General features: G+C 51.3%; 1 protein-coding gene across 4 annotated transcripts; it reads right to left on the bottom strand.

The window, feature by feature from the left end:
• Positions 1-8,667: 8,667 nt before the first annotated feature.
• Positions 8,668-53,669, bottom strand: LOC116954166 (matrix metalloproteinase-16-like). Of its 4 annotated transcripts, none has more exons than XM_032974645.2 (11): positions 52,818-53,669; positions 33,824-33,972; positions 31,882-31,899; positions 26,114-26,230; positions 23,762-24,066; positions 23,050-23,211; positions 20,927-21,135; positions 20,309-20,447; positions 19,436-19,586; positions 18,590-18,705; positions 8,668-15,530 (listed from the first exon to the last, which is right to left on the bottom strand). In XM_032974645.2, exons 1-11 carry the CDS (start codon positions 52,911-52,913, stop codon positions 15,190-15,192), a joined length of 1,803 nt encoding a protein of 600 aa, XP_032830536.2. In that variant the 5' UTR covers positions 52,914-53,669; the 3' UTR covers positions 8,668-15,189. The 4 variants fall into 4 exon arrangements, with proteins under 4 accessions (XP_032830536.2, XP_032830535.2, XP_032830538.2 ...); XM_032974644.2 differs by having other exon boundaries at positions 20,927-21,144; XM_032974647.2 differs by lacking the exon at positions 31,882-31,899.
• Positions 53,670-62,664: the final 8,995 nt, after the last annotated feature.

Raw genomic sequence — 62,664 nt, forward strand, 5'->3', positions numbered from 1 at the left:
GTGTGTGTGGGATGTGTGTGTGTGCTGATGGGACTCTTAGGCAGTTGCTAAATAGAGCAGCTCTCGGCTCGATGTGCACGCGGCTTCTTCATCACAGCAGCAGCATGGACCCCATGCTGAAAGTCTCTGGGGGCATTGGGCAGGACACGGGCCAATTGGCAAACACGGACGGTGCCTTCACGAGCCCCGTTAGAGTGCCAAGCCTGTGTTGATGTATTGAGATTTCTTCCTCTGACGTTATTATCCTTTCAACTCGAGACCGGACACAGCAAAAGTTCGCACAGTCGCAGCGGAGAGGTGGCATCAAAGCGCCACCTCTGCTCTTCGGTCGAGGAATAAGAATGCATGAACACGTGTATTGAGCACACACATACATAGACGTTGTGTATATCAAATCGTGGTGAGTATTAAGTTCCTTGGGTATGCAACGCTCAGCAGTCATCGTAAAAAGGCGCATCATAGCAGCGCTGCATTTACAGTATTTTTTTTAAATTATAATGTAAAACTATTATTATTGTTAAGGCCTCTGATTGCTTTCACGTAAGTAAATAAAGTAAATTAAATTCGAAGAGCGCTGTGTTTGAACCCGCGTCCTCATGGCTCGCAGCCCCGCGCGCTCCCCACTCGGCTACAGAGGGGCGGTGACGTCACGCGGGTTTCCCGCACGTGGAGCTGGGCCCCGTTGCCATGGAGACTGCGGGGATAACGAGGCCAGACATCAGCGTGAACCCAGTGACCCGAGCTTAGCGACAGAACGAAAACTCTGCACAGAAACACTCTCCTCAGAAACACTCTCCTCACTCTGCACAGAAACACTCTCCTCAGAAACACTCTCCTCAGAAACACTCTCCTCACTCTGCACAGAAACACTCTCCTCAGAAACACTCTCCTCACTCTGCACAGAAACATTATCCTCACTCTGCACAGAAACACTCTTCTCAGAAACACTCTCCTCACTCTGCACAGAAACACTCTCCTCAGAAACACTCTCCTCACTCTGCACAGAAACACTCTCCTCAGAAACACTCTCCTCACTCTGCACAGAAACATTCTCCTCACTCTGCACAGAAACACTCTCCTCAGAAACACTCTCCTCACTCTGCACAGAAACACTCTCCTCAGAAACACTCTCCTCAGAAACACTCTCCTCAGAAACACTCTCCTCACTCTGCACAGAAACACTCTCCTCAGAAACACTCTCCTCACACTGCACAGAAACATTATCCTCACTCTGCACAGAAACACTCTTCTCAGAAACACTCTCCTCACTCTGCACAGAAACACTCTCCTCAGAAACACTCTCCTCACTCTGCACAGAAATACTCTCCTCAGAAACACTCTCCTCACTCTGCACAGAAACATTCTCCTCACTCTGCACAGAAACACTCTCCTCAGAAACACTCTCCTCACTCTGCACAGAAATGCTCTTCTCAGAAGCACTCTCCACAGAAACACTCTCCTCATAAACACTCTCCTCATAAACACTCTCCTCACTCTGCACAGAAGCACTCTCCTCAGAACCACTCTCCTCACTCTGCACAGAAACACTCTCCTCAGAAACACTCTCCTTACTCTGCACGGAAATGCTCTTCTCAGAAGCACTCTCCACAGAAACACTCTCCTCATAAACACTCTCCTCATAAACACTCTCCTCACTCTGCACAGAAACACTCTCCTCAGAACCACTCTCCTCACTCTGCACAGAAACACTCTCCTCAGAAACACTCTCCTCACTCTGCACAGAAACACTTTCCTCAGAACCACTCTCCTCACTCTGCACAGAAACACTCTCCTCAGAAACACTCTCCTCACTCTGCACAGAAACACTCTCCTCAGAAGCACTCTCCTCACTCTGCACAGAAACACTCTCCTCAGAAGCACTCTCCTCACTCTGCACAGAAACACTCTCCTCAGAAGCACTCTCCTCACTGCACAGAAACACTCTCCTCAGAACCACTCTCCTCACTGTGCACAGAAACATTCTCCTCAGAAACACTCTCCTCACTCTGCACAGAAACACTCTCCTCAAAAACATTATCCTCACTCTGCACAGAAACACTCTCCCCACTCTGCACAGAAACACTCTCCTCAGAAACACTCTCCTCAAAAACACTATCCTCACTCTGCACAGAAACACTCTCCTCACTCTGCACAGAAACACTCTCATCAGAAACACTCTCCTCACTCTGCACAGAAACACTCTCCTCAGAAACACTCTCCTCACTCTGCACAGAAACACTCTCCTCAGAACCACTCTCCTCACTTTGCACAGAAACACTCTCCTCAGAAACACTCTCCTCACTCTGCACAGAAACACTCTCCTCAGAAGCACTCTCCTCACTCTGCACAGAAACACTCTCCTCAGAAGCACTCTCCTCACTCTGCACAGAAACACTCTTCACAGAAACACTCTCCTCACTCTGCACAGAAACACTCTCCTCAGAAGCACTCTCCTCACTCTGCACAGAAACACTCTCCTCAGAACCACTCTCCTCACTCTGCACAGAAACACTCTCCTCAGAAACACTCTCCACAGAAACACTCTCCTCAGAAACACTCTCCTCACTCTGCACAGAAACACTCTCCTCAGAGGGTTGTGGTGCAGTCGCTGTTCAGACGGCACTCACCACTGATGTGAGACATCGCTCACCACTGATGTGAGACATCGCTTACCACTGATGTGAGACATCGCTCACCACTGATGTGAGACATCGCTCACCACTGATGTGAGACATCGCTCACCACTGATGTAAGACATCGCTCACCACTGATGTGAGACATCGCTCACCACTGATGTGAGACATCGCTCACCACTGATGTAAGACATCGCTCACCACTGATGTGAGACATCGCTCACCACTGATGTGAGACATCGCTCACCACTGATGTGAGACATCGCTCACCACTGATGTGAGACATCGCTCACCACTGATGTGAGACATCGCTCACCACTGATGCTGTTAGCTGTGGCCCGGAATCGAACTGGGGTGCTCCTTAGTTGGTTAAACGTGTCCCTTGGGAGCCCTGGAGCCACGAAGCGCCTCTCGGGGCTGGGCCATGGCCACGTTCCATCGCTCACGCCATGACCGCAGCCCGTCTTGCTTTGCTTCCCACAGCTCCTAAGCAATGCCTCGTGTGTCGATCTGCCCTGGGGTTACAACTCGGTGGGAAGGAAATAAATCCGTATTAGTTCATTATTTACCTCGTATTGCTTGCACATCAAACGTTTATCCTAAACGTAAATTGAACGTCCAAACGGGTAATGGATGTGGAAAGCTGCCAACTTTTTAATACGGTATACCATTTAAAATGTACCAGCGCACCTGCCTAGATCGCGTGTGGAACTATCGTGCTCTTCTCGTTCGCAGTTCACCTCAGGAGTTTGGCTTTGGAACACAAGTGACAATTGTGTTATTTTTTTCGATTTAAAGCTTTCGTGACTGCAGGGATTCATCTTCTTGGTTCTTTCGGTAAAGTCACGTAGAATGGAAATAACATAATAAAAATAAAACATAAGACTACTTGTGTTGTGGCCGAAACGTCGTGAGAATTTCATTTTATTATGTTTTATTTTTATTATTTTATTTCCATTCTACGTGACTTTACCGAAAGAACCAAGAAGAGTTGTGTTATTGCCATCCATGTTCTTGCGCTGCTGTGTGTGATCCCAATTGGAATAATTTAAGATATATTTTTCAGCACTGGGATAGTCTTTGGCCAGTACCAGTTACATTGTGTTGTGGGGTTTTTTGTTTTAGCTATGAGGTAGGAATCCAGAAAACCCGGAGCAAAGCCATGCTGTACAAGGGGTGAAGATGCAAAACTCCACGCAGAAAGGTGTCCGGTTCGGGAATCAAACCCAGGCCCTTGTTTGCTGCGAGACACGAATGTTACCACTGCATCGCAACTCTTTAAACGAATGCATGCATTATTGCGGCTGGCAGGGGATCGCAGAAACCGCTGTGATCTGCACGCTCACGTGGATCTGGGAACTTTTGCGAAGTTCCCACAATCTGCGCAGCACGGCAACTAATGGGTGCCTGCTGGAGGCTCTCCTAAGAGCCCCCTTCAGTCCGGTGGCCGTGTGTCTGTGGTCCCTGGCACGCAGTGTCACACACGACGCGCACGGTTTTAAATCATTACAGAGCATCGAACTCAACACAGGCATCATGTACAGAAGCTGCACGAGAAAGATGGACGGAAACTCGAGTCGGTTTCAGGAGAGACAGGTGAAACGTGTTCCTACGACCGAACCTTATCTGATCTCGTCAATATCTCGCAACGCTAAGCAAATTCGAGCCTGGTTAGCCATTGTATGGGAGACTGCCTGGTGTTGTTGATTTGGGCTACGAGGTGGCTGGGAAACGGAAGCACAGCGATGGAATCTTGTAAGCAGTGAGACTTGGTTTGGAAACAATGGAGCCCCCCACATGAGGGGATAGAGCCCTCCACATGAGGGGATGGAGCCCCCCACATGAGGGGATGGAGCCCCCCACATGAGGGGATGGAGCCCTCACAGGGCGCGTTTGTGGCTTCACGGTCAAACACTGCAAGCCTGTATTCATTTTTCTTGAAGCAAGACGTTTGAGGACAAAAGACCCCATGAATGTGGAATCCCTGAAAAGTTTACAACGCCGTTTTTATTGCGGTTCGTGTCCGCGATGCTGTGAGAACACGGGCGAGTCGACCCAGGGTGGACTCGTGCAGAACACAGCCGAGCGGAGATCGCGTGGATCGGGGGTGCGGGGCCCGGAGGAGGGGGCACCCCTCCCCAAGATAACTCTCGCAAGCATCGTCATCATCGTCATCATCATCGTCATCATCATCGTCATCATCGTCGTCATCATCGTCATCATCATCGTCATCATCGTCATCATCGTCATCATCATCATCATCGTCATCATCGTCGTCATCATCGTCATCATCATCATCGTCATCATCATCGTCATCATCGTCATCATCTTCGTCATCATCGTCATCATCATCGTCATCAGTTTAACACGTAGGCTTTCGCGACCAATATTATTCATAAAGGTTTTTGGGTTAGATCGCGTTATTTATAAATGTGTCGCAACCCTCCACCACCCGACACGGCCAATCAGTAATAAAAGTGTCACGTTGACAAAAGACAAATTATTTCACTACTTTAACCCACCGGTGCATTAAAGAGTGAATCCACAACATTTACAACTTTTTTTGTACGGCGTTTCGCTGGTAATTACATCCAGCATCATCAGGCAATTTGCCAGAATACTATTCTGGTGGGCTAAAGTAGTGAACTATTTTGTCTTTTGTCAACGTGACACATTTTATTACTGATTAGCCGTGTCGGGTGGTGATCTAACCCAAAAACCTTTATTATGAATCATCGTCATCATCATCGTCATTATCGTCATCATTACTGGCTCGCTGACCACAACACTGTGGAAGCAGGGAGGGTTGTTGGATCGCACACATTTCATGAAACTCCCTTCCCGTGGGTTATCTTGGTGTCATAATACCCTCGCTTGCCAGGAGAAGGCAGGACAGTGAATGTGCTCCTCACCTGTTCCATCTGGGATTGGATAGAGCGTTTCCTCCTCGATCGTACGGGGTTTCGCCGGGTTCTCCGGTTTCCTCTCACGCATAAACACTCATTCATTGGCCGACAATGCTTTAATACATAGCGGAGCGCAGAGCGTGGGGCAATTGTTGGCTCGCCGCGTGGTTGCCTTCTTCCTCGTCTGTGGTTCCTGCTCGCGCCTCTGAGCTATCCTCTCTCTACGAGAACGAGCGAAGACTGTGCGGCGCATTACGAGTTGAAATCATTAAGATTGCTTAACTCAAAACCTTCCGATTGCAGGCGCTCTAAGTGAGCACGGCACGCCTCTTCTGGGTACGCGTCACGGACACTCTACACAGCAGCAGCCTGGGCGGCTCATTGAGTTCTGTGACTGATGCTAATTTTAACTGCGTTCCCCGTGGGCTACGATACACAAATGATTCCTTCCATCTGGGATTGGAGTCGCTGATTCTCAAACGGAGGGTGGGGTGCCAGGAGACGGAATTCCACTTTCTCATGACGAGGCCGAGTACAACCCTAATTAACTACAACAGTCACGGCCACCTCTACCCCAGACAAACTCACCAGGCGGTGCTTACCTCCCCACCCTAGGGGCTGACTGTGATTATGCTGCTGATGATAATGGTTACAATTAGAATGCAGCGTACTGCATACACATGCAGAGATTGTTACCACTGCATGTGATGGATTGCAGCAATTGGCTGTGATTACACACAGGTACACGCGCGCGTGTGTGCGCGCGCACACCTCGCTGGAGACGCGCACACGCGCGCGCATTGGGAGCGGTGGCGCAATGGTTAGCGCACTGAGCTGCGTACTCGGGGCAACCTGCGTTCGAATCCCGCACACGACCAATAACAATGGCGAATATTTGGGCCTCCTTAAGGTCGACTCAGCTTCAAATGAATGCCTGGTGCGGTGTGTAAACATCAGCACTGGGGAGAGAAAAGCGGCCACATCGCCCCGCCGTGTCCCGTGCCTGCCTGCAGAGGTGCCCCGCTAACAGCACTTGGCCCAATAGTCTGTTAGAGGATATACGGGGGCTATTTGTATATGTGCGTGTGTGGACCTTGCTGCACACATATTGGCACACGTGTGAACGTGTACGAGAATGTGTCGTGGATCCGGCCTCTGGTTTGCTGGCCCCATGTGACTTCGCGGTCCGAAAACGACGAATACCACTCTGGAAAATGTGGCTCGGCTCGCGTGCTCCCCATGGACCCCGCGTCACTCGAAGCTGGGTTCAAAGGGGAAATTCTCTCGAGCTGCTACTGCGTTGGCGGTCGTGGTGCTCAAGCAAAATTTTAAATACAAAAAACATTCGTCACTACCACTGTGGCCTCATGAAAAATATACAATAGGCGACGTTTCGGGAAATGACCCATCTTCATCGCACCCATATGATGTATATGCAACGAACACGTGGATGTGCTTGTACTGCAGACCCACGCAGACTAAGATCCCCTGTATAGCCTTAACAGGCTGTCGGGGCAAAGTGATGTTAGCGAGCACTTATGAAGGCCGGCAAGGTTGAGTCGACCTAGCGGAGGCCCACGACCAATTCCAATAATCGTCACTGTTGATGGCCGTGAGCGGGAATCGAACTAAGGTCGCTGGATTCGTAACACAATGCGCAAACCACTACACTGCCGCTCCCCACCGATCTTTTCGCGCGCACACACACAGAGGAATACGTGTACGCGTGTTTGTGTGTGTCCATCATATACTGTATGTCAGTATAACACGTAGGAGGCTTTCGCGACCAATATCATCCGTAAGAGTTTTTTTTGGGTTAGATCGCGAAAATATAAATGTGTCGTTATACCCGCCACCACCCGACAGCCAATTAGTAAGGTCTGTCACGAAAACAGAACATGCCAGTTCGTTACTAGTACGTCAGTAATTACAACCGGCAACATCAGGCGAGATTTGTCACAAATTATGCTAGTTGTAATTACTGGGGAAACGTAGTACTCAGATTGTAAATGTTGCGGATTTGCACTCCAACACACCGGTGTGCTGTACTAATTTCACGACACATTTATATTTACGCGATCTAACCGCCAAAAAACCTGTATTATGGATATACTGTATGTGCTATGAAGGAACATTTCCCAAAACGTCGCCCATTGTGCATGTTTTCTTTAAGACGACCGTGTTGAGTCGTTGCTTTAATTCAGAGGCGGCGCGCTTGGTGAGATTTGGGTTTTATTTAAACTTGGCCTGGGATCACAGGGACACGTTCCCCCTGTGTGCCGGCTTTAAACACACGCTGCTGGTTAACGCAAGTGTCAAGGTCAATGGGCCGATATGTGATGCATGTTTCGTGTTATTACTTGGCCAGACGGAAGAGACGAGTGACTAATGTATCATTCAGAATGCCGTGCCACGACTCTCGGTGACGTTTTAGAAATTAAACAATTATGGTATATATTTCCACCAAAAAGTATAATTGGGCAGCTAAAAACGACAGATCCTGCTTCTTGTCTCCTTCCAATTGAAGCCACAAATAGCGCGACTTCCCATGTTTCTCTTGCGCACGATGGTAGCAGCAGCGATGTGTCGAGGTGCTGACGCCAATGTAGCGGTCAGCCAGCCACAACGAGAAGGAGGATCTCGTCCTATCGATCGGGTTCTGGCCACGGACAGGGTCCTTCTTTCGGACTTTAGCGCTTTTGATCGCATCTGTAATTCGAGTTAACGATGTCCATTTCGCCAGGATGACGGTGTCAGTTGTGTTGAAGGTGACACGTAAAGAGAAGGGCCTCCCGTCTCTCTTTACATCTCTCGTGCATGCATTGTGCGACTCCTCGTCTCAACGGTAGCACAGTATTGCAATGACTCACGGGATCTCCTGTTTATTATTATTATTCATAAGGCCCCTGCTGCTGCTACTGCTATGTGGGAGATTCTCAAATGGCTTTTGTTGTCGAGGCTGAGCGGTAGCTCTGCTTTCCCCGAGACGGCGAGTGTGTGTCTCACTGCAACGCGTCGCTCTAAAGCAATCAATCACCCAACCAACCCAACGCAGTCGTTGGCTGTGCACGTTGAATGTTGTACCGGGTCATGGCGTGTTAAACATTGAGCGGGGGTCTACATCGGTATAGCAACGTACGTGGCAGAGTTTAATTTCATAAAATAGAAAAAAAACAACAAGACATATGTACATACGTAAGATTCAAATCACACGATGCCGTTCCACGTGTGCATTTGTAAACAAGACTGCACATGCTCGTCTCGAGTTACGCACACTCCGACTGCGACGCTAAGAGGAGAGGGAGCACGACTCGAGACGCTGCGGCCGCCGTCAGCCACTGAGACGCAGCGGTGGCAGCCGCCGCAGACACCACGAGGACGACGTTCCGAGGCAGGGACGGGGAGCAGGGCAAGGGAGAGAGAGAGGTGATGATGATAAGAATAATATGCTTATAACTACCGTCATCATTCCGCATTCATCCGAGCAAAAGGTTATTTCCTTACCGAACAGGGTTACGCCGTATTAGTTAACAAATGAATACAGATATATCTGTCAATGCTTCCACTAAATATATCACTAAATATGAATAACTGTCAGCGACGCTTTCCTTGTTATGTTGCTGGGGGAACGCGTTCCAAGTGTGTGTGTGCGCGTTTTGCCCTGGCACCACACCTCCTCCTCTCTGCTTCGCCTCAACCACAGAAACTAGAGCTCGTGTTGGCTGCCGCGTCGGGAAATCGTAAACACTTTCGTGATATTCTCGGCGTTGATCTCACGTTTACGTACTGTATAGGTACAGTATACGCATCATTATCCGTTAGCGAATATTAACATAATCGTATTCATCCGCGGTGAACATAACTCGTATTCAGAATCATTAGTCAGACCACGTGTATGATCAATTCGGTTGTGTTGCAATGAGTGCCAAGTTACAACAACAACAACAACAAAGATCCCCCGTATAGCCTTAACAGGCTGTATGTAAGAGCGAGTGCTGTTAGCGAGCACCTATGAAGGCGGGCACGGTACACGAGGGGGTGGGTGACCAGCACCACGCCCAGCCGCCTTTGTCTCCCGAGTGGCGATGTTTACTACACACCGCACCAAGTTACAACAAACCCACCACGTGTCGCGCGGATGCTCCACCAGCCCCGACGTCCGCTGCTGTTGCTGCTGCTGCGAGCGCTCGTGTGACCGTCTGCTCGTTACTCGTGCCGGAGAGATGCGAACTGAAATATTCCATTCGTGCCAGCTGGAGACCACGAGGAGAATACATCGTAGGTGTTGGCGTGGTGTTATCAATGCCTTAGATCAATGCACGCGGCTGTGGCGCCTAGCGGGAACGTGTGCCTATAAACACACGCGAGATCAAATCATCGCGGATTGAGCTCTCATCCCGAGCAAATTGCCGGCTCACAGATGCAATGCACGGGAATACATTAGGGCAGTTCAGAGTGTAAGGTCATCAGCTGTTAGCAGAGTTAATTAAGGAAATACATTCATAATAAAGGTTATGAATGTACTGACCGCCTCTCGCACATTGTAGGCTTCGCAACGTCATTGCGTAAAACAGGTGCTAATGAAAACCAAATACCGTACCGATGTTTAATCATCATTTAATCGTCGTTAGTTTTTGTTTAAGCCAGCATTGCACGGTTTGCGCTGTGCTTTGTAAATGCGAGTTCAGTGATGGTCCATTACAGCCGAGACGAGCGAGGTAATCGAGGTCACTCTGTGACCCAGGGCTGGCAGCCCCGTGCTGGGCCACAGCCCCGGGCCCGGCGTCTCCCCTGCGGGCACGAGGCGCAGCTCGACAGCCACCATCGGCGTCGTCGGCGTGGAGACTATAACCACCTTGATTAGCAGACAACACTGCCTCCTTCACATATCTGTCCTTCCAGATAAGCAAACACGAGTACATTTTACACATCCCATCAGCCCATGCGGCCTTTTGGGAGTGCATAATTTCAGCAGCATTGGCTTGACGCAAGTAAAAACCGTGGACCGGTTTCGGCATTCGCTGTCTGACCAGCAGATGTGGTGATAGACAAGGGCCCCTCTCGCTAAGATTTGTAAATAACACGCGGCACAATCATTCTCCACATCATTCAACTCGTCGTGGAGAAGGAAGTGGAGAGTGAAGTGGAGAATCAAGTGAAGAATGAAGTATGGAATTAAGTGGAGAATGAAGCGATCGGCCACAACACTGAGAGACCATTTCCACAATTGCGTCTCGTTGCTTTACCCCACGGGATTAGTTTGAGCGTGAACTGTAACGTCATCGTGGACAGACGCTGTGGTGTCTCAGACGTGGCTCGAAAAGAGCAACTGAGTCGCAAAACAAGGAACGTCACAACAATCACGAAATGCACACGATATAAAAGTGCCTTGTCCATAATTGATACAGCATTGATACACGATTGATTTATTGCATGCTCTTGTTTTTGTCCGTATTTCCCACGTGTGATTTACATTTTTGGCTTCAAATGAGACACGAGGAGGAAGACTGACATGTTGGGTCGAGATCACAGGCGGTGTCGCCCGAGCCTTTGGCCAATATTCACGTCTCTGGCTTCGTCAAAACGAAGGAAAATTGGTTCTGTCGAGGATTCGATTATCACTGACAACAGCGTGACCCTGCGTTTTGGGGCGAACGAGGAACCTGACCCCGCTTGAGGACGTGACTCGGGATGAGTGCGCATCGCGAAAACCGAGCACGTCGGAAAAGGATAACCATGGAAGTGCCATGGCTCACATCCGACTCCCCACGCCGACCGTTGCAAATCCGTACACGGTCAACGCTGACGAATGCCTCTCGTTAAGGGACACCGTGTCGTGAAGGATCCCCATAGCGAGTGACGCCAAGTGCGCGTGGCATCAGAGGACTGAGGGTCTTCAATCAGCCGACGTCACTCGGCGGGCGGATGAGCAGATGGAAACTTAAATCGGCCCAATCAGGCGCACTGTGGACGCCTCACGGTGCTCACCACAGGGACGCTCTAAACGACAACAGCAGCAGCAGCAACAACAATAACAGCCGCTTGAAGATGGCGTGAGGAAATCCCAATTCTCGTGACATTTCCATCGAACTGGAACCGGAATCGCTCTCGTGATGGAAGTGTGGCCGCAAGTTCACGTAACCGGCGTCTGGAAGGCGCAGTTTGGCAGCTACAGCGCTGCCCCGAGTCAGCGCTCGCCCCCTCTGTGGCTTCGTTCAAAGCGAGGGACCGACACCTGCGAAGGACGCAGCACTAGGGGTTACGGTTGGTAACTTGGAAACAAATTGAGGTACAAACTGTATTTAATACGCTCCAAAGAAACGCAAGTTGATATAGCAAAAGAGAAAATAAATGTTACACACTTTAACCATCCCAAATGTAAAAAATAATTTTAAAAATGTAAAAATTGTTTTAAAAGTCCATTCAATGCAAACTAAAGGAAATTCACAAACTAAAAGCTGTGACAATTAAAAAAATAGTTTGTAAACTTCGTATGTATTAAGGATTAACACGAATAAACTACAAATCATAATACTGTACTTTTGAAACAAATTAATAGTGCAAATTTAAAACAACTCAATTAACTGGAATCAATTCCAGACGAATAGCTGGAAGACATCTGCTAAAACACATAAACCGCTGTCTCTCTGTTTACAATACAGTCTGTGCACGTGGTCTATTAGAGTGCTAGACCTACGTCATGCTCTGGGGTTAGCCAATTGTAAGTTAACATGAACGACTGCCCCTCGTTCCCCTGTGACTGGTTCACTCATTGGGAAGTGTGCTCTCTGTACAGCTTCAATCCTTTACTTCACCGCGCAAGAGGCCACCGACAAGTCAGTCACTGCCCCCATCGCCAGTTTGTCTATGGGATGAGCCCTGTTGAGATTCAGCAGATGAATAACCTCATTGTGACGTCAATATCGCGGCCTTAGTGAACGTGCCAAGTCCCTCGTGTGACGTCCCAGCCCTTGCCTCGTGCGGTAGGCGCGACAGAGTGACTTGGTGAGGCGTCTCTGCACGAGCCAGGGAAACCACCCGGGAGCCGGGGTGTTCTCTCTCCTCATCTCACGGCGCCACGCGAGAGGCGACGTGAACGATACAAAACGTGTCCCTCGGATCCCGGGTGTCACGGAACACAGGGAATTCCACCAACAATTCCGTTCTATTCTAATCCATGTTACGTTGAAATTAAGGTCAAAACATAACGTGCGCCCGAGCTTTTCCATCGCTCTCGCAGATGTATTCCATGTTTGGTCTAGAGATTTGCACCACTATTGAGTCCATCACATTAACACCGTCCCAGATTAAAGAGAGGCGCGTGTGTCACGGGTAATGCACTCCTGGGCGCAGACGGTGACCATTGGCCAAGCTGCGGACAGTCGAGTTTGGTGAAGCCGTCCGCACGGACGTGCACGGCGTGGAAACCTTCGCTCTCCATCTCACGTCGTGAATCTCACGTCTTGAGTCTGACGCCAATAAGACGCCGTCAAGTAAAGCTGAGAATTCAACCTGCTGCGTGCTTTAGAAAAACGAAAAAGCGGTCAACTCTGGTGAAAGCGCCGATCACCCCAAAGCCCGACTCTGCCTTCGAGCGGGAGACACGAGTCCCGGTTGTCAACCTGCGTGAGACTCGTGTTACACAGACCACAGTGCGTCTCGCTGACTCTGCACGCATGCCATCCTTGGCGACGAGCTTACCTGCAACGTTCTAAACCCCCTCGCTATTTCATTGTTTGCATAAAAAGCATTAAAATGTTAAAACCGATTCCTGAATTATTTTGATCGCAATTCAGCCGTCACTACTTAATACTTTTTTTCCTTATTTTCGTAAATAAGTTGGTACGCGTGGTTTCAGGGCTGCCATCACCATCACCGCTCGGTTGGCTCCAGGTCACCGTAATGCGGCACGGGGCACGCGTAGTTTAAAACGACGGAAACCGTCACCGCACTCATTTCTACGAAATTTGTTCTCACATCGTAAAGTGGAAACCCACCGTCGTTTGGTTTTTCCCAAATAATTTCTGAAACTCGTGTTTGTCACAAAATGATTCGCTCCTTCGCTAAATAGCCTGTAATTTGATACTGTCCTCAAACTTCCACTGGCAGATAAAATAAATACAATTCTTCGATCAAAAATACTTCATGCACAAAAGAGCGTTACTCTGTACCGTTATATCCCATGGACAGCCTGGACCCCGCCATGAAAACATTAATTTCCAAAACTGAATCAAGGTGCTCTCGTACCCATTCGAGGAGAGAGTAGACACGTTGACCTACTGTGGCTCGGACTCCCATCCCATCGCGCATCGCCCCTCTCCTAGCACAGGGCCTGCGTGGGCCGCTTATGGCCACACGCATCACTCGTCGTCCGGTTGCGTGCATGCGGAGAGAGGAACTCACCAACGCACACTGCAGAACCAGCGTGGTGAGTTATGGCAGACCTTCATCCAGCAGCGGATTGGCAAGGGGCTGTACAGCACTATTGTGTCATTATTTGAACGAGCTGCTGTTACAGAGCAATGCCATTGGGCCCTTGTTGTCGTTGCTGTTGTTGTTGTTCACTATGGCATGGCCCTGTCACGTATCACTGCCTACATTTTTTTGGTTGTAGTGAAGACATTGGTCACTTAATGTTATCAACAGAGCACCGATACAACCTTTGCTTTGTTCAAAATGGCAATCTCGGGGTCGTGTTTGTTTCGCATCGCTCTGGGGCTCCTTTGCGTTCTGCGCTCGTTTCCGTGTCAACAACCTCTCACCCGGTGAGTTCACTGCCGTTCACCTTTCTGTCAGGTTCATCGGTAGTCAAGTGTCCGTTAGCCTGAAGGTGGATGACGATTAACCATTTACTGCAGTGGATGTTCGAGATTGTGTCTGGTTTTCGCTGTGTCAGCGTGATTCTGTGTATCTTGCATTACTGACATCGCGTGTGATCGCCGATGGTTTACGCAGGTCTCAATATTATCACGTTTATACAAATTTGTTAAACATCTACACAAAACGTGTAATCATAAGAGGGTACAATGTAAAAATTTGTAATAAAAAGTGAAATACAGAACTTATTAAAGTAAATAAACAGAAAATGTTTGAAAAAGTTGGTCAACTAAACTTCCTACATCGCAAAATGTTAATTATATATATAAAATAACAATGAATAAGAGGCTGTGCCTGGACATGTAACTGTAGTAAATTTAAGAAAATATAACTTTGTCGATTTATGACGTGATACACATTGCGAGCCAAGTGCAAAAGATGAACACTGGGACCGCTAGGCCGCTTACGGATTGGGACTCAACTACTCCCCATGCAAGTCACTCCGGGTCCCCCAAACGTTGACAAACCGCACGGACGCACAGCCCAATGTGACTGCTCAATGGAACTTAATAAAGTCTTCCGAAAACGTGTCTCTTACACATTTCGTTTCACGAGGAAAATAAACAAATGAGTCAGATTGTTTTCCAAAGTCTAAACAGTATGATAACTAACGGTGGAGAGGGCACAGGAGCTGTCCTACAAAGTTGTGCAAAATATGGGGAACCCCTTGGAGCTCTGCAAAGCGACATTCTCCATGGCCCCGCACGGACTTCCTCGTGACACTGGACGGCGAGCCGGCCACACGAGGCAGCGGTGGCGGCGGCGCTGGCGCGTCACACCCACTCGGTCATGGAGTGCTTGTAATGGGCCACGTGGTTCTGCACGCCTTTCTGCTTGAGCTGCAGCAGCGTGCAGGCCAGGGCGAGCACGCAGATGACGAAGATGCAGGGGATGACGATCGCGATCACGTTGATCGTGCTCGTAGACTCGTCCATCGTGCCCACAATGTCTACGTCGGCGTTGGAGTGGGGCATGCCCCCCGGACGCAGGCGGTGGGTCGTGCCGTCGCAGCCCAGCCAGTCCCTCAGGATGGACTTGGGGTAGCCGGGCTCCACCGCCAGACGGTGGTTGTTGAATTTCCAGTAGTCCTTGCCCTTGTAGAAGTACGTGTAGGCTACGGGTATACAAGACACACACGGCGTGTCAAAACATTACCATGGAAGTTGTTCAGCATCATTTAGCATGAATATTATGATTCTGCTTTTTTACTCAGGAAAGCCTCACCAGGTCTCAACACCATGTCTCAGGAGGGTCCTTCCACCTTTCCAGGATATCTAATTTGGCCTTTCTCTAATTATTCTTATTGATGTTCTTGTTGTGTACCCTGCTACTATCCATAATACATTTATGTCACTCATCTTGTGCCTATCCTTAATTGCCCAGCTTTCACAGCCATACAGGAGAACAAACCTGTATCAGTAACACCGCAGTATTCTAATCTTATTTTCAATACACAAAACACACATATAAGCAAAACAAAGACACAAGTAGAAACATAATACACACAGCGCATGCGTACAGTTCCTTACGCTCCACACCTAATTACCCTGAGAGCCAAGGCCGCCATCCATCAGCTCAACACAAGAAGTACACATTGGTCTAAGTGCAGCGGAGATGGAATATAGATTCTGAGACATTTATAGATTGCACGTTTAATGGCGAAGTCACGTGAAAAATCCAATCCGAGATAATGCCACCTCCACGATGGATGGATTCCCTGGCATATAAGGAAGTCTGGCCCCTTGTTTGGTTTGACTTGTGTTTTAAAAAGGGTGCATGACAAGAGATTGCACTGAAAAAAAGTACAAATTCGGTTATTCATTCATTCGTGATTACATTTGTAACACATATAAATTGAACGTAAAAGGAAAATCAGAGGAGCGGGAAATTTTATTTGAGAGGAAGTCTAAATATTCTAACAAAAGATCGACTCTGACGCTGATGTTGGGCACAGCGATAGATGAGGAGGAGGAGAGGAGAGTGAATTCCAGACAAGCGGAGCTGCGATAGAGTAAGCGACGTTCACTGCATCTGGTTCGGGGGACGGGGCTGGGCAAGGAGGAGGAGGGTGGGCGAGGAGTCACTCGGGGCAGATCGGAGGTTGCGAGGTGGAACATTCTGATGAGGCTCAATCGGCTGGTGGACCCAGAGCATTGACCCAGAGCGTTGACCTAGAGCATGGCCCGTAGCGTTGACTCAGAACGTGACCTAGAGCATGGCCCGTAGCATTGACTCAGAACGTGACCTAGAGCATGGCCCGTAGCGTTGACTCAGAGCGAGCATGCGCTTTGTAACAGAGGACGGCGCGTCTGTGCAGGATGCGTTGTTGAATGGGAAGCCGGAGAGGGAAATTGAGAAGGTCTCTGGTCGTGCCGAGTGTCGAGTACTGTGCGGGAGGACGCGATTTTGGAGACACTTGAGATTTTGAGATAAATATGATTAGGCTTCTTTGGGAACATCATCAGCTTGCTCTTCTGAACATATACAACGACTGGCACCTGCATGAAGTTTAATCTGTGAGCGAGTTAAACCAGAACCCGCGTCATTATAATGCACGTTAATAGGAGTGGAGTTACACTCCCCACGTGTGTTTGGGACAGCATGGACAGAGTCGGAGTGCAGCCTACTGGAAGGCTCCATTCTGTTGTTGTACGGTTCATACGGTAACCAGTAATAAATTAGACAACACAGTGGCCTACTGTTGCGAATTATGTTAGGGGGTCTTTAATGTACACTGTGAGTGAAGTAGGCGCTCAGTTTCATGGTTAATGCACACAGTAATAATTGGGGCGGCCGCTGAATTAGAACCGCAATCCTCTGCAACAAGCGGCGAACGCGCCGCTAGCGCTGGTCCACAGGGCCGCTCGTCCCTGATTATCGGTAGCGTTCGTGATGGTGGCGGTGAGGAGTCTGAGTCGACGCAACAGTCTAATCAGAGTCACAGCATCTCACTATTCAAGCATGTGACAGGGCAGCACTCATCGCCAACAGCGGTCCCGAGCTAGTGGTGGAAGTTCCACATTCCGATGGCAGTGGCCACAGAGGTTAACCTTTGTGGATTTCTCACGAAGTGTTTTTTTTATTAAAGACACGAGCCAGAGGAGTGCCACTGTGGCCATGCAACAACAGACGAGGAGGAGGAGCAGCAAAACGACACGAACTCTCTCTGCTGAAGCCCTCTCGTCGTGGCCAGCAGACCTCAACATTGGCATTTAGCTCACGAACAAATTGCTACCTAGAGCAAGAATAACATTTTACCTCCGCAGCCAAATCCAAAAGTAGAATGCCACATAAAAATAAAATCCATGTATATCCGAAATGCACATTGCAAACAAAGTCATCAAACGCTCCTGTCATGTCATCATGGGCAGAGCTGAAAGCAAGAAACAGTTTTCAGGTGAAAACTAAAGAGTCAGTGGCCTGGATTCCTTGCACGATGCCTAGTGGCAATCTATCTGTTATATATACATCACGGTTCCTGAAACGTGCATTTGACAATAACAACTCTTGGCATTTTACAATACACATACATTTCTACACTTCAACTAAGTGTAATGCAGCTAGTCAGAAGCTGTTAATGGTTTTGCACAAGGCGTTGTGTACACATTGCTGCGTGTTGTTTGAAACCCGTGGCTTTGCAGCCTGCATTGCTTTTTCTGTTGTGATGAAGAGTTTTCTCGTCATTTATAGATTTAATTCGAGTCTCAAGTTCACTTTGCATAACCAGGTGAGACCTCTCAAGAGGTCAAAATTACAAGCGTGACCTGGGCCACAACATTACAAAAGCAAACCAGATAAAGTACAGCAATTAAGCAAATAGAAATCAAGACAAAAAAACAACTCTGTCACATCAACAATTTTAAATATTGCACAAACATAGATTAATGTAGATGGGTTTCTTGTGGCCTGAGTCAGCATGGACAATATATTTAGACTAATCACTCCACAACTCCAAAATTAAGTTACAGAAACATTAAACACATATAGGGTAGTGACTATTGTACTAATATGTAAACAGACAATGATATATGATGTAAAATGATCGCTTCACGATGAATGAACACCATCACAGTGTCCGTGTAACACTTGTCTCGGCGTTATGTCTTCACACATGACACCAATAATGCAATGGTGTGAAACTAAAATTCACGGTGCATTCGTGTTGCTACTCACCTCCTTCATTCCCAACAAAGGCACCCTTAGGGGCCTCTGGGATTCCCTTCCAAATGTTAATGGACTTGGGGTAGTCTATGTCGACAGTCCGCTTGTCTTCATTAAACCTCCAGTATCTGTTCACAAGCAGGCACATCCACCGGTCCCGTGTAACGCATCACGGCCAGACCACGAACAGTGACAGATTCGATTGCTCCTTCTAAGAGGGGTTGTGGTGGTTGTGAAGTCGCGCCACCCCAAGACAGACCGAGGCAGGGCCTAAAGAAGAAGGCGCCGGTCTTAGCGGGAAAGGTGCTGAGATGGGGCCCAGTTAGCAAGGGGTGGGGCCTCATGCGTAAAGGGGCAGGGCGTAGACGGGAAGAAGCGGGGCCTAAAGAGGAAGGAGGCACAGCCTAAGAAAAGTAAGGGCCTGTAGCGGTTGAACTTGCCTGTTGATTTAAGGCAATGGAAGTGAAGAATTAAACACATACAGCAGCAGGCAGCAGCAGCACAGATTTAGTGCTGCAGATGCAGTCATGAGCTGACTGGTAATAAATATGTCCATTTGGTATTTAGAAGGCTCGATCGTTCACAGACGATTATAGACTGCCAGTAGGGAGCGATGTTGTTACGTGAAACACAAATTTGTCAAAAAAAATTACCTTCAAGTCACTCAATTAGGTATTAAAGATAGCAGCAATCATCACATGGCAGTCGCCGATGTACATAAGCCTCGAAATCCAAATAAGGAATGGCCATCACCACCTCTGCCAGCAGCCACTTGCTGGGCGATAGACGTGGGCGACTCCACGAGCCGCCGCACACACCGGGGCCACGCACAACAGAGAAAGGGAATGCTCCTCCTACCGGTCTCCCTTGAAGAAGAACGTCTTGCTGGTGGGGTCCCACCAGAGGACAGCGTCGATGCGGTCCTGCGGCAGCCCCTTGCCCAGCTCCGAGAGCGTACGCGGGTAGCCGGGCTCCGGCCCAGCCTCGTTAAACACCCAGAACTTGTTGCCTGCAGCGGGACGGGGCGCACAGTTGGAGATCGGCGCCGAGCCAAGATTATTGTTGTTTTTATTTTTATCACCGTTGCTCTCATTACACATCTGGTTTTAATAATAGGGCACGTGCGATCACAGCCCGGGGGTATGCGAACGAGTACCAAGTCTGGAATATTTAAACTAAGCCAAACTACTTGTATTTTACCAAGTAAGGGCCACTGAGCTATATAGCTCTTTTTCAGAAGCAACCTGGCCACAAACGATAGTTGAACAATATGGCTTATCATGTGGAAATTTCTTGGAGTCAAATAATCTAAATTATTCTAAATGTGGAGGGAAAAACCGGAGGACCCGGAAAAAAATCCGATCGAGGATTTGGAGAACACACAAACTCCAAATATACAGCAGCAGGCATCAGAGTCGGGATCGAACCAACGACCTCATGTATACCAGGTGAGGTAGTTAACATCTCCTAGCCACCGTGGCGCCCCCTGCGATAATACCAGGTGCTAGAGAAGTCATCCAGACTCCAGACTCAAACTGGATTATTCCCACTGGTGAGGCCACACTGAGCTGAGCAGTTCTGTTACGAGGATGACCTCAGCTCAAGGCCATTGGCAGTGGCGGCAGTGATCGGAGATCGCAGGGAGGGAACGTGCAACCTAGCGGGAGCAATAACGAACATTCCTTACGTGAAACACGTGCCCGTGAGTGCCGCAGACGGGAGCACCGTTACCTTTGAAGAAGGCGAGTTTCCCGTCGGGGCGCTCGTACGCGGCGTCGATCTTGGAGGGCAGTCCGCGCCAGTATTGCCCAATGAGCATCGGGTAGCCCTCCACCACACGGTTGTTGCGCACCTGCCAGAACCACTGGTCCTGCACCGCGTCGCAGCAGAGGCAGCAACAACAACAATTCACTCGCAGATAAATCAACCGTGCAACGCACACAGCTGAATGTAGATTCACAAGTTTATCTTTGTGCAGAAGCCTGACCATGTCCAACAAAAAAAGAATGCAACCCAGTCACTGATAGTAATAATCACTTCAACCTGTAACGTGTTTATATCACCGAGCGAGAGAGTGCACGAGGGAAGGTGGTGACCTCCAGATTTCTGTTTAATCATGAACAGCACGCACGATCCATCATCGTCGTCACCATCAACCATGGTCAATCTACTGCTGGATGAAAGCCTCCCCGTGCCGGCTGCATCCCTCACAATCCTGGGACGACGCGGTCCCAGGTGGCCACTCGCACCTCCGATACGCGGTGCACTGCGCGTCAAGTGCGATCATTGTGCGGGCGGGAGGGCCGGTGGGCCGGCAGGGCCAGCAGGGTGGGCGGGCGAGACGCTCACCTTGAACACGAACATTTCTCCACGCAGCACGGTGACCGTGTCGAAGCCGCCCTCGCAGATGCTGGGCAGGGCCCCGGGGAGGCCCGGCCGCTCGTCCAGAGGGTGCTTGGGGGGCCGCGGCCGCTTGTCGGGCCTGCGGGTGCGCGACGGCGGCTCGGGCCGGTGCGGAGGGGGCAGCGATGTCTGCTTCGTCGGGTCGGGCTCCTTGGCTGGAGGCCCTACCACGCACGGGCGCGGGCACAGAGGCGAGTGGGGCAATGAGGTCACCCGGCCGCTGCTACCCGAGCGTCGGGATCGCGATGGTTCGTAACGGCACCGGCAGCGGCCGTCTGCAACTCTCTCCCATCGCACACGCAACAGCATCCAAGCACCATCATCATCATCATCCACCTTAAAGCAGCAACTCTAGGTTCTCACTCGTTCAGGCTCTCACCCGTTCAGGATCTCACCTGTTCAGGATCTCACCCATTCAGGATCTCACCTATTCAAGATCTCACCATTCAGGCTCTCACCCGTTCAGGGTCTCACCCGTTCAGGATCTCATACAAGGGACTTTGAGGTCTGGCTCTGTGCCTCCGAGTTCTCGATCGAAGATTTTGTCCGATTTGTGACATAAGTGGTTAAGCACTAGTAGGATAGAGTGGCTAACTATGTGGAAGACAGAGTGGCTTGTTGGGCAGAATAGCTTCGCAGGTGTTGAGTAGAGTGGCTAAGGAGGTGTTGGGCAGAGTGGCTAAGGAGGTGTTGGGCAGAGTGGCTAAGGAGGTGTTGAGCAGAGTGGCTATGGAGGTGTTGGGCAGAGTGGCTAAGGAGTTGTTGGGCAGAGTGGCTAAGGAGGTGTTGGGCAGAGTGGCTAAGGAGGTGTTGGGCAGAGTGGCTAAGGAGGTGTTGGGCAGAGTGGCTAAGGAGGTGTTGGGCAGAGTGGCTAAGGAGGTGTTGGGCAGAGTGGCTAAGGAGGTGTTGGCAGAGTGGCTATGGAGGTGTTGGGCAGAGTGGCTAAGGAGTTGTTGGGCAGCGTAGCTAAGGAGGTGTTGGGCAGAGTGGCTAAGGAGGTGTTGGGCAGAGTGGCTAAGGAGGTGTTGGACAGAGTAGCTAAGGAGGTGTTGGGCAGAGTGGCTAAGGAGGTGTTGGGCAGAGTGGCTAAGGAGGTGTTAGGCAGAGTGGCTAAGGAGGTGTTGGGCAGAGTGGCTAAGTGTACTCTACGTAGTAGCCAACAGAGCGGTCATCTGCCATGTGATCTGCAAGACCGTTGCCATGTGCAGGATGCGGGAGGGCCGATTGCCGAGACAGGCATTGGAGTGGTCTCCAAGAGTCCGGAAACAAAGGAGAAGAGAAGACCTAAGAGCATGTGATGAGAGGCTGTCAGGGCAGATCTAAGGGTCTATCTGCAAGTGAGACCAAATGCCAGTCTCTAGGTCTCTATGTCAGACTATGTATGGGTCTCAGTCTGGGTCTCTGGATCTCTCTGTGTGAGTTTATGGGTCTCTGTGTGAGTCTGTGAGTTTCTGTGTGACCTATGGGCCTCTGTGTGTGAGTCTATGGGTCTCCCTGTGTGAGTCTATGGGTTTCCGTGTGATCTATGGGTCTCTGTGCGAGTCTATGGGTCTCTGTGTGCGAGTCTGTGGGTCTCTGTGTGAGTCCATGCGTCTCTCTGTGTTAGTCTATGGGTTTCTGTGTGACCTATGGGTCTCTGTGTGTGAGTCTATGGGTCTCCCTGTTTGAGTCTATGGGTTTCCATGTGACCTATGGGTCTCTGTGTGAGTCTATGGGTCTCTGTGTGCGAGTCGGTGGGTCTCTGTGTGAGTCCATGCGTCTCTATGTGTTAGTCTATGGGTTTCTGTGTGACCTATGGGTCTCTGTGTGAGTCTATGGGTCTCCCTGTGTGAGTCTATGGGTTTCTGTGTGACCTATGGGTCTCTGTGTGTGAGTCTATAGGTTTCTGTGGGAGTTGAAGGATGGATCTTGCAGGTCTCTGTGAGTCGACTGTGCAGCAGCTGTGGGATGTGACGGAGAGCGGAGCACGTTGGCAGCCACGATGAGGCGCAACGGCCGTGGCATCAACGGCGTTGGCCGTGGCGGCTCCGTGGCCACGCCGCAGTAGCGGCGGTGGTGCAGACGCTCACCGTAGATCTGCTGGATGCCCAGGACGTCGTCGTGCGGCAGCTGGAAGTGCACCGTGTCCATGTACTGGTAGAAGGGCGCCATAATGGCATTGGGGTCATTGGAGTGCTCCAAACCGAGCGCGTGGCCCAGCTCGTGCACGGCCACCAGGAAGAGGTCGTTCCCTAGCAACCACCACCACCACGACGACGAGCCATGAGGCAGTCACGTGCGGTGGAGAGGGATGGGGCACGGAACAAGGGCACCAGCAGGACATTTACGTCACAAATCATGATCTTCAAAGAGAAATACATTACATTCCACAAGCCTGACATAATCTTTGGGTCTTTCAGTAAAGTCACGTAGACAGGTTCAAAGAAAATAACAAAAACAACGACGTTTCAATCGCAACACAAGCGGTCATCATCAGGAAAAGGGGGTTAGCCTCTAAAGGCAAACTGTTTATAAAGGTTTGAAATGGGCGTAGCCAAAGTGTCAGCAGCATGGATTCCTGCAGTCGCGAAAGCTTCAAATCAAGATTAGGCACGTTTTCTGGAAAATAAGTAACTGTCTCCGTATTTCGTGGTTTTAGGATACAATATCAAGTGCCAATGTGACGATCTTAGTGACATCAGTTTGCCATAACCCTGTAATTATATTCACAGAATGGTTCGGATTCGAAAGGGGATTAAATATTTAAGTAAACATGAAACGGGCGACGGCGGTGCCACCCACCATCGTTGTTTTTGTTGCCGAGCGTCCACGGCTCGTCCGAGTCGAAGTGCGTGTCACCGCCGATGCCTGGCCCGGGGAAGTAGGCGTGGGCGAGGAAGCCGCCCTCCCTGTCGAAGGGGGAGCTGTCCCCGTGGAACCCCGACGCGAAGAAGATCATGATGTCGGCGTCGCGCCGCCCACTGCGGATCTCGTGGTAGGGGATCTCCTCGAAGGCGAGCGGCGTGACGCGCTGCCAAACGTCGAACGCCCGGCGGATCGCCCGCCTCGTGTCTGCCTCGCCCACCTTTGGGGTGGAGTTCTGCAAGCTTCACGACCCCACGCGCACACGCACGTGCACATGTGCGCACACACACATGCACAACACAACCGCCATTAGCCACTAAGTGGCGGTGACGTCACCACGGCGCTTGTGCCAGGCTATGTGCACGTTAAGGCCACGTGAAGTGTCGAATGCCCGCTGGCAGGTCACGGGGCAAACCCAGGTGCCATGGATTGCCTGACTGAGATGACTGGCCGATGCACCACCTGTGCCCCCTACTGTTTTAGCCACTCGGCGCTCCGCTCATTGTTGTGAGCGTCGCTCCTCTGTCCTCCGTTGTTGTTGGAGGGCGATTGCCTCCAACTGCCCAGCAGCGTCCTTCACGAGGACGCTCCATCTCTTCTCCAGTCCGTGCCGCACCCGTTTAGCCCCCTCTATTTGGCCGAACATGCGGTGGCTGGGCATGCAGGCTACATGACCCAGCCAACGCAGCCTTCCCTACACAATACATGCAAATTTCTCACTTTAACATCACTAGCCCCCCCCCCCCCCACTTCGTTTATGACTCTGGGGCTACGCCCATATCTAACCTTTAAAAGCAGCCTGCATCAGCAGCTTCCCTCCTCTTTCTTCCGCCTGATGACGATGGCTTGAGTTGCAATCGAAACGTTGTGATCTATATTTTTTTTTACCTACGTGACTTTACCGAAATAACCAAATATTAAGGTCCTTAATGATTGTGAGCAGAGTTAGGAACTCCGAAAGCATGAAGAACAACCCAGAGCCCAGGCCTACTGATGGTATTATAGGGCTTGACCAGATCAATAAAGCAAAGATGTAGGTGCTGTTGGAATTCCCTATACCTCTGCTGTAGCAGACGGACAGAAAATATGGCATCTATTTAGGACCGCCCTTTCCTGAAACCACACTAGGGCTCCGCAAGCCTCTTCTCAGCGTTCCTGGTAAGGCGATGTTGAATGATCCTTGCCAGGATCTTTCTTGGCACACTGAGGGAGATTCTCCTGTAGTTGTTACAGTCTGTGCGGTCCCCCTTCTTAAAGAGGGGTACCACCTGGGCATCCTTCCAATCCTGCGAAACCCATCCAGTGGTCCAGATTGTTATTATGATGTCATGTAGGACAGTCTGAGCACAAACGCCACCCTCCCTCAGCATTTTGCTTGGAAGATCATCTCTGCCCGGTGTTTTTCCTAGTCTTAGACTCTGGATCGCCTTCTGTACTTCCTCAATGGATGGCACCTTAGCCAACCACTCACAGAGGGCGACTACTTCCTCCAATATTTGAGGCACCGCAACCTCAGCAGGGTCATCCCCACTTTGCCCCATGATGTTTTCCAGGCTGAGGGATTTCCCCTCCCCCAAGACCTCACAGAAATGCTCAGCAAATCTGCAAACCTGTTCCTGGCTGTTGGAGATCGGATCACCGTTCTTTCTCCTAATGAAGGTGATAGGTGTGGCGTTGCAAGTTACTTTTTGATTAAGTTAAAGAGTGATTTGTGATCGCTAGCTACTGAGGCAGACTCCATCTCCTCAGCAACCCACGACCACCACCCATCCTTGTAGTGCCTCATGGCTCTCCGAACCTCCGAGTGAAGGCTGCGGTAAGCCTCCTCATTCTCTGACATGGGATGCTGTAGACGGTGATAGTGGACCTATCGCTTTTTCTCAACCAGCCTGAACACCTCCTCTGTCAGCCTGGGTCTCTGGGAAGGTCTGAACCGTGGCTCATGCAGCTGCATGAGGCACAGTCCTAAACCTCACCCATTTCCCCTCGGCACACACACGCGCACACGCACGCACGCACACACACACGCACACACCCGCTCGTGGGGTTGGTGCCTATGTATTATTGTTGATGTTTTTTGCCCAGGCACGTCGCAGGCGTGAGCCATGTTCCGACGTGCAATCCCAATTGAGTGATTTGTTTTGTAGCGGAGTGTGACGTGTTTTACACACAGGGTGCGCCGCACCTGTACACGCCGTGGTTGATGCACCTGTAGGTGATGCACCAGCAGGTGCCGTACCTGTAGGTCACGCGCCGTACCTGTAGGTGATGCACCGGCACGCCGCGTACCTGTATGTGATGCGCTTGTGGTGCCACTTCTGGCCAGTGAGTGCGTAGCGGCGGCGCCGCACACCGGGGCCGTGGTCGAAGCGGTCGGGGACTCCGCAGCGCGGCCTCTTCATCCACCTCCAAAGACAAAGATCCGCCATGTAGCCTTAACAGATTGTTGGGGCAAGTGTTGTTAGCGAGTAGCACCTGTGAAGGCCGGCAGAGCACACGAGAGGGTGGGTGGCCAGTGCTATGCACAGCCACCTTTGTCTCCCTAGTGACGATGTTTACACGCAACACCAGGTACTCATTTGAGGTTGAGTCAACGACCTCCAAACACGCACAGATATATCACACACGGGTACAGAGATAGCACACACGGGTGTAGAGCTATGACACACGTGTAGAGCTATGACACACACGTGTAGAGCTATGACACACACGTGTAGAGCTATGACACACACGTGTAGAGCTATGACACGTGTTGAGATATCAGGCGCGTAGAGCTATGACCATCAAACTTGGTCAACACAAGCGTGCAGAGACAAATGTTTCCCGTATAGTCTTAACAGATTGTAGGGGCAAGAGCTGTTAGCGAGCACCTATAAAGGCCGGCACGGCACACGAGTGGGTGGCCAACACCACGCCCGGCCGCCTTTGTCTCCCTAGTGACGATGTTTACACCGATGGTTTGTTTTTTTAGCGACGGGAGGAGTGGAATGCCACGCAGAGCAGGGGGAGAGAATACAAACTCTGCACGGTCGGGAATCGAACCCAGGACCTTGTTGCTGTGAGGCGCGCGTGTTACCACTGCGTTGCTGCCACCCTGACGCCCAAGGAGGAGTCCTTTAGCGCTCAGGTGATCTCCTCCCTCATTTGGATTCAGCCAATTCCAGGGGAAAGAACCCCCACTTTTAATGCCATAAATCACGTTTAATATTCACACGAGCTTCATTAGTCGAACGTTTCACTGCGTTTAATCCAGGCACGCAACGGAAGCCAAACGTTCTGCCGAACTAACTTTTCTCTCTCCTATAAATGCAAGTCTCGAATCAACTTTTGTTTTAAATTGTCCTTGTCACGAGGAAATGAGGTTTGGAAATTAATTACTCAAAGGGCGCCATCGCCAGCACCGCTGGGCCGAGACGCGCGAGGTGCAACCGCCTCCACCGCCACCACCACGCCGGGAGGGGTGGGGGGGGCACGGCCCTGCTGCCGCTCCCGCCGCCGCCGCTGCCTCGGCACGGCACGGGCCAGGCTGGGCCCTCCCCTCACACGGCCCGCAGCTCTGGAGCCGAGTGTTGTGTTTGTCCTCCGAGTCCAGAACCCGGAAAATAGGAGACAGCCGTCGTGTTTATTCTCTTCTCACAATCCAATGCCTGTTGTGTCTCGGCATTGTATAATTGTGTCGTGACACCGCGGGATGTCACTGTGTGGTGCCGGCCCTAGAGGGCCACGGCGTGCGGTGTAGCGACATCGCGGGCACCACGAAGGTGTGGGTGCGGTGCCGGCCCTGGAGGGGCTCGGTGAGCACTGACAGCGCTGGGTGGCACCACGCTCGGCGTGCAGTGCTGGCCCCTACAGGACAGGGTGTGGGAGTGCCGGCCATGGAGATGGGGTTAATAAGGGCCGTGGCACTCTGGTTGACCCCAGAGGACACGCGACCGGTTAAGTCTCCACAGGGGCCCCAAGTGGGGGCTCGGGGTGGTCACGTGTCAGGGTCGAGATCCTGCTTGAGGATTCTGGAAGGTGGTCGTGGCCAAGAGCGGAGCCACAGAGGATCTAAGCCGGGTCCCCCAGAGGGACCGGCGCTGTTGTTCATCCTGAAGAAATCTTCGTCTACGTTCTACCGAGCCTCCAACACGTGGACCGGGACCCAAGCTGGGGTCCGGTCCGTTGTAGCTAGTTACGTTGTAATTAGTGGTTAGCCTGGTGGTCACCACCATAGGTTGTTATTCTGTTAAGGGGCAGTTACCCCGTGTGTTGGTGTTAATAAATGTGTTGCCTCCTAAGAGTACATCTACGACTCAGTTGAACTCACTACAATTGCATAAAAGAGCAGTTTACTGTTCGTGCTCTGAGTACCTTCCACTCGACTTTTAAATCTCTCCATGGCCTTTCCCCACCTGTTGTCGCCTCTCCCGTCACTCTTCACTCACAGTCTTCACTCTCTCTCCTCCTGTTGTTGCCTCTCCCGTCACTCTTCACTCACAGTCTTCACTCTCTCTCCTCCTGTTGTCGCCTCTCCCGTCACTCATCACTCACAGTCTTCACTCTCTCTCCTTCTCCCTCTGCCCAATGTTGTTGTCGATCTCTCTCCCTCCTTGAACCCCTCCACTGGAATCAACTCCCTGTGTACATGAATTCCCCATGCTTAACCTCCTTCCGCTCCTCTCTTCAGGCTCCACCTCTTCTCTACTGCCCATTCCCTTCCTCTTCCCTCGCCCCGCGACTCCGTCACGTCCCTCCGCTATCGTCCTTTCGTGACCCCACGTGTGCCCTCTTGTTACGGTCACTCATTCCTCGGCCCTTGCACGGCCCTTGGCATCTAAACTCGGTTTTAATTCGGCTTTAAAACGATGTAAAGCACCTTCGACTAAGGCGCTCTGTACATAATATAAAATAAGATAATATTGTGAGTGTTTTCTACATTCTCTAGGATTTAAAGAACATTCTAGTGGAAAATGTACATTAATAGGCGCACACATTGAAGGGTTAGAGTGATCTTGAACGAGCCGTGTCGGTCTGTCATATTAGTTTCCCCCACCGCGTTGGTGTTGCAACCTCGTCTGTCTCCTTCACGTCTGCTTCCGACGTTTCCACTCAATGCGGTGTTTGTTGCGCGGGGAATCCCGTTCAGCCAGTTACCCACGTGGTGTTGGTGGCAACGGCCCGCAGCAGCGACGAACAACAACAACACGGTTATTGTTGGGGTGGAGAGGAGCCCAGGCAGCAGCCAGATTATTTTAATCGAAGTGTGATTACGCTTCCTGACCCAGGAGAGTCTCGAGAATCTTTATCACGAGGATCCTGCCAGGTTTGTCGCAGTAGGGGCCGATGTCGCCGTGCGTACTCCCCACTGAGTAACTTGCGGGGTCATTTTTGGCAAGTTTGCTAATTCCCGTTAAAGTGTATGTGTGTTTGCTACGGGGGGGGGGGGGGGGGAATTAGAAGGACGTCCATATTATCGATTGCTACAATCATCAGGATTGTTTTCTCACGCGAGCCTCGCACAGTCCCAACACTCCATGCCACGAGGGTCGGGCTCAGGGGGATTTGGCGATTTCCCTGTCGGGAGAAATCCGGTGTCTGGAGATGCGAGACGGAGACGGAGACGCGAGATGGAGAGAGCCTCTGAGACCTGCAACCTGCTGGCCGTTTGCCGCATTTGCAGCTGGAAATTTAAACCAAAACACGAATTTCTTATCCAGCAGTGGAATGACAAAGGGCTGTAAATTATTCATTATTATTATTCACCACAGTGGTGCCTCTAGATGGGCTCTCTCACTTGAGCTCTGTCTCCAGCAGAGGTGCTTCCACCAGCATTGGCACGAGCAAGCAATTGCGGGGCTGCGCCTTTGACCGCTTGTATCGCGGTGCGATTGTGGGGCGCCAGGGTTTGACGGCATCGCCGAATATCAGAGGAGGCGTTCCCCACATAAGGTGGTCGCGCTGCGGAAGCAGGAGCTGATTCGTAATGGACTGGCAGATAAATAAATCACGCTTCGCAGTTAAGCCTCTATAGGGCTCAACGTATACAAAATGTATGACAGCTAAAGCTAAGACACACAAACGATAACAAATCAAACGAGGGCACGCATTTGAACAAAAAAACAGCGCACACATTCTAATAATACAAACACGAGACGTTATATAACAGTATGGTTGATGTTGATGTAAAGCAACAGCTGTAATCTTCATGGAGATGGTTGGAATTCCCTCCTCCCATCATCGTCGTCTCTTACCCCCCCCTCAAGCTCTTACAAGAATAACCGTGGCTCAATTCAAGAAATGCGTTATCCTCTTATCAATTACATCTTGGATGGTGCTGTTAGCTGCTGGCCGCTTGGCGCTTTGGGACATTCATCTCCCCCTCCGAATCGACTCCCGGAGCTGCCCGCTGTGAGTGGATCCTCAGCAAAGCGCAGCGGTAACCAGGAGACAAACAACAATCCTGGTGGACGCCTGGTGGACGCCTGGTAGACGCCTGGTAGACGCCTGGTGGACGCCTGGTGGACGCCTGTCCACACACCAGACGGTTCTGGTGTCACCGCCCCTTCTATCCATGTGTTGCACCACAACAAGGCACTGGAGGTCGCTTTATCTGCCACCGCGGTCACGGGGTAAAACCCCCCTCGGGTGGCCCGTGACCGGAGGTTGACACCCCAGTCCCCCAAGGGCTGGGGGCTGGGGGCTGGGGGAGGGGGATAGAGACCGATTTTAAGACCCTTCATGACCTTCCAGAAGGTTCTGAAGGGGGGGTCATTTGGAGGGGGGGTCATTAGGGGAGGGGTCATTAGGGGAGAGGGGGTCATTAGGGGAGGGGTAAGCCCCGACCTGGGGAAAAAAGCCGGCCCTCTGAACGGGTCTGGCAGTGTTCGCCAACTCAAGCCTGAAGACGTCCGAAGACCTGAAGATCTGGTCTCCGAATGGAGGCGTGGGTTCGAACCCCACTTCTGACACCAAATGATGTGTGTCTAACTAACTACACGGAGATGTCTTCTGGAAGCAACGAAGGGGTACGGCCCCTTCAACCCGATAGCCTAAGGAAGGTACAGCCTCCCTTCTAGTGTGCCCTACACACCCCGGCTACACTACACACAGGTCCCTTGCCACGGCCGCTAAGGGAGGCTACACCGACCCGACCCAGCCAGGGTGCTGGTCCCACCACCGGTCCGCTACAACCGAGGCTCTCGTCGGTCTAGCCTCCCTTAGCGGCCGTGGCAAGGGACCTGTGTGTAGTGTAACCGGGGTGTGTAGGACACACTAGAAGGGAGGCTGTACTTCCCTTAGGCTATCGGGTTGAAGGGGCCGTGCCCCTTCGTGTTACAGTCTTGTCAGTTGAGTCTGTTGCTTAATAAACGCGTTGCCTCCAGAAGACGTCTCCGTGTAGTTAGTTAGACACACAACACGTGCACAGCCCCAGTCCCATCGTGCAAGGGCTTGAAGCAGCCCACTTCGCCTTGCCTGCATCGAGGCACTGCGTTTGCAGTGGTGCACAAGCATAAATAAATAATGGTTACATTGATCGTAAACACCACCTTGCAATAGAGAAGAGGCCGTATTTGACAACAACGCGTGCTATTCGCTCATCGATCTCGTAGAGAGAGGACGATTCGGAGGCGCGAGGAGGAACCAGGGGCGACGAGCGGGGAAAGCAGCAGCAGGCACGCGATGAGCCGGCGCCAACAACTGCCCAAGCTCTGTGGTCCTCTGTGTATTATGGTGTTAGCAGTCAATTAATGAGTGTTTACGTTTAGAAGACCGGAGCACAAGAAGAAAACCCACACGTGCGAGGGGGAAACACTCTATTCCGTACAGACAGAACAGATGGATTCCCCAATTGTTCCTGTTGTGCGAAGCAGGGTACGGGACCTCCTGGACGCGACAGCCCTTCTTCAGAGCACAGGGAGACGGCCGAGCGCCCAAATACTTCACCACCGTTGTCAGGCAACGTTCACGATGGACGCGTTTTCTTTGTCTGTGCTTTTTTACGATTGGTATTGAAACGGGTGTGTAAGAAAGCAGCTGTTTTGTTGTGTGCTTACCGTACTGTTTGTGCTGCTTACCATTTGGTAGAGAAATCCCTTTGATAGGCAAGGAAAAACAGGAAAGGTATGTCAAAAGGCAGCATGAAAAAAAGTTTTGCAAAAGTCTAGTTGTGCAGGGAACTGTTCGAGTCGGGCAAATCCACGCGCCAATCAGGGATCTCTCCGTCGCCACGTACACAATTCGAGCGGCGAGTTGTTTGCAGTTTCATCGGAGAAGCGTAAATTTGGGTAAAATAGATTAGTTTAGATTATTTGGAGTTATTTACCACAACAAAATGGGCCTTTTATAAACAAAATCTTGATTCTCATTGAGGCTTTCCGTAGCTATATAAATGGCATTGCACTTTTTACAGAGAATGCCAGGCAGGCTCTAGATGCCCAGCAGAGTCGTGGCAATCAGAGCAAGGTTATTATTTGCGCTATGCAGAATCGCAAGAAGCTACCCGACGGGGGTGGGGGGGGGGCATGCATATTGCAGGACACGGCCACTACTCGATCGAGCCGTGACCTTTAAAAGTCCCGGGGGAAAAAACCTTTTAAAATCACTTGAAGACTTATCATCGAGATGAATATTCGCAGAATATTCCAAACAATAATGTTGCCGTGTTTGTTTCAAAGGTTCTTGAAAACAAAACCGATCCATAATTTGCGGGGCCTTCTATAAATATAACCGGCACACACAAACACACGTGTGGCTGATGTTGATGTGGAGCAACAGCCGGAATTTTAAATTGAGGTGCTTGATGAGCCAGAAGACTGCATCAGCAGTAGCGGAGTGGCGAGTCGCTGCTGTGACGACGACGACGCCTCCTGCTTCGGGTTTGTGAATAGGGCACTCAGTCGTTATATGCTCCATGCTTCTGTTCTGGGTGATGACCGCAGTTGCTGCTCACCGTCCAGAGAGATTTACATGTTTCATTTGTGCATCGTCAAGTATCCGCATCTGGCACACACCGACGCCAAATAACCTCAAGTGTTCTAGAGTTGATGAGAATATAGCTCAACTACAGACATTGATTTTTTAACGTTTTTTTGTATTTTGTTTAAAGTGGATGGGGATTAGCCAACTTGGCAGCTGGGGAATTGGCTGCATATTGGCTGTACGGAAATAGTCGCCTCCTTTTCAGACTTATGAGCATCATCAATCACACGGCACAGCACCCTCGCCGGTAAACACTGCGAGAGACTAAAACGAAGACGTGCGAATTGAAGAGCGTGTGGGCGGGTGTCAACGTGAGCGGCTGTAGATGGCGAGAGGCACTCTCTCTCTCGGTGGTGGTGGTGATGTAGGTGGTGCACGCTCGCGAGAAGGAATATTTCATCCGCAGCGCCAGGGAAAGCAGTGTGCAAGTCGCAGTGCAGCAGTGACTCCCCTTCTCATGACTGCGGAACTTTACAAAACGTAAACCGGCCCATGAACATCTCTAGACAATTTATCTTTAATCGTTTTTATGCGATTTGCCATTGCATATGACATTTGCTGTATTAAAAGTGCCTATTTACGAACTTAACAGGTTTTAAAGGGCTCTGCATCTCTGGCCCCGTGTGCTATCGAGAAGGGCCAGTGACCGAAGCATCACCAATTGCATGGGGGATTTTAACTTTGTACTCTTTTTTTGTTTTAAATGACAAAATAGGAGGTGGTGGTGATGGTGACGGTGGTGGTGGTGGTGGTGACAGCGGCGGTGATGTTGGTAGTGGTGGTTGCGGTGGCGGCGGTGATGGCTGTGGTGGTGGCGGTGGTGGTGACAGCGGCGGTGACGTTGGTAGTGGTGGCGGCGGTGGTGGCTGTGGTGGTGGTGGCGGTGGTGACAGCGGCGGTGATGTTGGTAGTGGTGGTTGCGGTGGCGGAGGTGATGGCTGTAGTGGTGGTGGCGGTGGTGACAACGGCGGTGACGTTGGTAGTGGTGGTGGCGGTGGTGGCTGTGGTGGTGGTGGCTGTGGTGGTGGTGGTACCCACTCGAGCGTGGCGTGGTCCACGCTGCCCGTCACATTGATGCCGTAGAAGCGCTGCATGGCTGCCACTGCCTGCGCCATGGCCCGCGGCGAGCGCATCGTGGACATGCGGCCCGCCCCGCCCGGGAGGTACCCATAGCGCTCCAGCCAGCCCTGCCACCACCCACACAGAGACAAAGATCACACGCGAAGCCTTCACAGACTGTTGGGGCTGTCGGCGAGTAGCGCCACCTATGAAGGCCGGCACGACACACGAGGGGGTGGGTGGTCAGCACCAACGCCCGCCCGCCTTTGTCTCCCGAGAGGCGGTGTACACAAACCGCACCAGGTACTCATTTGAGGCTGCGTCGACGTAGGGGAGGCCCAGGACCGGTTCGAATCATCGTCGCCGGTGTTGGCCGTGAGCGAGAATCACTTCGCGACACGAAGCGAATAATAAAACTCCCTCTGCTCCGTCTGGCGGAGCTCGGCTTGGCACGAGAGGAGCCGCGCGCACCCGGCGCCTCTCGGCCCAGAGGGCGTCGCACATCCGAGGGGGACTCTCGCAGAGTCCCAGTGACACGCGGCAGCCGCCGCCTCCCTCCACGACTGCCTACGCCGTGCTCACAGCGGCCGGCGCTCACGGTGAGAAAAGATCAAATAAAGTAATAAAAAAACAACTTCGATTTGTGCGCAACCGTGCGTGATGTGCGATGTTCGAACGTGGCGTGGAAGTGGCAACCCTCTCGCTCCGCTCCAGGATGTCAGGACGGAGATGGCCTTCGCTTGCCCCGTGCCTCATTCCATCTCCCACGGAGAAGCACACAGTTTCGGGGAGGCTGCCATTCAAAGAACATTCCCAATGGCCAAACAGGCAGCCTTCGATTACATTTGTGTTTGTGTTTCCCAATTCAAGTCGAATCCTCTGCGGAGAAGTCGAGGAGACGCGAGGAGAGAGTCCTCACAATGCCCTCCAGTCACCACCGACCAGATAATGGCCTCCCGCTTCTGCGTTTGACGCATTATGCTGAGTGCTGCACTGTGCACGACACACAGAACACCCTCCCTACATGCTGCACATGTAAGAGTCCTGCAGGGCCCATACCGCACCCCCACGTGTGTGCCTTCTCCAGAAATACATTTGCACGAGGAATGACTGAATCCTGCGACACGAGTTCGATTCCCTCCCGCGGCCAACATGAGTGGCGAGCGATGTCTGAAGCGGTGGTCCTGGGCGCTCCACCGAACCCCCGCTGCCCATCATGGTGAAGTATGGTCCAACAATCTCCGGGATCGACATGAGAGTAGGGAGGCCTTAATCCAGCAGTGGACTGATAGAGGGCCGTGAACACACGACTACGTGGATATTCAGAAAGCAAAACAATGTTGGTGCATTCAACGCGTGTGTGGGTGCCACGACCGCGGAGCAACTCCGCAAGCACCGCGACTCCCCCCTGGCCCCCCACCCTGAGCACACCCACACACAGCGCACACACACACGCAGCGCACACGCAGCGCACACCCACACGCAGCGCAAACACACACACACAACCACACGCAGCGCACACACACACCCACACGCAGTGCACACACACACGCAGCGCACACACACACACACACGCAGCGCACACGCAGCGCGCACACACACACGCAGCGCAAACACACACATAGTTTCCAGGCGGGGGATCGCCTGGCACCACGAGTTTTCATTCGAAGGGCCCCTAGGTGGGAAGTCCCGCGGTTTCCCGGTGCCAGGAGATTGGCAGACCCTCACAGGACAGGTCACATTGCGGTGCCCCTAAATTGGCTTAAAATTGGATCGGCGCACAAAGTTCACCGGGCCAGCCGCAATGAGTTACGCACAACATCGGGGAGGGGGCTGGGGTGAAATATTAAGCGAGCAGAGCAGACAATGAGGTCAGGGGATCCCAGCGCCACAGACCGAATGCACACTAGCCGGGTGTGTATTCGCCAGGCGGACCCCCTTCTAGAGTAAACAGGCTGAGTCAGGAATTAATGAGTGTAGGTGCACAGACAATAGGTCGAGAAATAACCGTCGCAACGCTCCATGTAAGGAAATAAAAACGATTGAAAAACACAGGTAGGCGCACGATGGCTGCGAAGGATGACGTAACCCTGGATTTTTGAAGTCAAGGGGCATAAAAAGGGGAGCCAAAAACGGTTCAGCCCAGATCTGATCTTCAACAGCTTGGCCGCCAAGACCCCCCTGCTGTCCTGCCTCCTCGAGCCACTCGCGACATCCGTGTGATGCCAGCGAGTGCTGCTACGAGGCAGTGATAGGCGATGCTTTTTCGTCATCATCCCTCCAACTCTCACAGCGTCCGTGCGACCCCGTGAGTACAGCTGCGAGGTACGTGACAGGGCGTGAGAGTGTTTGGGGACTTGGGTAGCAGTAAGCTAAGCTCTGCTCGCAGAATAATCCCTCCGGGCAGTGTGCAATGTTTGCACCGTGAATAAACGTTAGCACAGATCCTCGGTGCGGTGTCTGTGATTTGTGTGCGGGGCGACTGCGTGGGGGGACGCGCGGCGAGAGTGAGGGCAGAGCCGCATCACGAGCGCGTGTTAGGATGTAGTCGCCTGCAGGGGCGCGCGCGCGTTCGCACTGCCGCGTGAGCATGAGTGGTGGTGCACGCGGGCGTGAGTGGAGGAACCCCGTGCGGCGGTGAGCGAGCAATTTAGCGATGTCTCTCAGAGAGGGTACGGTGGAGGTGGTGGACGTCGCCTCCCACCTGCCCGGCGAGGGCGGTGGGGGGCACGTCGGCCCCCCCACGTGTACACCACGTGACAATTTGTTTGGTCGTGTTGGGTGGTGGAGGAGGAGTGATGGTGGTGGAAGTGGGGGAGGAGAGGTGGAGGTGGTGGTAGTGGAACTGGTGGTGGAGGTGGTGCTGTTGGTGACACAGTAGGGGGCACAGGTGGTGCATCAGCCAGTCGTCTCAGTCAGTCGACACGTGGCACCTGCTGGGTCTGCTCCGTGACCTCCCGCCGGCGGGTGTTCGACGCTTCACGTGGCCTGAACGTGCATCTAGCCTGGCACAAGCGCCGTGGTGACGTCACCACCACTTCGTGGCGAAGATGGCGGTTGTTGTTGTTGGTGGGGGAGAAGGGTGACCGTCTCGATGCAAATTGGGCGCGACGGATTTTGGTTCGTAACATTCCCTCTGAGAATCAGTTCAGAATTCCCGCACCCCGAACTTTTGATTTGTTTTAATTAGTCACTTGTTGGATTAAGTTTCTTTTAATATTTAAAGAGTTAAGTTTGAACGTGTTTTTTTATTCAAAGTAAATATATTTAGAAACATTTACTCCATGGCTTATTTTGTTAATTATAGTTTTCAACACCTCTGCCAAGAATTTCTGCACGTGGCCTAATTCACTCGCAACAATTTGGAGCATTGCGTAATGTTAACTTTTTGCCAATACACTGCAAGGATGTGGGCCTCCCTAAGCCACCGTGTCGAGCATGGACGGCTGTATGTCCACACTTCACGACACAGGTCAGCGCGGTTTGGTGAAGAGGAAGAGGGTTTGGCGCAGGGCCAATTCAGACCTCACTCGCCACTGATGTCAGTCGCGTTCCGAGAAATGATCTCGGGTCCCCCGGTCCACAGCAGTGGTTGCAAGGCGTTAAGCATGCAAGCCAGACGACTGGGGATATGCTCAGGTCACTGCGCCTCACAGAGAGAGAGCTGAGGATGGCGCGTTATGACCGCAAATTGTTCGGATGATCTGAGGGCAAAGCCATTTACGCAGATATTGACTTATCCACATCCTCATCATCCTCTCCCTCTCATCCATTAGGGACAAAGGAGTTTCGTCGCAGTATAAATCACTGCGCATCGGCGAATCTAAACTCAACCGGTGGGATACACGCAGCGCTCAAATGAAAGACGTCTGTCGCGCGACACGAAGGCGTGATTGGGAATGATGGATATTGAAGGCACGCTGCCCAACAGGTTTCCGAGTATCAGACAATCCGTTAAAATCTCCGCACCAAAACTGAGTGACCAAAGCAGCGTTCTGAAAATGTGTTTTTGTCCCAGCTACGTTGCAACCGCCCTCCCCGACTTAGGACCTTCCGTCCGTCAGCGAAACAACACCCCCAACGCGACACGTGGAGATTTTAACACCAATAATATAACCCATGCAGCTTATTCAACAATCGATAATTGTTGTGTATATTGTCTCATTTGTAGCAGCTTATTTGTCGAGTTCATCTCGCTTGTTCTGTCTTGAATTGGTGCGTCCCATTCCTCCGGTTAGTCTGGACGAGTTATTGGCACACAATCTGTGCATCATTTCCATTCTAATTAATTTTTGCACGCTTTCATTTGCGCATCATCCATTGTGCGAGCAAGAACTGCGATCTGAATCGGATGAATGGACATAAACTTGCAAGTGTCTACTTAACGCTCAAAAGGATGCTGGACATGATCTCTCATTGCATCGAACACGACCTGCAGATGAAGCGCGGTGAAGTGCAGGAGATCCGTGCATCCTCCGCACGGTGCGAGAGACACGCGTCGGCTCTTGACAGCCTTTAGAACTTCTTTTTCTTCTTGTGCACGATGGACACATGGTTCAGGAGCTTGTTAACCACAAGAGGGCTTCAGGAGACTTCGTGTCGCTTTGCTGTTCTTCCTCCGTTGAAGAAGCGCAGATTACGGCGCTTCACTCTGTGGGTTCTGCCAATCCAATCTCATTCCATCGACGTCAATGCATCACAGCCCACGTACGGCACTTTTCTTTTGCAAGACCGGGTAACTGGCTGTGTATGGACCGGGGTAACTGGCTGTGTATGGACCGGGGTAACTGTCTGTGTATAGACCGGGTAACTGGCTGTGTATGGACCGGGGTAACTGGCTGTGTATGGACCGGGGTAACTGGCTGTGTATGGACCGGGGTAACTGGCTGTGTATGGACCGGGGTAACTGGCTGTGTATGGACCGGGGTAACTGTCTGTGTATGGATCGGGGTAACTGGCTGTGTATGGACCGGGGTAACTGTCTGTGTATGGACCGGGGTAACTGTCTGTGTATGGATCGGGGTAACTGGCTGTGTATGGACCGGGGTAACTGTCTGTGTATGGATCGGGGTAACTGACTGTGTATGGACCGGGGTAACTGGCTGTGTATGGACCGGGGTAACTGGCTGTGTATGGACCGGGGTAACTGTCTGTGTATGGACCGGGGTAACCATCTGTGTATGGATCGGGGTAACTGGCTGTGTAAGAACCGGGGTAACTGGCTGTGTTGGACCGGGGTAACTGGCTGTGTATGGATCGGGGTAACTGGCTGTGTAAGGACTGCGGTAACTGGTTGTGTCGGTGTTACTTATTCACTAGACGTTGCTGGTAAACGTCAAGTTTTAGGATGCTGGTGGCCACGGTGGCTCCACTCCCCTCCGTGTACATCCACAGCACAAGCCGACGGTTTCGCTGCGTCCATACATTTGTAATCGGCAAGAGCACGCAGCCTTTGCAATGGGGCGTGATTACCACGGCTTCATTTCTCTCCAAAAGAAGTTCTCTCCAAGGAAAAAAACATCCCAGCGGTCGACCCAGATTGCAATGAAAATGAACAAGCGGGCGATGCGTCGCCTCGTGCATGCTCACGGCGGTCGATCTGCAAAACTCCACCTCTCACACAACGCAAATGGAGGGCTAAACCACTTAGAACGGAATCGTCCACAGTTCCTCTTCATTGGCCATACGAAATCACCACCTCCAAGATCATCATCATCAGCAGGAGCAGAGTCGGGCTCATTGGAACCGAAGCTGGTGAACTTGCAGAACATATATGCATGTGGTGCCTAGTTCGACGTGAACCGATATGCAAACAATACAAAGTAAACAAGCAGACATTTCGCCTCCTTCCCAAATCTGCCCCTTCGCATTCAACCACGGGGTGGTGCTGCTGCTCGTGCCACGCAGGGACGCGAGGCACGGGGAGGACGCGGCGCTGCTTGCGTCGCTCCATCCTCGCGGCACTCGCCGCGAGTGTCCGTGGGCAGCCCTGGCATCCTTACCGTTTAATGTTGTAATAGAAATCTGCACCACTAATGCAACCACTTCATGCTGGGCCATCTTCAAAATCGATGACTGATGATGTCAATCCTCAACGCTACACCGATGCATTTCGTGAACTACTGTGTGTGTGTATATTCTTGGTTCTTTCGGTAAAGTCACGTTGAAGGGAAACAATAAAATATATATAAAACAATAAAATTCTCACGACGTTTCGACTGCAACACAAGCAGTCATCATCAGGTGTGAAAACCAACGGCAATAACATTTGAAAGAAGTGGCGGTTTGTATCTATTTATTTTTAAACTTTAGCACCACAGATAGCGATTTGACAGTTTGTTAAAAATGGACGAGTCCACCTATGTTCGGAAAAGAGGAGGGGGGAGACGAAACATTAATGTATGCTGTCTGAAAGCCACCGTAAGCGTGAACAATCAATTAAGACCTGAAATGGTTGATCAAATCCTTCCAATGATTGCTAAGCCAGAATCCATCTTCTCGGTTGAAATTGTCTCTGTGTTTGTATATGTGGATAGCCTCATGAACGAATCTCTCATGGTAGCCAGATGGCTTGCAAAGAACCTCTGTCTTGGAGAAGTCAATGTCATGTGAGCCTACTGAATTATAACAGCGATCTGCCACGGCCGAGGTGTTGGTCCTACCGTGTTTAAGGTCTGCTTTGTGTTCACGAATGCGGTCCGAGACATGTCGTTTGGTTTCTCCAATGTAACTACTACCACAGAGGCAACTTAGTTTGTAGACACCAGGGTACTGTATGTCCGGAATCACATCATTTACAGACGGAACCAGATCACGGATTTTATGTAATGTGTTGAAACGGACCTGGATCTTGTGTTTATTCAAGATTTTGGAAATCGTTTTTGTGATCCCCGCAATGTAGGGTAAAGTGATGGTTATGAAAGGCTCCTCAAGAGGGTCCTTCTTCATGGTTTGAGTGATAGCTTTGCGGATTGTATAGTCGGAGTAACCATTAGCCTTAAGAGCTTGGTGTACGTGCTTGAGTTCACTGCCTATGTGTTCCTGGTCGGATATGCATTGGGCTCTATGGTGCAGAGTCTTGATGAGAGAATTATTCTGTGATGGATGGTGGTGGGAATCCGGTTTCAGATAAGCATCCGTATGGGTAGCTTTCCTGTGTGTATTACGTGAAAACTGAATGTATGTTTTCGTCTCTTGATATACAAGAACAAATTACACGTTTAAAGAAATAATGTCGTCGCAGGATGGGTAAAAAAATAGCTTAAGGTCAGAAAAAAAGCCGGGCCAATGACCACGATGCCACTCGCAGCGCACGGCCGCTCCCTTCCCCCCGAAACGCCCCGCAGCTGTCGCGGGGTGAATGCGCGGCCCCGCAGCTTCCACCACCTCCAGCTTCCACCACCTCCAGCTTCCACCACCTCCAGCTTCCACCACCTCCAGCTTCCACCACCTCCAGCTTCCACCACCTCCAGCTTCCACCACCTCCAGCTTCCACCAACTCCAGCTTCCAGTCATTCCGTTTATTACGGACCTGCCCACCTCGTTTTGATTACAACTGCAATCCTCTTCCTGACTTCAAAGTTGCTTACCCCGTCCAGCCATCACATCACTTGCATCCCTGCATATTGCAAATGAAACCATAGACGAGATGTAACCTTATTCTTAGTTTTTTCGGTAAAGTCACGTTGAAGGGAAACAACAAAATAATAAAATATATATATAACAATAAAAAAATTCTCACGACGTTTCGACCATAACTCAAACGGTCGTCTTCAGGTGTGTTGGTTTGCATAAATGTATTTTTAAACGGCGCATTTATTTATTTATAAAAACGTTAGCGCCACGCGCAACGATTTGGCAGTTTATTTAGGACTAGTCCATCTATATTCTGAAAAGAGGAGGGGGGAGACGAAATGTTTTATAATGTATGCTGTCTGAAAGCCACTGTAAGCGTGAACAATCAATTAAGACCTGAAATGGTTTATCAAATCTTTCCAATGATTGCTAAGATAGAATCCATCTTCTCGGTTGAAATTGTCTCTGTGCTTGTATATGTGGATAGCCTCATGAACGAATCTCTCATGGAAGCCAGATGGCTTACAAAGAACCTCTGTCTTGGAAAAGTCAATGGCATGTGAGCCTACTGAATTAGAACAATGATCTGCCATGGCCGAGGTGTTGGTCCTACCGTGTTTAAGGTCTGCTTTGTGTTCACGAATGCGGTCCGAGACATGGCGTTTGGTTTCTCCAATGTAACTACTACCACAGAGGCAACTTAGTTTGTAGACACCAGGGTATTGTATGTCCGGAATCACATCTTTTACAGACGGAACCAGATCACGGATTTTATGTAATGTGTTGAAACGGACCTGGATCTTGTGTTTATTCAAGATTTTGGAGATCTTTTTTGTGATCCCCGCAATGTAGGGTAAAGTGATGGTTTTGAAAGGCTCCTCAAGAGGGTTCTTCTTCATGGTTTGAGTGATAGCTTTGCGGATTGTATAGTCGGAGTAACCTCTCGCAGGCAACACAAACACTGCCCCTGCCTTTACTGCATCAGAGCAGTTGACCCCTCTACCCTTCCTAAGTAGTTTACGGAGGATGTTAGCAACCTCCCCTGCTAACAGGACATGTCTCAGTCTCCTCGCAACCCCGTGCATTATTCACAAGGCTGCACGATTTCACACAGAGTCCTCCACTCCCTCGTGTCCACACCTCTGCCCTCAGAGTGGCCATGGCAACAGCTTGAGTGGAGTCACCGGGGAGTGGAGGACAAAATGGTACCCAGCCTCAACGTGCGGAAGCCTTCAGTTGCCCAATGGCACCCACACACGAAAACAAATAAACAATTAACAAAAAACCAAAGATTAAAAAACTGTCACGAAAACGAAACGTTTCGGAGCACAGAGCCCCCTCTTGGCAGCTACCCCTGTGCGGCACGAAGGGACTCGGCACTGGGCTGGGCGATGGGCATGAATCTGCCAGTAGGGGGCGATGATTGTTAAATAAGTAAATTGTGGGTAATATTCCAAAATATTGCAATTTTAACCAACATTGTTTTAGTCATGCGGGGATACCAAGAGAACAACACACTCCACTCTGACTCAATCTCTCTCACACACACACTCACAATCTCACACTGCAGAACGGGGGGAGAAAAAGCATACAAACGCCACTCTCACACACTCACAATTTCACTCACGCGCAGTCTGCAGAACAGGGGGAGAACACACAAACTCCACACAGAAAGGAAGAAGAGCCTGAGTTCGGGAATCGAACCCAGGCGCTTCTTGCTGGGAGGCGCGGGTGGCCGCACTGTGGCCACCACCCTGCGTCAAGTCAAGCCTCGATTTCGCCTGCTCATCGCGAAGCCTCGAGAGCGAATCTCGATTCACTGCCTTCCCTTTCTCTCCTTCGCTTTTTGCAGATACACGGAAATCTGCAGCCATTTTAGGACCGGGGGGTCCCATGAATAATGCAGCGGTGCGCTCTGCTCGTTACGAGCGCTGCGCGCTGCGTGCGGCGGTGTCTGTCGAGTCGAGCTGCGCTCAGCATCTTATCTCATGGGTCAAGGCTTGCTTCTGAGCGTGGACACGTGCACCCAATCCGACACTGCGAGTCCATTACAAACGAACAAACACAAGGCAGTGTGTTGGTTATTTGACCACACTGCACCATTCACTCAAACGGGGATGGGGTAGATTTGAATGCAGCGCTGCTCATCAAAGCGCCGTGTGAATCGCGCATTTGCAGGATCACACACACAAGTTGAGCGCAGTGTTCAGCTCAAGAGTAAAATCAAGATGTTGCTCAGGCTTAAAACTGTTTTTGAATAAATAATGTACTTATCTATCCAGAAGAGCCCAACTAAGTCCGAGGACTCTTTTTCAGGAAGCTCCTGCTGCATTGGGTTTTTATTTTAAGATGTTTTCAGCCAAGGAATGATGATTGTTTATTATACGATTGGGTGGAAACCGGAGCACCCGGAGAGAGCACGTGCACACAAGGGGGCAACACTTTATCTCCGTACAGATTGAAGCAGATGGCGATTAACCCACGTGCGGTACTGCCTTTCCTGGCGATCCAGAGTCCGGCAACTCCTCGACGCCCACAGAGAGGGAGTTCCACAACAACGTCTCTGTGGGGGGACCCACCAACCCTCGCTGCTGCCTCCACAGTGCCGCATGACAGGCGGCCAGGTGCATAGCCCCCACCGCACAGCTAATTGCACGGAGTTATAATTACTAAAATATAAGTCTGTTTGGAAATTACACGGCACCCCTAGCACACAGCAGCTGCAGCAGCAGCAGAGGTCGTGAGGTATGCGACAATGGGCAGCACCGTCACCAACGGCGAAGCGTTCACAGCACCTCGCGGCGCCGCAATCTGCCAAGAGTGCAACTCGGGGAGGTTCTGCACGCTTCTACGCACAGTACACTACTCGAGGAGTGCCACTTGCAACCGTGCGCTATTTTAAATCACAATCGCCTAACTGATCAGGAACCCTTCCTGCTATCCACAACGAGGGCATTGGAATCCGAACGATATAACTGAGGTTTTCCTTGTACATTATACGTTTTACAATTGTTTTTATCCGATTACGCAGCACGTTAGCTTGTGCGTTGTACATTATTTAATTCTCTGTACGCTTGCGAACCGACCCAGCGCTACAGCGAGCGGATCGCAATCGCAAGGCTGCGAGATCCAATCCCTGTTTAGGGATAAGTCGGTCTATCAACACTCCCTCCTGGGGTCGATAAAACGACCACCGCTTTGTAGGGAAGTCAACACAGCGGTTGTCAAATGGATAGACTCGCCCCGACCATATGAATGTGAAATTTATACCACTGGCTCTGCAGGACTGTAAGCAGATGAGCTCGATGCAAGAAATCACTTGGACTTTGTTTTTCTTTGTGCACCCTCCTTCCTTTGTCGCAGGGCTTAAATGTGTCTAAATCCACAGCTCCACCCTGGCATGGTGACACTCATCACAGCTCCACCCTGGCATGGTGACACTCATCACAGCTCCACCGTGGCATAGTGACACTCATCACAGCTCCACCCTGGCATGGTGAAACTCATCACAGCTCCACCCTAGCATGGTGACACTCATCACAGCTCCACCCTGGCATGGTGACACTCATCACAGCTCCACCCTGGCATGGGGACACTCATCACAGCTCCACCCTGGCATAGTGACACTCATCACAGCTCCACCCTGGCATGGTGACAATCATCACAGCTCCACCCTGGCATGGTGACACTCATCAAAACTCCACCCTGGCATGGTGACACTCATCACAACTCCACCCTGGCATGGTGACACTCATCACAGCTCCACCCTGGCATGGTGACACTCATCACAGCCCCACCCTGGCATGGTGACACTCATCACAGCTCCACCGTGGCATAGTGACACTCATCACAGCTCCACCCTGGCATGGTGAAACTCATCACAGCTCCACCCTAGCATGGTGACACTCATCACAGCTCCACCCTGGCATGGTGACACTCATCACAGCTCCACCCTGGCATGGGGACACTCATCACAGCTCCACCCTGGCATAGTGACACTCATCACAGCTCCACCCTGGCATGGTGACAATCATCACAGCTCCACCCTGGCATGGTGACACTCATCAAAACTCCACCCTGGCATGGTGACACTCATCACAACTCCACCCTGGCATGGTGACACTCATCACAGCTCCACCCTGGCATGGTGACACTCATCACAGCCCCACCCTGGCATGGTGACACTCATAACAGCTCCACCCTGGCATGGTGACACTCATCACAACTCCACCCTGGCATGGGGACACTCATCACAGCTCCACGCTGGCATGGTGACACTCATCAGAGCTCCACCCTGGCATGGTGACACTCATCACAGCTCCACCCTGACATGGTGACACTCATCAAAACTCTACCTTGGCATGGTGACACTCATCACAGCTCCACCCTGGCATGATGACACTCATCACAGCTCCACCCTGGCATGATGACACTCATCACAGCTCCACCCTGGCATGGTGACACTCATCGCACGTGGACCTGGACCCGAGCTGTGGTCCCGGTCTGTAGTAGCAGTTACGTAGTAATTAGTGTTGTTAGCCTGGTGGTCACCACCTGGCTAACTACACCAGTTACGTTGTAATTAGTGTTGTTAGCCTGGTGGTCACCACCCGGCTAACTACACCAGTTACGTTGTAATTATTGTTGTTAGCCTGGTGGTCACCACCATAGGTTGCTATTCTGTTAAGGAGAAAGTTACCCCGTGTGTTGGAGTTGAATAAATGTGTTGCCTCCAACTCTACGTCTGCGACTCAGTTGAACTCACTACACATGTGCTCGGCATTCTTTGCAAGGAAACTCAAACCACTGGTGAGCGCAATCCGTGTGGTGCAGTGGCACACTACTGTGGAGTGCTGTGGAGTGTGCAGCACCACACAGTGTGCAGCCGCACACTGCTGTGGACAGTCTGTATCACCATACAGTGTGCAGCAGCATACCACTGTGGACACGGTCCAGCACCAGAGTGTGCAGCACCACACATAGTGTAGCACTACACTACCGTGGAATTTCCCGTATGTATGGGGTCCAAAGCACGTGCAATGCATTTCGAAGCTCTCTGTATGTCTGTGTTGTTAATTTGCATGCATAAATATATAGTTTTAGTGTTCTCTTGTTTTATTCATGTTTTAGTTAATATTGACATTAAAATCCGAGATCTCCCTGGCAAAAAAATAATTTATAGTTCGGTGGACTCTTTCCGGTTTAGGCAACCGAGTCGCTTTTCATGCATTCTGCTGTAATACTTGTACCCACATACCCTCTTCTACTGTAATACACTGCAGATGTATCCACATATGCAGGAAGAAAACGCTTTTGGTTTTCAATAACCGTCCATTATCTAGTTACGACACCGCTTTGTCTTTCTTCCGCATGTTTTCCATAGGTCATTTAAATAAGGTACCGGGAACACCATGTTAGATAAAAACGGACTTCAACCCATTTACAAATTAGCAACTGCTACGTTACACGAAGAGTGTTAGAATACAACTCTGGAGGGTTGGGGGCGCCATACAATGCGATATGCTCTCACCATGGTTATTTACAGCACCATTTGGGGATATCGGTCCACAATTAGATTGGACGAACGGAAACGGCTGAAACGTAAATGGAGAAAAGTTTAGGAATCTCCGTTGTTTTGCCGATGACACGGGTCATATTAACACGCAATGTCAATTAATCACCAGGAAAGGGCTTCGTCGTCGTCGTTGTTATTATACTTTACACGATGAAGTGTCACGTTGCGCGCCAGCAGGCTTACTCTGCAAGGAGACGGCATGGCACTGCACGGCACGGCAGTGGCCCAAGCGGTTCAGCACCACTCTTGTGTGGACAGCTCCCCGCTCCACCAGCCCTGGGCACGCTACGCGCTCGGGCCGTGAAGCCACCGCTCGCTCGTGCAGCACTCAGTGTCACGTTCCCTGCATTTGGCCGCTATCGTCTTTGTATGTACTGTACTACATTGAACTTCTTTCGCAGTGTACGTAGTTAACCGTCCTCGGGGAAAGGACAACTCAGTATAAAAAGCACTTCTAAGGAAATTAGTTTTCTTTCACCACCACAACACCCTCCTGTACCTCCCCGTCACCTCCCTCAAACTCTCACTTTCCCCACACGAAGACGAATATTACAATCACCGATACTGGCATTGGTACCAATATTAAAGTAAGATCTTTTAAATATCTTATATCTCGGTGCGAATTCCAATGCCATTAAGAAATGACTGCCACGCTCATCACGACCTCCTGTACACACGATCAAGTCATCAAAACTAACACACTATTTAGCCACCTTCCTACTCCAACACATCCGATACAGAACCTCTACTGGACATCTGTGTAACTACTGGACATCTGTGAAAAAATACCTTTATAGCTCATCGGATTCCTCCAGTACAAATCAATATTCTGAAAATATTCTGACGTACACACCCTTGCTAAAGCAACGTCTCCGTCGGCTTCACAACACTGACTATCGACGTGCACGCTGCCCGCTACCACTTCTACATTCCCCCTGCTTACTTGGACCTGCAACAACGGCGCTTAACCCACGCAGCCACCCCTCGCCATCACGCCAGCGTTAGGGTCGCTCACCCCGAGGCATCAGTTTTCAGCATCACTGCCTCACACTGCCCCACGCTGCTGCACTGCACCGGAGAAAAGCCCTCACTTCATACCCGCGTCTGTCTGGATACCCTAAATAACCTATATTGGGTCTGAAGGTTTCCACTGTCTAACCCGTCCGAAGATTAATCAAAACACAAGCATGCACGATAATACACAGCACCTTTATTGTAGTTCCCTGAGAGAGCACCACTCTTTGATGGCAACACAAAGCTTCATCTTCTTCTTCATACGGATGATTTCGATGGAGAGCAACAGCTGTGATTTTACATTGAGGTGGAGCCAGATGATTGCGTCAGGAGTAGCGGAGTGCATCGCTGTGAAAATGCCTCCTCCTTCGTCCAACAGTGCTACGAGCATATTAAACAGTTTCTATTTGGATTTGTGTTTTTGCAGGGCCTCATGAAGATCTGAATTATACTATAGTAGTATCACAATGTGTACCTTATCTACAGCTGCACCTATTTAATATACATAATTCACGAATACAATTAGAAATAGTAGGGTATCACTTTCAAACTAATAAAAAAACTTTTATTTTGTTAACTATTAATAAGTTATTCATACAACAAAAACCTCAACACTTATCTTGGATTTTTGGGCGATTCCTGATGGGAGGATGTTACACTGATTTAACCACGATCGAAAACAGCGCAATCTCCACACAAACTGACGTAGGGTGACTTTAGTTCAAGCAGTCTTTAGTCAATTGTTGCGCAAGTTAACCCAGGAAGGCCTCGCCGAGTCTCGTGACTCGTTTTCAGGAAGGTCCTGCCACGCCGTCGCAGTAGGGGCGATGGCTGTCTGTGTGTAAACGTGCGGCACGCAAAACACTTCACGATTATCGTTATAAATCACGATCGCACTCGCCATATCATTATTGTCCTGAGACAAAAGAGGGGTTTGAGAAGATTGAATTACCCGTATGCTTCTCTGGCGTGGTTTACTTAAAGGGTTTATTGACACTTGAAATATGACTTTGAACGTATAACAACTGAGCTTAAACTATACTCATCAACCAACCCTCCACGTCATAGCTCGATTTGCTCCACTTTGACATTGAAAAGTCTACTGTTACTCATTGGCAAAACACGTGTTCGACTCGTTAGACACGTGTTCGACTCGTTAGACACGTGTTCGACTCGTTAGACACGTGTTCGACTCGTTAGACACGTGTTCGACTCGTTAGACACGTGTTCGACTCGTTAGACACGTGTTCGACTCGTTAGACACGTGTTCGACTCGTTAGACACGTGTTCGACTCGTTAGACACGTGTTCGACTCGTTAGACACGTGTTCGACTCGTTAGACACGTGTTCGACTCGTTAGACACGTGTTCGACTCGTTAGACACGTGTTCGACTCGTTAGACACGTGTTCGACTCGTTAGACACGTGTTCGACTCGTTAGACACGTGTTCGACTCGTTAGACACGTGTTCGACTCGTTAGACACGTGTTCGACTCGTTAGACACGTGTTCGACTCGTTAGACACGTGTTCGACTCGTTAGACACGTGTTCGACTCGTTAGACACGTGTTCGACTCGTTAGACACGTGTTCGACTCGTTAGACACGTATTCGACTCGTTAGACACGTGTTCGACTCGTTAGACACGTGTTCGACTCGTTAGACACGTGTTCGACTCGTTAGACACGTGTTCGACTCGTTAGACACGTGTTCGACTCGTTAGACACGTGTTCGACTCGTTAGACACGTGTTCGACTCGTTAGACACGTGTTCGACTCGTTAGACACGTGTTCGACTCGTTAGACACGTGTTCGACTCGTTAGACACGTGTTCGACTCGTTAGACACGTGTTCGACTCGTTAGACACGTGTTCGACTCGTTAGACACGTGTTCGACTCGTTAGACACGTGTTCGACTCGTTAGACACGTGTTCGACTCGTTAGACACGTGCTGCGGTCGCCTCAAAGACAAAGGTTGGCAACAGCAGTATTGACTCGTGTTTTAATTTATAATTTATTTTGATTTGTTACAGGGGTGATGTCGTTTAGCCAGCTGCCCGGCTATTTGACACGGAAGATCCGTGGTGCGTGAGCAAATCAAAGACAAAAACGTACATTTAGCAGAGAACGAGTACTGGGTCCTTACCGAATATTGCACAACTTAATGTATGGAGAGATGGAAGTACTGCCTGCAAACACCCACAACATATACTGCACTGTATTCATGCTGTGATACTGGACGTCCACGTGTATGTTGATGGTGATTTATTTGCAGCTGATCGCAGCTTTGACTGCACACATTCCCTGCACGACACACACGGACGGAGGCCCTGTCTGTGTCGGCAGGCCACGGTGAGTCTCAGGAGGGCAGCAGCAGGGCCCGTACAAAGGTGAACGTCTCAGTTGAAATACTGAGTAGGTTTGACCCCTCACCCCTGAAAAGGCCATTAGCATCATCATCATTGCTCGATGAGCACCATACAGGTCAATAGATGACCGCCGTGGTCCTGTGGTGAGCACGTGGTCCCAGCCAAAGGAATGACTAAGAAGTGTCACATGATTGCTCGTGCGATCAAGCAAGAGATCTTCATGATTGCCTGGGTTATAATAATTCACGCGGGATCCCAGGAAACAATGCCAACGTTGGGTCAACGTCCTGCTGAGGATGTCTACTGGGACCACGGCTTTTCCTCGCTGCGGCAATGGAGAGTGCAGCAGCTCTGGTGGCGGTGTTTTCGCGACACTGCGGCTCGCTGTGGACAATGATTATAATAATGCGTTCTTTCCTCAGCAGGCCACGGGGCAAACAGCCACCCACCCACGCACGGTCGGCACACACATCTCTCTACCACCTCCACACACACACACAGCAGCTCATTCATCACGGCGCGCCCGTGTGCCACCCACGGTCTCGTGTCCCGCATTGTGATTGCTTTGCGCCCGCACCTTTTGTTAACAACCTCAGCAGAACACCGCTGCTACCCCGTGCGAGGTGGAGGAGGAGAGGGTTAATGTGAACATGTGGAAGCAGCCATCTTTATTGCACGAGACACACACGGGGAGCTGGAGGAGCTGCGGTGCATTGTGAGCGGACAGCAGCCACCGCGACACTTGGCGACACGCACAGACACAGATCCCCCGGATAGCCTTAACAGACTTTTGGGGCAAGTGCTGTTAGCAAACACCTATGCAGGCCGGAACCATGCACGACGGGATGGGTGGCCAACACCACGCCTGGCCGCCTTTGTCTCCCAAGTGGGGAGGCCCATAACCGGTTCAGATATGTCACCGATGTTGGCAGTGAATTGAACTTGGGTCGCCAGATTCAATTGCGCAGCTCCTAACCACTGCACCACCGCTCCCCATGCAAAAACACAGACGCGTATAAAGGGACGGATCGCTGAGAACTCAGAATACAGCGTGCACCACACTATGCTACCACATAGAGACACTACGCAGCACTACACGTAACTACATCAACAAGCACAGCCGCTGCCGGGAAATCACGGGACAGACCCAGGTGCCATGGGTTAAGTGACCGAAATGACCGGCAGTTGCACCCCGCGTGCTCCCCACTGTACCAACGACATCACAACACACACCACACATCACAACACAACATCACACACCACACAACACGCACCACATCACAACACACATCACACACCACAACACACATCACACACCACAACACACACCACATCACAACACACATCACACACCACACATCACAACACACACCACAACACACATCACAACACACACTGCACACCACAACACACACCACACACACACACCACAACACACATCACACACACACCACAACACACACCACAATATTCGCCTCAACACACCACAACACACCTCAACACATCACAACACACCTCAACACACAACACCACAACACAGCACAGCACACCTCAACACACAACACACCACAGCACACCTCAACACACCACAACACATCACAACACACCTCAACACACAACACACACCTCAACACACAACACCACAACACAGCACACCTCAACACACCACAGCACACACCGCACGCCGCGCCTCGTACCACAAACCACTCACCTAACACACCACTTATCACTGCACACACAGAGAACACCCCACACACACCCCCCTCGTCACCCCACACCCCCTCGTCACCCCACACCCCCACGTCACCCCACACCCCCTCGTCACCCCACACACACAGTTCGTCACACCACACACCCTCGTCACACCACACACACCCTCGTCACACCACACACACCCTCGTCACACCACACACACAGTTCGTCACACCACACACACAGTTCGTCACACCCCACACCCCCTCGTCACCCCACACCCCCTCGTCACCCCACACCCCCTCGTCACCCCACACCCCCTCGTCACCCCACACCCCCTCGTCACCCCCACGTCACCCCACACCCCCACGTCACCCCACACCCCCACGTCACCCCACACCCCCACGTCACCCCACACCCCCACGTCACCCCACACCCCCTCGTCACCCCACACCCCCACGTCACCCCACACCCCCTCGTCACCCCACACCCCCACGTCACCCCACACCCCCACGTCACCCCACACCCCCTCGTCACCCCACACCCCCACGTCACCCCACACCCCCACGTCACCCCACACCCCCACGTCACCCCACACTCGGCACTCCGCCACCGTCGGGTGTCCGGTAGCACACGCCAGCCGGACGCCACGCCACGCATACTGATGATGATGATGCCCCCTGCTACCACAGGCCAGACGCGGGGGGCCTGAACTCGGGAGGGAGACTCGGGGTGGGAGGGGGGCCGCTCACCTCCACGCTGAAGGGCGACGGCTCCACCCCTAGGAGCAGCAGCAGCAGCAGGAGGAGCAGAGCGAGGCGCGGGGCCCATGGGGTCGCAGCCTCCATCGCGGGGAGCCCGGGGACACGGGGTCAGGGTGGCAGGGGACTCGCAGCTATGTGAGGAACAGGAATTGGGCCTTGAGATGGAGAGGTTGGGGGGCTGGGATGAAGCCGATCCGGAAGATTGGAGGAGGCTCGGGGCGAGCGCGAATCGGCGAGGTTGGTTCCCGGCCCGGGCTACAGCTCGCACTGAGCGGGCATCCCGCGGGCGGCGCGACGAGACGCGGCACGCCAGGGAGGGAGAGAGGCCGTGGATCAGGGGGTGGATCAGGGGGTGGATCGTAAATTGAATCAGAATGGGAGGGAGAGATGTGGATCGGGAGGGGTGGGAGAAGAGAGGGTTGGGCGAGTGAGAGGCGATGGGTGAGGCTGGGATGGCTCGTGGAGGAGTGGACGGGGGGAGGAATCAGGTCGGGTTGGGAGAGGTGGATGGGTGAGGCTCGGGGAGGAGGTATGCCCTGGGGGTGTGGACGCGGCGCGAGGCTGCTGGACGGGGAGGGTCAGGCCGGGTAGGGGAGGGTGAGGCCGGGAGGGAGCGGCTGGCACGCGCGGGCAGGAGGAGCCGCTCGGGGTCCCCGGGCTCGGGCGCGGAGCCGGGGACGGGGCCGGGCAGGGCTCGCGCGGAGCCGCATCCCTCACCACGCCACCCGCGCCGAGACGAGGAGGAGGAGACGAGGTGGAGGAGGAGAAGAGGTGGAGGAGGAGACGAGGTGGAGGAGATGTGTGGAGAGGGAGGGAGCTGGAGCAGCGGAGCTCGCCTTCTCGCGCTGCACTGCGCATGCGCGGAGCGCGGAGGGTGGGGGGTGGCGCGAGGCGAACAAACAACAACAACAGGAGAGCAGAGCTCACTCCACCACAACAACAGGAGAGCAGAGCTCACTCCACAACAACAACAACAGGAGAGCAGAGCTCACTCCACAACAACAACAACAGGAGAGCAGGGCTCACTCCACAACAACAACAAGAGAGCAGAGCTCACTCCACCACAACAACAACAACAGGAGAGCAGGGCTCACTCCACAACAACAACAGGAGAGCAGAGCTCACTCCACCACAACAACAAGAGAGCAGGGCTCACTCCACAACAACAACAACAAGAGAGCAGAGCTCACTCCACCACAACAACAACAGGAGAGCAGGGCTCACTCCACAACAACAACAACAACAAGAGAACAGAGCTCACTCCACCACAACAACAACAACAGGAGAGCAGGGCTCACTCCACCACAACAACAAGAGAGCAGAGCTCACTCCACAACAACAACAACAGGAGAGCAGGGCTCACTCCACCACAACAACAACAGGAGAGCAGAGCTCACTCCACAACAACTACAGGAGACCAGGGTTCACTCCACAACAACAACAAGAGAGCAGAGCTCACTCCACAACAACAACAACAGGAGACCAGGGTTCACTCCACAACAACAACAAGAGAGCAGGGCTCACTCCACCACAACAACAACAGGAGAGCAGAGCTCACTCCACAACAACAACAACAGGAGAGCAGAGCTCACTCCACAACAACAACAACAGGAGAGCAGGGCTCACTCCACAACAACAACAAGAGAGCAGGGCTCACTCCACAACAACAACAACAACAAGAGAGCAGAGCTCACTCCACCACAACAACAACAACAACAGGAGAGCAGGGTTCACTCCACAACAACAACAACAGGAGAGCAGGGATCACTCCACAACAACAACAGGAGAGCAGGGATCACTCCACAACAACAACAAGAGAGCAGGGCTCACTCCACAACAACAACAACAGGAGAGCAGAGCTCACTCCACCACAACAACAACAACAAGAGAGCAGGGCTCACTCCACAACAACAACAGGAGAGCAGGGCTCACTCCACAACAACAACAGGAGAGCAGGGATCACTCCACAACAACAACAACAGGAGAGCAGGGATCACTCCACAACAACAACAACAACAAGAGAGCAGGGCTCACTCCACAACAACAACAACAACAGGAGAGCAGGGCTCACTCCACAACAACAACAACAAGAGAGCAGAGCTCACTCCACCACCACAACAACAACAACAGGAGAGCAGGGCTGACTCCACAACAACAACAGGAGAGCAGGGATCACTCCACAACAACAACAGGAGAGCAGGGCTCACTCCACAACAACAACAAGAGAGCAGAGCTCACCCCACCACAACAACAGGAGAGCAGAGCTCACCCCACCACAACAACAACAGGAGAGCAGGGCTCACTCCACCACAACAACAACAACAAGAGAGCAGAGCTCACTCCACAACAACAACAACAAGAGAGCAGAGCTCACTCCACCACAACAACAACAACAGGAGAGCAGGGCTGACTCCACAACAACAACAGGAGAGCAGGGATCACTCCACAACAACAACAGGAGAGCAGGGCTCACTCCACAACAACAACAAGAGAGCAGAGCTCACCCCACCACAACAACAGGAGAGCAGAGCTCACCCCACCACAACAACAACAGGAGAGCAGGGCTCACTCCACCACAACAACAACAACAAGAGAGCAGAGCTCACTCCACAACAACAACAACAGGAGACCAGGGTTCACTCCACAACAACAACAACAACAAGAGAGCAGGGCTCACTCCACCACAACAACAACAGGAGAGCAGAGCTCACTCCACCACCACAACAACAACAGGAGAGCAGAGCTCACTCCACAACAACACCAGGAGAGCAGGGATCACTCCACAACAACAACAACAACAACAGGAGAGCAGGGATCACTCCACCACAACAACAACAGGAGAGCAGGGCTCACTCCACAACAACAACAACAACAAGAGAGCAGAGCTCACTCCACAACAACAACAACAGGAGAGCAGGGTTCACTCAACAACAACAGGATAGCAGGGCTCACTCCACAACAACAACAACAAGAGAGCAGAGCTCACTCCACCACAACAACAACAACAGGAGAGCAGGTATCACTCCACAACAACAACAACAGGAGAGCAGGGAACACTCCACAACAACAACAAGAGAGCAGAGCTCACTCCACCACAACAACAACAAGAGAGCAGAGCTCACCCCACCACAACAACAACAACAACAGGAGAGCAGAGCTCACCCCACCACAACAACAACAACAGGAGAGCAGGGCTCACTCCACAAAACAACAACAAGAGAGCAGGGCTCACTCCACAACAACAACAGGAGAGCAGAGCTCACTCCACAACAACAACAAGAGAGCAGAGCTCACTCCACAATAACAACAACAACAGGAGAGCAGAGCTCACTCCACAACAACAACAACAACAGGAGAGCAGAGCTCACTCCACAACAACAACAACAAGAGAGCAGGGCTCACTCCACAACAACAATAACAGGAGAGCAGAGCTCACTCCACAACAACAATAACAGGAGAGCAGAGCTCACTCCACAACAACAATAACAGGAGAGCAGAGCTCACTCCACAACAACAATAACAGGAGAACAGGGCTCACTCCACAACAACAACAACAGGAGAGCAGAGCTCACTCCACAACAACAACAACAGGAGAGCAGGGCTCACTCCACAACAACAACAAGAGAGCAGAGCTCACTCCACCACAACAACAACAACAGGAGAGCAGGGCTCACTCCACAACAACAACAGGAGAGCAGAGCTCACTCCACCACAACAACAACAACAGGAGAGCAGGGCTCACTCCACAACAACAACAACAAGAGAGCAGAGCTCACTCCACCACAACAACAACAGGAGAGCAGGGCTCACTCCACAACAACAACAACAACAAGAGAACAGAGCTCACTCCACCACAACAACAACAACAGGAGAGCAGGGCTCACTCCACCACAACAACAACAGGAGAGCAGAGCTCACTCCACAACAACTACAGGAGACCAGGGTTCACTCCACAACAACAACAAGAGAGCAGAGCTCACTCCACAACAACAACAACAGGAGACCAGGGTTCACTCCACAACAACAACAAGAGAGCAGGGCTCACTCCACCACAACAACAACAGGAGAGCAGAGCTCACTCCACAACAACAACAACAGGAGAGCAGAGCTCACTCCACAACAACAACAACAGGAGAGCAGGGCTCACTCCACAACAACAACAAGAGAGCAGGGCTCACTCCACAACAACAACAAGAGAGCAGAGCTCACTCCACCACAACAACAACAACAGGAGAGCAGGGTTCACTCCACAACAACAACAACAGGAGAGCAGGGATCACTCCACAACAACAACAGGAGAGCAGGGATCACTCCACAACAACAACAAGAGAGCAGGGCTCACTCCACAACAACAACAACAGGAGAGCAGAGCTCACTCCACCACAACAACAACAACAAGAGAGCAGGGCTCACTCCACAACAACAACAGGAGAGCAGGGCTCACTCCACAACAACAACAGGAGAGCAGGGATCACTCCACAACAACAACAACAGGAGAGCAGGGATCACTCCACAACAACAACAACAACAAGAGAGCAGGGCTCACTCCACAACAACAACAACAACAGGAGAGCAGGGCTCACTCCACAACAACAACAACAAGAGAGCAGAGCTCACTCCACCACAACAACAACAACAGGAGAGCAGGGCTGACTCCACAACAACAACAGGAGAGCAGGGATCACTCCACAACAACAACAGGAGAGCAGGGCTCACTCCACAACAACAACAAGAGAGCAGAGCTCACCCCACCACAACAACAGGAGAGCAGAGCTCACCCCACCACAACAACAACAGGAGAGCAGGGCTCACTCCACAACAACAACAACAAGAGAGCAGAGCTCACTCCACAACAACAACAACAGGAGACCAGGGTTCACTCCACAACAACAACAACAACAAGAGAGCAGGGCTCACTCCACCACAACAACAACAGGAGAGCAGAGCTCACTCCACCACCACAACAACAACAGGAGAGCAGAGCTCACTCCACAACAACACCAGGAGAGCAGGGATCACTCCACAACAACAACAACAGGAGAGTAGGGCTCACTCCACAACAACAACAACAACAGGAGAGCAGGGATCACTCCACCACAACAACAACAGGAGAGCAGGGCTCACTCCACAACAACAACAACAACAAGAGAGCAGAGCTCACTCCACAACAACAACAACAGGAGAGCAGGGTTCACTCAACAACAACAGGATAGCAGGGCTCACTCCACAACAACAACAACAAGAGAGCAGAGCTCACTCCACCACAACAACAACAACAGGAGAGCAGGTATCACTCCACAACAACAACAACAGGAGAGCAGGGAACACTCCACAACAACAACAAGAGAGCAGAGCTCACTCCACCACAACAACAACAAGAGAGCAGAGCTCACCCCACCACAACAACAACAACAACAGGAGAGCAGAGCTCACCCCACCACAACAACAACAACAGGAGAGCAGGGCTCACTCCACAAAACAACAACAAGAGAGCAGGGCTCACTCCACAACAACAACAGGAGAGCAGAGCTCACTCCACAACAACAACAAGAGAGCAGAGCTCACTCCACAATAACAACAACAACAGGAGAGCAGAGCTCACTCCACAACAACAACAACAACAGGAGAGCAGAGCTCACTCCACAACAACAACAACAAGAGAGCAGGGCTCACTCCACAACAACAATAACAGGAGAGCAGAGCTCACTCCACAACAACAATAACAGGAGAGCAGAGCTCACTCCACAACAACAATAACAGGAGAGCAGAGCTCACTCCACAACAACAATAACAGGAGAACAGGGCTCACTCCACAACAACAACAACAGGAGAGCAGAGCTCACTCCACAACAACAACAACAGGAGAGCAGGGCTCACTCCACAACAACAACAAGAGAGCAGAGCTCACTCCACCACAACAACAACAACAGGAGAGCAGGGCTCACTCCACAACAACAACAGGAGAGCAGAGCTCACTCCACCACAACAACAACAACAGGAGAGCAGGGCTCACTCCACAACAACAACAACAAGAGAGCAGAGCTCACTCCACCACAACAACAACAGGAGAGCAGGGCTCACTCCACAACAACAACAACAACAAGAGAACAGAGCTCACTCCACCACAACAACAACAACAGGAGAGCAGGGCTCACTCCACCACAACAACAAGAGAGCAGAGCTCACTCCACAACAACAACAACAGGAGAGCAGGGCTCACTCCACCACAACAACAACAGGAGAGCAGAGCTCACTCCACAACAACTACAGGAGACCAGGGTTCACTCCACAACAACAACAAGAGAGCAGAGCTCACTCCACAACAACAACAACAGGAGACCAGGGTTCACTCCACAACAACAACAAGAGAGCAGGGCTCACTCCACCACAACAACAACAGGAGAGCAGAGCTCACTCCACAACAACAACAACAGGAGAGCAGAGCTCACTCCACAACAACAACAACAGGAGAGCAGGGCTCACTCCACAACAACAACAAGAGAGCAGGGCTCACTCCACCACAACAACAACAACAGGAGAGCAGGGTTCACTCCACAACAACAACAACAGGAGAGCAGGGATCACTCCACAACAACAACAGGAGAGCAGGGATCACTCCACAACAACAACAAGAGAGCAGGGCTCACTCCACAACAACAACAACAGGAGAGCAGAGCTCACTCCACCACAACAACAACAACAAGAGAGCAGGGCTCACTCCACAACAACAACAGGAGAGCAGGGCTCACTCCACAACAACAACAGGAGAGCAGGGATCACTCCACAACAACAACAACAGGAGAGCAGGGATCACTCCACAACAACAACAACAACAAGAGAGCAGGGCTCACTCCACAACAACAACAACAACAGGAGAGCAGGGCTCACTCCACAACAACAACAACAAGAGAGCAGAGCTCACTCCACCACAACAACAACAACAGGAGAGCAGGGCTGACTCCACAACAACAACAGGAGAGCAGGGATCACTCCACAACAACAACAAGAGAGCAGAGCTCACCCCACCACAACAACAGGAGAGCAGAGCTCACCCCACCACAACAACAACAGGAGAGCAGGGCTCACTCCACCACAACAACAACAACAACAAGAGAGCAGAGCTCACTCCACAACAACAACAACAGGAGACCAGGGTTCACTCCACAACAACAACAACAAGAGAGCAGAGCTCACTCCACCACAACAACAACAGGAGAGCAGGGCTCACTCCACAACAACAACAACAACAAGAGAACAGAGCTCACTCCACCACAACAACAACAACAGGAGAGCAGGGATCACTCCACAACAACAACAACAACAAGAGAGCAGGGCTCACTCCACAACAACAACAACAACAGGAGAGCAGGGCTCACTCCACAACAACAACAACAAGAGAGCAGAGCTCACTCCACCACAACAACAACAACAGGAGAGCAGGGCTGACTCCACAACAACAACAGGAGAGCAGGGATCACTCCACAACAACAACAGGAGAGCAGGGCTCACTCCACAACAACAACAAGAGAGCAGAGCTCACCCCACCACAACAACAGGAGAGCAGAGCTCACCCCACCACAACAACAACAGGAGAGCAGGGCTCACTCCACCACAACAACAACAACAAGAGAGCAGAGCTCACTCCACAACAACAACAACAGGAGACCAGGGTTCACTCCACAACAACAACAACAACAAGAGAGCAGGGCTCACTCCACCACAACAACAACAGGAGAGCAGAGCTCACTCCACCACCACAACAACAACAGGAGAGCAGAGCTCACTCCACAACAACAACAGGAGAGCAGGGATCACTCCACAACAACAACAACAGGAGAGTAGGGCTCACTCCACAACAACAACAACAACAGGAGAGCAGGGATCACTCCACCACAACAACAACAGGAGAGCAGGGCTCACTCCACAACAACAACAACAACAAGAGAGCAGAGCTCACTCCACAACAACAACAACAGGAGAGCAGGGTTCACTCAACAACAACAGGAGAGCAGGGCTCACTCCACAACAACAACAACAAGAGAGCAGAGCTCACTCCACCACAACAACAACAACAGGAGAGCAGGTATCACTCCACAACAACAACAACAGGAGAGCAGGGAACACTCCACAACAACAACAAGAGAGCAGAGCTCACTCCACCACAACAACAACAAGAGAGCAGAGCTCACCCCACCACAACAACAACAACAACAGGAGAGCAGAGCTCACCCCACCACAACAACAACAACAGGAGAGCAGGGCTCACTCCACAAAACAACAAAAAGAGAGCAGGGCTCACTCCACAACAACAACAGGAGAGCAGAGCTCACTCCACAATAACAACAACAACAGGAGAGCAGAGCTCACTCCACAACAACAACAAGAGAGCAGAGCTCACTCCACAATAACAACAACAACAGGAGAGCAGAGCTCACTCCACAACAACAACAGGAGAGCAGAGCTCACTCCACAACAACAACAACAAGAGAGCAGGGCTCACTCCACAACAACAATAACAGGAGAGCAGAGCTCACTCCACAACAACAATAACAGGAGAGCAGAGCTCACTCCACAACAACAATAACAGGAGAGCAGAGCTCACTCCACAACAACAATAACAGGAGAACAGGGCTCACTCCACAACAACAACAACAGGAGAGCAGAGCTCACTCCACAACAACAACAGGAGAGCAGGGCTCACTCCACAACAACAACAAGAGAGCAGAGCTCACTCCACCACAACAACAACAACAGGAGAGCAGGGCTCACTCCACAACAACAACAGGAGAGCAGAGCTCACTCCACCACAACAACAACAACAACAGGAGAGCAGGGCTCACTCCACAACAACAACAACAAGAGAGCAGAGCTCACTCCACCACAACAACAACAGGAGAGCAGGGCTCACTCCACAACAACAACAACAACAAGAGAACAGAGCTCACTCCACCACAACAACAACAACAGGAGAGCAGGGCTCACTCCACCACAACAACAAGAGAGCAGAGCTCACTCCACAACAACAACAACAGGAGAGCAGGGCTCACTCCACCACAACAACAACAGGAGAGCAGAGCTCACTCCACAACAACTACAGGAGACCAGGGTTCACTCCACAACAACAACAAGAGAGCAGAGCTCACTCCACAACAACAACAACAACAGGAGACCAGGGTTCACTCCACAACAACAACAAGAGAGCAGGGCTCACTCCACCACAACAACAACAGGAGAGCAGAGCTCACTCCACAACAACAACAACAGGAGAGCAGAGCTCACTCCACAACAACAACAACAGGAGAGCAGGGCTCACTCCACAACAACAACAAGAGAGCAGGGCTCACTCCACAACAACAACAACAACAAGAGAGCAGAGCTCACTCCACCACAACAACAACAACAGGAGAGCAGGGTTCACTCCACAACAACAACAACAGGAGAGCAGGGATCACTCCACAACAACAACAGGAGAGCAGGGATCACTCCACAACAACAACAAGAGAGCAGGGCTCACTCCACAACAACAACAACAGGAGAGCAGAGCTCACTCCACCACAACAACAACAACAAGAGAGCAGGGCTCACTCCACAACAACAACAGGAGAGCAGGGCTCACTCCACAACAACAACAGGAGAGCAGGGATCACTCCACAACAACAACAACAGGAGAGCAGGGATCACTCCACAACAACAACAACAACAAGAGAGCAGGGCTCACTCCACAACAACAACAACAACAGGAGAGCAGGGCTCACTCCACAACAACAACAACAAGAGAGCAGAGCTCACTCCACCACAACAACAACAACAGGAGAGCAGGGCTGACTCCACAACA

Source organism: Petromyzon marinus, chromosome 54 (assembly GCF_048934315.1).
Source record: "Petromyzon marinus isolate PM22_M1 ecotype Great Lakes invasive population chromosome 54, UKy_Petmar_22M1.pri1.0, whole genome shotgun sequence".
Classification (NCBI taxonomy): domain Eukaryota; kingdom Metazoa; phylum Chordata; class Hyperoartia; order Petromyzontiformes; family Petromyzontidae; genus Petromyzon; species Petromyzon marinus.

Bases quoted from the DNA above. Each gene is read 5' to 3' on its own strand.
- LOC116954166 (XM_032974644.2), bottom strand. From the start codon at position 52,913: ATGGAGGCTGCGACCCCATGGGCCCCGCGCCTCGCTCTGCTCCTCCTG. The intron at 33,973-52,817 runs GTGAGCGGCCCC...GGGTGGTGGCAG, and splicing joins CGTCGCCCTTCAGCGTGGAG to GGCTGGCTGGAGCGCTATGG. The intron at 19,587-20,308 runs GTAACGGTGCTC...GTCCCGCTGCAG, and splicing joins GAAACTCGCCTTCTTCAAAG to GCAACAAGTTCTGGGTGTTT.